General features: G+C 43.8%; 3 protein-coding genes across 4 annotated transcripts in view; all 3 read right to left on the minus strand.

Annotated features, from left to right (window-relative positions):
- Positions 1-13,363: 13,363 nt before the first annotated feature.
- On the minus strand, positions 13,364-53,434 carry LOC129826635 (cytoskeleton-associated protein 2-like). Its single transcript, XM_055887573.1, has 9 exons — positions 53,288-53,434; positions 52,775-52,841; positions 51,288-51,348; positions 49,167-50,929; positions 48,560-48,758; positions 44,545-44,700; positions 44,070-44,130; positions 39,151-39,319; positions 13,364-21,331 (listed from the first exon to the last, which is right to left on the minus strand). Exons 1-9 carry the CDS (start codon positions 53,355-53,357, stop codon positions 20,995-20,997), a joined length of 2,883 nt encoding a protein of 960 aa, XP_055743548.1. The 5' UTR covers positions 53,358-53,434; the 3' UTR covers positions 13,364-20,994.
- A 1,288-nt stretch (positions 53,435-54,722) lies between these two features.
- LOC129825841 (interleukin-1 beta-like) lies at positions 54,723-57,646 on the minus strand. Its single transcript, XM_055885975.1, has 6 exons — positions 57,563-57,646; positions 57,231-57,282; positions 56,860-57,061; positions 56,219-56,410; positions 55,755-55,891; positions 54,723-55,495 (listed from the first exon to the last, which is right to left on the minus strand). Exons 2-6 carry the CDS (start codon positions 57,261-57,263, stop codon positions 55,265-55,267), a joined length of 795 nt encoding a protein of 264 aa, XP_055741950.1. The 5' UTR covers positions 57,264-57,282; positions 57,563-57,646; the 3' UTR covers positions 54,723-55,264.
- A 5,600-nt stretch (positions 57,647-63,246) lies between these two features.
- Positions 63,247-72,089, minus strand: part of LOC129826636 (metal transporter CNNM4-like) — a 68,347-nt gene continuing 59,504 nt past the window's right edge. For both annotated transcript variants that reach the window (XM_055887575.1, XM_055887574.1), the window contains 2 exons: positions 68,026-68,204; positions 63,247-66,812 (listed from right to left, as the gene is read on the minus strand). In XM_055887575.1, the coding sequence (XP_055743550.1) occupies positions 66,510-66,812; positions 68,026-68,204 (482 nt within the window). In that variant the 3' untranslated portion in view covers positions 63,247-66,509. The remainder of the gene's footprint in view (positions 66,813-68,025; positions 68,205-72,089) is intronic.

Consider the following 72,089-nt stretch of genomic DNA (forward strand, 5'->3'; position numbering starts at 1 on the left):
CAGAGGGGTGCTGGTCTACAGAGACAGAGGGGTGCTGGTCTACAGAGACAGAGGGGTTCTGGTCTACAGAGACAGAGGGGTGCTGGTCTACAGAAACAGAGGGGTGCTGGTCTACGGAAACAGAGGGGTGCTGGTCTACAGAAACAGAGGGGTGCTGGTCTACAGAAACAGAGGGGTGCTGGTCTACAGAAACAGAGGGGTGCTGGTCTACGGAAACAGAGGGGTGCTGGTCTACGGAAACAGAGGGGTGCTGGTCTACAGAAACAGAGGGGTGCTGGTCTACAGAGACAGAGGGGTGCTGGTCTACGGAGACAGAGGGGTGCTGGTCTACAGAGACAGAGGGGTGCTGGTCTACAGAGACAGAGGGGTGCTGGTCTACAGAAACAGAGGGGTGCTGGTCTACAGAAACAGAGGGGTGCTGGTCTACAGAAACAGAGGGGTGCTGGTCTACAGAGACAGAGGGGTGCTGGTCTACAGACACAGAGGGGTGCTGGTCTACAGAGACAGAGGGGTGCTGGTCTACAGAGACAGAGGGGTGCTGGTCTACAGAAACAGAGGGGTGCTGGTCTACAGAAACAGAGGGGTGCTGGTCTACAGAAACAGAGGGGTGCTGGTCTACAGAGACAGAGGGGTGCTGGTCTACAGAGACAGAGGGGTGCTGGTCTACAGAGACAGAGGGGTGCTGGTCTACAGAGACAGAGGGGTGCTGGTCTACAGAGACAGAGGGGTGCTGGTCTACAGAGACAGAGGGGTGCTGGTCTACAGAGACAGAGGGGTGCTGGTCTACAGAGACAGAGGGGTGCTGTTCTACAGAAACAGAGGGGTGCTGGTCTACGGAGACAGAGGGGTGCTGGTCTACGGAAACAGAGGGGTGCTGGTCTACGGAGACAGAGGGGTGCTGGTCTACAGAGACAGAGGGGTGCTGGTCTACAGAGACAGAGGGGTGCTGGTCTACAGAGACAGAGGGGTGCTGGTCTACAGAGACAGAGGGGTGCTGTTCTGCTCAATCAGTTGCTTTATCTGATAAGTCTTTATGTCAGCGTGCGTCTCGGTCAAATAAATGATCAATATTTTATTTGGACGGGCAAGGAGTTAGGGCAGGCCAGGCCCCATAGGTCCCGCCCATAACACTGTCTGACTTCTATGGAGTTGGTAAATTCTTGTAGTACAAAAGAGACGGCAACAAACTTATTTTCAAATGCATAGCTTCTGAAATGTATTTATTACCTTCACTTCGTCCCCGTCGACAACAGAGAAAACTCGCTGATTATTATGCATGAAACTGAACGCCAATTCAACAGATTTCGAATCCCTTCTCAAGTGGTAGACGGTCACTGAAAAGCGAAATAAGCAATCTTTACTTCCTAGGGTGTGATAAAGAGCTGCACATTTTTCTACCAATAGTTATATTTTTTCTTGTTGCCACAAAAAACAATCAACTAAGTAATGAATTCACTTAGAATGTGCCTTTAAAGCAAGTGTGTCAACTCAATTCCTGGAGGGCCATGTGTCTGCTGTTTTTTCTCATTTTGATGTGTGTTCAATTAAGACCTAAAGAAAACATGTAAGGGGAGTTCCTAACTAGTCAATGATAAATTACAAGGGGAGGAGCAAAAATCGGCCTACACTCCAGGAATTAAATTTAACACCCCTGCTTTAAAGAGACGAGATAGTGTTCTTTATGGGTCTTCTGCAGAAATCACAAATATTACACAATGCAGCAAACAGCACCACTTTAATTCAGCCTCCTACCTTCATGATTGATTTTCTCATTCTTTTGCATGTCCTTGACAATGATGACTAGTTGGTTTGGAGATAAGGAATTTTTGACTGCTGCTATCTTCCCGGATACTTCCATGTGCTTGTAGGTGGTGTGGATTATTTCTTCTGACATGGTAGATCTGTAGAACAACAAACAATCAATTAACAAGTTCTCTCACGTCACCCCGCTCCTCCGCTCTCTCCACTGGCTTCCAGTTGAAGCTTGCATCCGCTACAAGACCATGGTGCTTGCCTACGGAGCTGTGAGGGGAACGGCACCTCCGTACCTTCAGGCTCTGATCAGGCCCTACACCCAAACAAGGGCACTGCGTTCATCCACCTCTGGCCTGCTCGCCTCCCTACCTCTGAGGAAGTACAGTTCCCGCTCAGCCCAGTCAAAACTGTTCGCTGCTCTGGCACCCAATGGTGGAACAAACTCCCTCACGACGTCAGGTCAGCGGAGTCAATCGCCACCTTCCAGAGACACCTGAAACCCCACCTCTTTAAGGAATACCTAGGATAGGATAAAGTAATCCTTCTAACCCACCCCCCCCCCCTTAAAAGAGTTAGATGCACTATTGTAAAGTGGTTGTTCCACTGGATATCATAAGGTGAATGCACCAACTTGTAAGTCGCTCTGGATAAGAGCGTCTGCTAAATGACTTAAATGTAAATGTAAACAAGATACAGGATAGAGAAAGTTTTGTTGATGCTGAGGAATGCATATGTTTTTAAATTACATTCTTAGTAAAGTTCAGAGAACATTCGAAAGATTTTTATAGAAAGTTTTCTTAACATTCTTGGACAAATTTGAGAACATGTCTTCAAATAGAACCATGAGGAAACGTAGGAATGTCATGCTGAAGTCACAGGAGGTTGTTGGCACCTAAATTTGGGAGGACAAGCTTGTGATAACGGCTGGGGCGAAATGGTATCAAACATATGGTGTGTTTGATGCCATTCCATTTGTTCAGTTCCAGCCATTACTATGAGCCGTCCTCCCGTCAGCAGCCTCCACTGGCTGAAGTACTGAAATTCCCACAGAAGAATGTTCCCACTTAATCAGTCCAATCAAAGCTACAGTAGATATAACGTGATTTGACGTCATTTTATCTGTGGCCAATGACCTTGAGATTTCTTGGATGGGCACTTCTAATGTAACTCTATGGCAGCACCCAAGGGACTTGAATTTTCGAGCTCTACCCGTAGATTTTACGGTGAAGTAGTGTCCCCATGAGTGACAGAACACTGAGCCAATCGCGGCGCAACTAGAGAACGTTACTAACCACAGAAAGCACTGAGCTAGGCTGAAACACCTGCATTTTGGAGCTGCCTTGCTCAAGAAAGAAAAAAAATAGACAATGTTTGGCTTTATTAACTCAGTGATTTTTTAAAAGTTTTTATATTGTTTGCAAACTGGTACATGACACATATTAATGCCAAAATAACATGAAAAACAGGCAACAAAAAAAATAAAATAATAACACACACACACACACACACATATATTTTAGCTAAACAGGTGGGGCTCAAAACAGGCGCCGCCCCTGAAAGACGGGTCCCCACTGACCGTGCGTAAACTAAAACAGAGGCATTATGGCAGTACTCCTGAGACACTGTGGATCCAAAGGGGATAAATTATGATTTTTCACTGTTCTTGTTTCTATAAAGTTGTTGCTTTGTTTTTTGGGGTCCCCGTCTCTCCGGATTCACAGACACCCAAATATCAGCTATGTATAATTTGACCTGTTGATTAACGAGACACACTATTTATTTTATTAAGTTGTGCTATAATTTACCTGAACGTATTATAATGATGTATTTATTTACATGGTTGTGTCTCAATGAGCCACTAGGCTATAAATAAATAGGAGCTATGTGCAATGGTCAGGTCGCTCTGAGGAAGACGTCAGCTTGACGTGGAAACGTCAGTCACTGTTCGCATCCTGTACAATGAATTAACGTGAGCAAAAAAACATGAATCTCTTCCTGTGCTCCAACTCCGTTTTAACTCGGATGAGTCCTTTGTTTGTTTTTTTGAATTTTTTTTATTTAGAATTTTTTTTTTATCCCATTTTCCCCCCAATTTTCGTGGTAGCCAATCGCTAGTAATTACTACCTTGTCTCTTCGCTACAACTCCCGTACGGGCTCGGGAGAGACGAAGGTCGAAAGCCATGCGTCCTCCGAAGCACGACCCAACCAGCCGTACTGCTTCTTAACACAGCGCGCCTCCAACCCGGAAGCCAGCCGCACCAATGTGTCGGAGGAAACACCGTGTACCTGGCCCCCTTGGCTGGCACGCACTGCGCCCGGCCCGCCACAGGAGTCGCTGGAGCGCGATGAGACAAGGAAATCCCTACCGGCCAAACCCTCCCTACCCCGGATGACGCTATGCCAATTGTGCGTCGCCCCACGGACCTCCCGGTCGCGGCCGGCTGCGACAGAGCCTGGGCGCGAACCCAGAGACTCTGGTGGCGCAGTTAGCACTGCGATGCAGTGCCCTAGACCACTGCGCCACCCGGGAGGCCAGTCCTTTGTTTGTTGAGCACCCCTCCTTCCCTTTGTTTGTCGAGCACCCCTCTTTCCCTTTGTTTGTTGACCACCCCTCCTTCCCTTTGTTTGTTGAGCACCCCTCCTTCCTTTTGTTTGTTGAGCACCCCTCCTTCCCATTGTTTGTTGAGCACCCCTCCTTCCTTTTGTTTGTTGAGCACCCCTCCTTCCCTTTGTTTGTCGAGCACCCCTCTTTCCCTTTGTTTGTTGAGCACCCCTCCTTCCCTTTGTTTGTTGAGCACCCCTCCTTCCCTTTGTTTGTTGAGCACCCCTCCTTCCTTTTGTTTGTTGAGCACCCCTCCTTCCCATTGTTTGTTGAGCACCCCTCCTTCCTTTTGTTTGTTGAGCACCCCTCCTTCCCTTTGTTTGTTGAGCACCCCTCCTTCCCTTTGTTTGTTGAGCACCCCTCCTTCCTTTTGTTTGTTGAGCACCCCTCCTTCCCTTTGTTTGTTGAGCACCCCTCCTTCCCATTGTTTGTTGAGCACCCCTCCTTCCTTTTGTTTGTTGAGCACCCCTCCTTCCCTTTGTTTGTTGAGCACCCCTCCTTCCTTTTGTTTGTTGAGCACCCCTCCTTCCCTTTGTTTGTTGAGCACCCCTCCTTCCCATTGTTTGTTGAGCACCCCTCCTTCCTTTTGTTTGTTGAGCACCCCTCCTTCCCTTTGTTTGTTGAGCACCCCTCCTTCCTTTTGTTTGTTGAGCACCCCTCCTTCCCTTTGTTTGTTGAGCACCCCTCCTTCCTTTTGTTTGTTGAGCACCCCTCCTTCCTTTTGTTTGTTGAGCACCCCTCCTTCCCTTTGTTTGTTGAGCACCCCTCCTTCCTTTTGTTTGTTGAGCACCCCTCCTTCCTTTGTTGTTGAGCACTCCTCCTTCCTTTGTTTGTTGACGCAGGAAAGCCCACCTGATTCTACTTCAATCCCACTTTGTAACGCAACAAAATGGGTGAAAAAAAATGATTGTGGGTGTAGACTTTCTACAGGCACTGTAAATGTAACCATGTTTAAACTGTTAAGAAATGTTCTGTTAAAGTATTGAAATACCAAGAAAACAACGTTTTTTTTTTGTCAAGTTCCTTAAATGCGGCAACGTTGGGCCAGTAACCGAAAGGTTGCAGGATCGAATCCCCGAGCTGACAAGGTAAAAGAAAACCTCTGTTGTTCTGTCCCTGAACAAGGCAGTTAACCCGCTGTTCCCCGGTAGACCGTCATTGTAAATAAGAATTTGTTTTAACTGACTTGTCCTTAGTTAACTTAAAGGTAAAAAATAATAATGTGCTGAGAATGTTCCAAAGCCAAGCAACTATCCTGCACCATTCCCAGAACGTTGTGGGAAGGTTGTATGCAAAATAACCTCAGGAGAACCACACTCTCAGTAGGTTGTCGAAACGTTGGATATAACATTTTTGCATCTGAGCTCCTAGAGTGTGCGGCTCTCCTTTATTTTCAAGTTTTCTACTCCGCTAGCCAGCACCTCACCTTAATAGGTGTGCGTTTCTTTTTCTTCTTGACTGATGCATTACCCATACCACAATTACTGATGCATTACCCATACCACAATTACCGATGCATTACCCATACCACAATTACTGATGCATTACCCATACCACAATTACTGATGCATTACCCATACCACAATTACTGATGCATTACCCATACCACAATTACTGATGCATTACCCATACCACAATTACTGATGCATTACCCATACCACAATTACTGATGCATTACCCATACCACAATTACTGATGCATTACCCATACCACAATTACTGATGCATTACCCATACCACAATTACTGATGCATTCATTACCCATACCACAATTACTGATGCATTACCCATACCACAATTACTGATGCATTACCCATACCACAATTACTGATGCATTACCCATACCACAATTACTGATGCATTACCCATACCACAATTACTGATGCATTACCCATACCACAATTACTGATGCATTACCCATACCACAATTACTGATGCATTACCCATACCACAATTACTGATGCATTACCCATACCACAATTACTGATGCATTACCCATACCACAATTACAAACCACTATCTCAACACTTTAATGTTTATGAACTCAGCAGTGCATACATACTCTCCACATTCTCTTCATTTTAAGGAATCAGCAGTAGTGGGAAACAGCGCCACTGTCACTGTCTGTCACTGTTTTGTTTACACGGTAGTGAGCGCTGGGGGAGTGTCGCGCAACGAAAATAACTGCAGTACAAACACTGCTGTTTTATTGTGCGAGCAATGATGTCTGAGGGAGAAAAAACAGTGTTTGCTGTAACTTTGTTGTTGTAACATCGCAAAAGGATGTGGCAGTTTCACCATTAAGGATTCCAGCTTTATAAAACCAGGCATTTTTGCAAGAAACTGACTGACAAAGAAACACCCCAACCTCTCCAGATGTTACTGGTCACAACATTCACGGCTCTCACTGCCGCCGCCAGATTGACCCGCCCCACCTACTTCAGGATTTTGGCAATGAGACCATGCATCTACTTCCCCAGAGTCAGATGAACTTGAGGATACCATTTTTATATCTCTGTATCCAGTATGAAGGAAGTTAGAGGTAGTTTGTACTGAAGTTATTGCTATCTAATTACCTCAGTACACCCAGCTCACAGCCAGACTTTCTAACTCTCTCCTACACACACCACAGCCATCTATTGGCCCATTAGGTTACACTCTCCCTACCATGACTCGCCTCTGCAAACCTGATATGTTTAAAGCAAATTTATCCTTGATCTGAAAATGTGGTCGGAGGCGTATGGAGGGTGTGATTCAATTGCGGAGCCTCCGGAGGCCAAGACCAAATTGAGCTCCGTACCATATTGCTTGCACCTCCCAAATGTTGTAACAATGTGGAGGACTCTCGTATAGCTCTGCATTGACATGACTCATTGACGGTAGGTGAGGATGGGAGGTCCTGCATAAACACAAACTCACATCCTTGACAACTTCCTCCCCACAGCTCTGCGCTTCTCCGTGAAGCGCAAGCAGTATGAATGACCTGACTTCTGCAAAGGCCGTATCACCGTAAATACTGCACGGCCAATGCAGAGGTCGGATTGACAATGCAGCGCCTTTCACTGTCACAAAGTAGGGTGTTAGCCATGTAATGAGCTAAATTTTCAACCTGTCCCTGACTGAGTCAGTAATACCAACATGTTTAAAGCAGACCACTGAGTCCCTGTGCCTAAGAACACTAAGGTAACAGGCATAAATGACTACCGACCCGTAGCACTCACGTCTGTAGCCATGAAGTGCTTTGAAAGGCTGGTCATGGCTCACATCAACCCCATTATCCCAGAAACCCTAGACCCACTCCAACTTGCATACCGCCCCAACAGATCCACAGATGACGCAATCTCCACTCCACAATGCCCTTTCCCACCTGGACCAAAGGAACACCTATGTGAGAATGCTATTCATTGACTAAAGCTCAGCGTTCAACACCATAGTGGCCTCAAAGCTCATCACTAAGCTAAGGACTAAACACATCCCTCTGCAACTGGATCCTGGACTTCCTGCCGGGCCGACCCCAGGTGTTAAGGGTAGGTAACCACACATCTGCCACGCTGATCCTCAACACTGGGGGCCCCTCAGGGGTGTGTGCTCAGTCCCCTCCTGTACTCCCTGTACACTCATGACTGCATGGCCAGGTACGACTCCAACACCATCACGAAGTTTGCAGATGACACAACAGTGGTATGCCTGATCACCGACCACGATGAGACAGCCTATAGGGAGGAGGTCAGAGACATGGCTATGTGATGCCTGGACACCAACCTCTCCCTCAACATGATCAAGACTAAGGAGATGATTGTGGACTACAGGAAAAGGAGGACCGAGCACACCCCTATTCTCATCGACGGGGCTGTAGTGGATCAGGTTGAGAGCTTCAAGTTCCTTGGTGTCCACATCACCAACAAACTATCATGGTCCAAACAGACCAAGACAGTCGTGAAGAAGGCACGACAAAGCCTATTCCCCCTCAGGAATCTGAAAAGATTTGGCATGGGTCCTCAGATCCTCAAGAAGTTCTACAGTTGCACCATCGAGAGCATCCTGACTGGTTGCATCACTGCCTGGTATGGCAACTGCTTGGCCTCCGACCGCAAGGCACTAGAGCAGGGGTGTCAAAGTCAAATGGACGGAGGGCCAAATAAAAAATTTAGCTACAAGCCGAGGGCCGGACTGTTCGAATGTTCATTGAAAAATTTTTAAATGACGCATATAGTCTAGTGAACCTAATTGAACCTACTGAAAACCTAACAAATATATTCCAATATGATCAGATAAATAAAGCAATATTTTCTTATGGCTCTGTCAGTAATCTTTAATTTTCAACAGACACAAAAGACAAATTTCCTTTATATAAAAATCCCCATAACATGAACATTAAATGAAAGAAACCGGTATTCAAGGCACCATCAGTAGCCTATATTTTCTATTTTAGCAAAAGTGGGCTAAATTTACTTCAAAGAAAAAAACAATAATAGCAATTTTCTATCATCCACTCAACTGAAATATTTTTAAAATATAATTGGATTGAAATACAATAAAATAAAGTGCAAAAATCTATTAATCAAAAACAACACTTTGTTTAAGGAGAAGTAACATGCAGTGAAAACAAATATTAAACTTTAACTTTTAAACTTGAACTGAGTAAAAACTCTAAATATGTGATTGCACAGTAATGTTCACTTGTTTGAGGTTGAGGGTGATACTTGGTGGTGTCCCATCTTTTCCACAAGTTCATCAATGTTCGGGGTAAGGCTCTGAGCTGAGGAAATCCTCAGAATTGAGTGGAGGTGTTCAGCAGTAAGTCGACTTCTGTGTGATGTTTTGTTCAGGTTCATCAAAGAAAACAGTTGTTCACACAGGTATGTGCTGCCAAACATAGACAACGTTTGAGCAGCCTGGATGCGCAGCTGGGGCATTGTGTCGGGGAGGAAACGGGCGAACTCCGCAGCACCCACTGCCGCATATTTTGCCCTCAGTGCATCATTGCATTGGAGGTCAATCAACTCCATTTGGAGGTTTGGTGGTGAGCTTTCCACGTCAACAGCAAATGGGTTACCGAGCAGTTCCAACCTGCTTTTTTGTGCTTCAAAGTCAGCAAATCGGCGTCGAAAGTCAGCGGCAAGCATACCTATTTTATCAGCCAACTGTGCGCTCGGGAACGCACTGGTAGAGAGCTTCTCTTTCATGGTCTGGCAGCTGGGAAAGTGGCTCAAATTTTCTTTCCGCATCTGCGTCTCCCACAGAGTCAGTTTGGTTTTAAATGCCTTCACTGTACTGTACATATCAGAGATGACATGATCCCGACCCTGCAGCTGCAAGTTCATTGCATTCAGATGACTCGTAATGTCACACAGAAAAGCCATTTCACACAGAAACATTTCGTCTCGGAGTTGTGTTGTGTCTTTCCCTTTGCTGTCCAAGAACAGACAAATCTCCTCACGAAGCTCGAAACATCTTTGAAGCACCTTTCCCTGGCTTAGCCATCGCACCTCTGTGTGATAAGGCAAATCACCATGCTCCGTTTCTAACTCCGTCAGAAATGCCTTGAACTGGCGGTGATTCAAACCTTTGGCTCTGATAAAGTTAACTGTGCGCGTGATGATGCTCATTACATGCTCCATTTTCAAGGCTTTACCGCACAACGCTTCCTGGTGTATGATACAATGATAAGCTGTCAGCTCACCTGTCGCGTTTTCCTCTTGCATCTTTTCCCGTATCTTCGCCACCAGTCCGCTCCTGTGTCCACACATCGCAGGTGCTCCGTCGGTTGTCAAACCCACGAGTTTTTCCCAAGGCAGCTCCATCTCATTTACACATCTTGACACCTCTTCATACAAATCATGCCCCGTAGTTGTGCCATGCATAGGACGTAAAGCCAAAAACTCCTCTGTCACGCTTAGGCTGGAGTCCACTCCGCGGATGAAAATTGACAACTGGGCAATGTCAGAAATGTCGGTGCTCTCATCCACAGCCAAGGAATATGCAATGAAATCTTTTCCCTTTTTCACAAGCTGCTCTTTTAGATTGATGGACAACTGGTCTACTCTCTCGGCAATGGTGTTTCTGCTCAGACTCACATTTAAAAAGAGTTGCCTTTTTTCTGGGCAAACTTCGTCACAAACTTTAATCATGCAGTTTTTGATGAAATCCCCCTCCGTAAATGGCCGGGCTGATTTAGCGATCTCTTCTGCCAAAATAAAACTGGCCTTGACAGCAGCCTGGCCTTGTGATTTGGCTTTTTTGAACAGAGCCTGTCGAGATTTGAGGCCTCGTTTTAATTCCTCTGCCTTTTGTAGCCTTTGTTCCATGTCCATATTCTTGTTTTTGTCCGCGTGTTTCGTTTCATAATGTCGTCTCAGATTATACTCTTTCAGTACCGCCACACTTTCTCCACACAGAAGACACACAGGTTTTCCAGCTACCTCCGTGAACATATACTCCGACTCCCACCTTGTTTGAAACCCCCGGTTCTCAGTGTCCACCTTCCGTTTTGCCATTTTTGATGGGTATCTGAAAGTTAATTTTACTGTGATGCTGACGACTGCTGTGCCAATAAATATTGAAATGAAGCAGCCTACTGCTCGGTGCGTCACCGTTGCATTGTGGGAAATGTAGTATTGGTGCGTGTAAAAGATCTGCGGGCTGCCGGCTTGCTGCGGTCTGCGGGCCGGTTCTAATAATAAATCAAGATCATCCCAGGGGCCGTAAAAAACCTTCTCGCGGGCCGGATGTGGCCCGCGGGCCTTGACTCTGACATATGTGCACTAGAGGGTAGTGCGTACAGCCCAGTACATCACTGGTGCCAAGCTTCCTGCAATCGAGGACCTCTATAAAAGGCAGTGTCAGATGAAGGCCCTAAAAATGGTCAAAGACACCAGCCACCCTAGTCATAGACTGTTCTCTGTGCTACCGCACGGCAAGCGGTACCGGAGCACCAAGTCTAGGTCCAAAGACCTCTTAACAGCTTCTACCCCCAAGCCATAAGACTACTGATCAGCTAATCAAATGGCTACCCAGACTATTTGCATTTCCCCCCCTCTTTTATGCTGCTGCTACTCTCTTATTATCTACGTAGTCACTTGAATAACTCTACCTACTTATTACCTCAAAACCTTGACAAACCGGTGCCTCCGCACATTGACTCTATACCGGTAGCCCTTGTATATAGCCTCACCTTTGTTATTTCATTGCTGCTCTTTAATTATTTGTTACTTAATTATTATTATTTATTTTTTTAAATGTACTTGTCTATTTTTGACTTAACACATATTTCTTCTTACAACTGCATTGTTGGTTAAGGGCTTGTAAGTAAGCATTTCACTGTAAGGTCTACAGCTGTCATTCCTGTCATTCCTGCTGAAACGTAAGCCTAGTGTAGCAATCTGCCAACCTCCTTAAAGGCAGGCAGGCATAAATACTCTTTATCTGAAGAAAAAAAAGTATTTGCAAACACGCTTCAGCCCAGCTTAAAAACATGATGAAGTTGGAAGTCCCACCCTGTTGCCAAAATGAAATAAAAAAATGTTGGACGCCCTTAATGGCACTGCCCGTGCTAATGAGTCATTTTGGCCACTATAGCTCTCTATCATTCTCTATGGTCTATTGTTTGTCTATTAAACTATCAAAAGTCAATTTCCTCTCTTTGGTTTCAGCATTTTAAACACCTTGAGCAAATAATGTACTCACAGCATTCTATATTTTTGCGAAGCTTGCATTCAATGGCCCCTCCCTGTTGCACACGTCAACCTTCCATTCCCCCTGTCCCAAGGGGATTTATGCCTGATTTAAGATGAAATCAACAACCCTGCTACTTTATTTGCCACTTAATAGGCATTTACTACAGTATTTTTATTTATTTAACCTCTTGAAAATGGGAAAACGTGTTTTATATTAAGTTCAACATGAGCCTCTTTATGACAGAATGTTATACTTCTCAAAAGGCAGAGGTGGAACAACCCAACCAAATTGTATTCTCCAGCAATCAATGTGTAAACTATATCATTAATAAAAATAACTCCGAACAGCAGGAAATGTTGCAGATTGCACCTTTACATTTCATAATCTTTATAAACGTATATGATTAAATAACACATTTCTTCATTTACACAAATGGCAATGAATCCAATCCATTGAATAAAATAATTGATTAAAAAAAACAAGTCTAGAAATTGTTAATATATCATTGGGATTCCTGGGGTCCAAAACAGGACAATGCTATGCTGCAAATATCACATTCTGTAGAATGAAAACAAAAAATTCTAAACAAATAAAATACACGTGTTAAAAAATAAGTTAGAGAAAGAGGAATTGACATACTTTCTCCGTTGCCTCGTCTTGTGGATGCTGACTTGTAAACGTCTGGTGCAGCAATGCTGGTGTGCTTTCTTGGTTGTCGGATCTGCAATGTCTGCACGCTCACCCCGACAATTTTATAGAGCGCACACCGGAATGCGAAAGCATTCGCGCGCAAATGGCATCCAGATTGGTGAGTATCAACGGTAACAAGTAAAACCAGAATCATCATTTATGGAAACTATATTGAGCTTTCCAATTAGATTTGATATGGAAGGGTGGGACGGTGACCTGATACTGAAGGTAGTTTGGCATGTAAATTCCAGTATGTAGATGTCTTGTTTTTCCCCGTCTTGGGTTAGAGTCAAACAGTTGCAACACACACACACACACACATATATGATTGTCTTCTGGAATGACATTCATGGCTAAAACAGAATCTGGAATATGATGTATTTAGTGTGTCCTAAATGTATCAGCTCTGTAATTAAACTTGGAATGTAAAATGTGTATGTTAGTTTGTGAGAACTCACTAATTCCCCATCATTCATTCTGTTTGCATCGGCACATCTAATTCAATTGATTTCCATATTTTGACAATTAGTCTGGTTAGGACAAGCCTCCTTCCCAGGCTTCGTTCATGGTGAGGTGAAAACACAAGTCTGGTTAGGACTAACCAAATGCTTTCACTTATAAAATTGACGGACACTGAAATTACCAAAGTTAATTATTTATTATACATAAATACAGACATCATTCATGCCTCAAATACAAAACAGGTACAGTTGATTTCAGAAGTTTACATACCAAATATATTTAAACACAGTTTTTCACAATTCCTGACATTTAATCCTTGTAAAAAATCTGTTTTAGGTCAGTTAGGATCATCACTTTATTTTAAGAATGTGAAATGTCTGAATAATAGTAGAAGGAATTATATATTTCAGCTTTTATTTCTTTCATCCCAATTCAGGTGGGTCAGAAGTTTACATGCACTCAATTAGTATTTGGTAGCATTGCCTTTAAATTGTTTAACGTGGGTCAAATGTTTCTGGTAGTCTTCCACAAGCTTTCCACAATAAGTTGGGTGAATTTTGTCCCATTCCTCCCGACAGAGCTGGTGTAACTGAGTCAGGTTTGTAGGCCTCCTTGCACGCACACGCTTTTTCAGTTCTGCCCACACATTTTCTATAGGATTTAAGGTCAGGGCTTTGTGATGGCTACTCCAATACCTTGACTTTGTTGTCCTTAAGCCATTTTGCCACAACTTTGGAAGTATGCTTGGGGTCATTGTCCATTTGGAAGACCCATTTGCGAGCAAGCTTTAACTTCCTGACTGATGTCTTGAGATATTGCTTTTGATTTCTGGTCACAACTTGCAGACTTGTTTACGTGCTGCTGTGCGTTTTGTTGCCAACCTTACTTTGCTACCTGACAACTTTACGGTTTTTACTTTTTAATTACCGTTTATATTTTTAGTTTTCCCTCACTCAACTTTTTTTCATTTAACTTTTTCACTCCGGACGTTTTATCCGGACATGGTTCGTCAGGACCTCCTACAGCCGAAGCTAAGCAGTAACATTAACACGATGCCTTCTAATTGCAGTCGCTGTACTCAAAATATACAGGAGAGCGATCGCCTTACGGCGAGGATAGCTGTGCTGCAAGCCCAGCTTCAGACGCAATCGTTAGTCAAGGGCAACAGCGTCTGTGCCACCAGTAAGTACAGATAGTAACGTTAGTATAAATCCCCCCGCACAGTCCCCGCAGCCGGACAACTTTCTCATGGCTTCTGTAGGGAAATTCTGTAGGAATGCTCAACCGGTGTCGCTCATTCAGCCGACAATAACTTTCAACCGGTTCTCCCCGTTAAGCAGCGAGTCAGAGGCCGAGCCTTCTCTGGTCTCTACTCCTCCCGTTATGGGGTCTGAGACACCGAAGGCTCCCACCATTAGCTCTGACAAATTGAAAACCCTAGTCAGCGGCGAATCCATTACGCGCAGTATTAGACTTAAAACGAATCATCCAGCGATCATACATTGTTTACAAGGGAGCAGGGCTACCGACGTTAAGGCTAATCTGAAGATGGTGCTGGCAAAAGATAAAGCTGGCGAGGATATAGAGATTTTGTTATCCAAGTTGCCACTGTGGAAGTGAATGGATACAGGCTGGTAAAAACAGGAAACTAAGACATAATGGCCAAAGCCATTATAAAGGCTTAGGTAAGCTTAAAGTACATGGTCTACTGTCTAGGAAAATAAAGCAAGGCCATAAATGCATAGAAAAGCTGGAGATTCCAAGGTCAGAGGGACATACAAAAGAGGGGGCCAGCCAAATGACCAACATATGGACTATAGGCATAATACATATTTATATTAGGACACTGAGAAGGTCCTGGCACCATTGTAATCTAATCAAGAGCGGATACAGGCATTATTGGGCATGAACAAGCAGGAAGCCTGAAAGTGAAAGACAATGGTAACATATGACTTATGAGTAGTGACTTAATGTGCGTCTGTAATGGACTGATATACTGTTTGTGTATAAAAACAGAGCCAGGGCTTAGGAAAGGTGGTCTTTCCGCGGACTGACACGGCTTGTGATACATTGTATTAAAAAGCCTATGTTGAACTCACAAGTTCTTATAAGAGTGTTATATTTCTGAGACGATTATCCACGTCGGCACCAACGATGTTAGGATGAAACAGTCAGAGGTCACCAAGCGCAACATAGCTTCAACGTGTAAATCAGCTAGAAAGATGTGTCGGCATCGAGTAATTGTCTCTGGCCCCCTCCAAGTTAGGGGGAGTGATGAGCTCTACAGCAGAGTCTCACAACTCAATCGCTGGTTGAAAACTGTTTTCGGCCCCTCCCAAAAGATAGAATTTGTAGATAATTGGCCCTCTTCCTGGGACTCACCCACAAACAGGACCAAGCCTGGCCTGTTGAGGAGTGACGGACTCCATCCTAGCTGGAGGGGTGCTCTCATCTTATCTACCAACATAGACAGGGCTCTAACTCCTCTAACTCCACAATGAAATAGGGTGCAGGCCAGGCAGCAGGCTGTTAGCCACCCTGCCAACTTAGTGGAGTCTGTCACTAGCACAGTCAGTGTAGTCAGCTCAGCTATCCCCATTAAGACCGTGTCTGTGCCTCGACCTGGGTTGGGCAAAACTAAACATGGCGGTGTTCGCCTTAGCAATCTCACTGGAATAAAGACCTCCTCCATTCCTGTCATTATTGAAAGAGATTGTGATACCTCACCTCCTGAGGCCTCACCTCCTGGTTACACTAGTGACCATATTCCCCGTGAATCCCGCAAAGGCGGAGGTGTTGCTAACATTAACGATAACAAATTTAAATGTTTTTTTTTAACGTTTTCGTCTTTTGAGCTTCTAGTCATGAAATCTATGCAGCATACCCAATCACATTTTATAGCTACTGTTTACAGGCCTCCTGGGCCATATACAGCATTCCTCACTGAGTTCCCTGAATTCCTATCGGACCTTGTAGTCATAAGCAGATAATACTCCAATATTTGGTGACTTTAAAATTCACATGGAAAAGTCCACAGACCCACTCCAAAAGGCTTTTGGAGCCATCATCGACTCAGTGGGTTTTGTTCAACATGTCTCTGGACCTACTCACTGCCACAGTCATACTCTGGACCTAGTTTTGTCCCATGGAATAAATGTTGTAGATCTTAATGTTTTTCCTCATAACCCTGGACTATCGGACCACCATTTTATTACGTTTGCAATCGCAACAAGTAATCTGCTCAGACCCCAACCAAGGAGCATTAGAAGTCGTGCTATAAATTCTCAGACAACCCAAAGATTCCTTGATGCCCTTCCAGACTCCCTCTGCCTACCCAAGGACGTCAGAGGACAAAAATCAGTTAACGACCTAACTGAGGAACTCAATTCAACCTTGCGCAATACCCTAGATGCAGTTGCACCCCTAAAAACTAAAAACATTTGTCATAAGAAACTAGCTCCCTGGTATACAGAAAATACCCGAGCTCTGAAGCAAGCTTCCAGAAAATTGGAACGGAAATGGTGCCACACACAACTGGAAGTCTTCCGACTAGCTTGGAAAGACAGTACTGTGCAGTATCGACGAGCCCTCACTGCTGCTCGATCATCCTATTTTTCCAACTTCATTGAGGAAAATAAGAACAATCCAAAATGTATTTTTGATACTGTTGCAAAGCTAACTAAAAAGCAGCATTCCCCAAGAGAGGATGGCTTTCACTTCAGCAGTAATAAATTCATGAACTTCTTTGAGGAATCGAACATGATCATTAGAAAGCAAATTACGGACTCCTCTTTAAATCTGCGTATTCCTACAGAGCTCAGTTGTCCTGAGTCCGCACAACTCTGCCAGGACCTAGGATCAAGGGAGACACTCAAGTGTTTTAGTACTATGTCTCTTGACACAATGATGAAAATAATCAAATGTGTACCAAACTCACTAAAAGTTGCAGTAATAAAGCCTCTCTTGAAAAAGCCAAACCTTGTCCCAGAAAATATAAAAAAAACTATCGGCCTATATCGAATCTTCCATTCCTCTCTAAAATTTTACAAAAAGCTGTTGCCTTCCTGAAGTCAAACAATGTATACAAAATGCTTCAGTTTGGTTTTAGACACCATCATAGCACTGAGACTGCACTTGTGAAGGTGGTAAATTACCTTTTAATGGCGTCAGACCGAGGCTCTGCATCTGTCCTCGTGCTCCTAGACCTTAGTGCTGCTTTTGATACCATCGATCACCACATTCTTTTGGAGAGATTGGAAACCCAAATTGGTCTACATGGACAGGTTCTGGCCTGGTTTAGATATTATCTGTCGGAAAGATATCAGTTTGTCTCTGTGAATGGTTTGTTTGACAAATCAACTGTAAATTTCGGTGTTCCTCAAGGTTCCGTTTTAGGACAACTATTGTTTTCACTATATATTTTACCTCTTGGGGATGTCATTCGAAAAGATAATGTTAACTTTCATTGCTATGCGGATGACACACAGCTGTACATTTCAATGAAACATGGTGAAGCCCCAAAATTTCCCTCGTTGGAAGCCTGTGTTTCAGACATAAGGAAGTGGATGGCTGCAAACTTTCTACTTTTAAACTCAGACAACAGAGATGCTTGTTTTAGGTCCCAAGAAACAAAGAGATCTTCTGTTGAATCTGACAATTAATCTTGATGGTTGTACAGTCATCTCAAATAAAACTGTGAAGGACCTCGGCGTTACTCTGGACCCTGATCTCTCTTTTGACGAACATATCAAGACTGTTTCAAGGACAGCTTTTTCCCATCTACGTAACATTGCAAAAATCTAAAACTTTGTCCAAAAATGATGCAGAAAAATTAATCCATGCGTTTGTTACTTCTAGGTTAGACTACTGCAATGCTCTACTTTCCGGCTACCCGGATAAAGCAATAAATAAACTTCAGTTAGTGCTAAATACGGCTGCTAGAATCCTGACTAGAACCCAAAAATTTGATCATATTACCCCAGTGCTAGCCTCCCTACACTGGCTTCCTGTTAAGGCAAGGGGTGATTTCAAGGTTTTACTGCTAACCTACAAAGCTTTACATGGGCTTGCTCCTACCTATCTTTCCGATTTGGTCCTGCCGTAGATACCTACACGTACGCTACGGTCACAAGACGCAGGCCTCCTAATTGTCCCTCAAATTTCTAAGCAAACAGCTGGAGGCAGGGCTTACTCCTATAGAGCTCAATTTTTATGGAATGGTCTGCCTACCCATGTGAGAGACGCAGACTCGGTCTCAACTTTTAAGTCTTTACTGAAGACTCATCTCTTCAGTGGGTCATATGATTGAGTGTAGTCTGGCCCAGGAGTGTGAAGGTGAACGGAAAGGCTCTGGTGCAACGAACCGCCCTTGCTGTCTCTGCCTGGCCGGTTCCCCTCTCCCCACAGGGATTCTCCCCCTCTAACCCTATTACAGGGGCGGAGTCACTGGCTTACTAGTGCTCTTCCATGCCGTCCATAGGAGGGGTGCATCACTTGAGTGGGTTGAGTCACTGACGTGATCTTCCTGTCTGGGTTGGCGCCCCCCCTTGGGTTGTGCCGTGGCAGAGATCTTTGTGGGCTATACTCGGCCTTGTCTCAGGATGGTAAGTTGGTGGTTGAAGAAATCCCTCTAGTGGTATGGGGGCTGTGATTTGGCAAAGTGGGTGAGGTGATATCCTGCCTGTTTGGCCCTGTCTGGGGGTATCATCGGATGGGGCCACAGTGTCTCCTGACCCCTCCTGTCTCAGCCTCCAGTATTTATGCTGCAGTAGTTTGTGTCGGGGGGCTAGGGTCAGTCTGTTATATCTGGAGTATTTCTCCTGTCTTATCCGGTGTCTTGTGTGAACTTAAGTATGCTCTCTCTAATTCTCTCTTTCTCTCTCGGAGGACCTGAGCCCTAGGACCATGCCTCAGGACTACCTGGCATGATGACACCTTGCTGTCCCCAGTCCACCTGGCCGTGCTGCTGCTCCAGTTTCAACTGTTCTGCCTGCAGCTATGGAACACTGACCTGTTCACCGGACGTGCTACCTGTCCCAGTCCTGCTGTTTTCAACTCTCTAGAGACAGCAGGAGCGGTAGAGATACTCTTAATGATCGGCTATGAAAAGCCAACTGACATTTACTCCTGAGGTGCTAACTTGTTGCACCCTCGACAACTACTGTGATTATTATTATTTGACCATGCTGGTCATTTGTGAACATTTGAACATCTTGGCCATGTTCTGTTATAATCTCCACCCGGCATTGCCAGAAGAGGACTGGCCACCCCTCATAGCCTGGTTCCTCTCTAGGTTTCTTCCTAGGTTTTGGCCTTTCTAGGGAGTTTTTCCTAGCCACTGTGCTTCTACACCTGCTTGCTGTTTGGGGTTTTAGGCTGGGTTTCTGTACAGCACTTTGAGATATCAGCTGATGTAAGAAGGGCTATATAATTCCCCCCCCCATATATCCACATACTTTTCCTACCTCATGATGCCATCTTTTTTTTGTGAAGTGCACCAATCCCTCCAGCAGCAACGCACCCCCACAAGATGATGTTACCACCTCCGTGCTTCACAGTTGGGATGGTGTTCTTCAGCTTTTGTTGCAAACCGTAGTCTGGCTTTTTTATGGTGGTTTTGGAGCAGTGGCTTCTTCCTTGCTGAGCGGCCTTTCAGGTTATGTCGATAAGGACTCGTTTTTACTGTGGATATAGATACTTTGTACCTGTTTCCTCCAGCATCTTCACAAGGTCCTTTGCTGTTGTTCTGGGATTGATTACACGTTTCGCACCTAAGTACGTTCATATCTAGGAGACAGAACGCGTCTCCTTCCTGAGCGGTATGACAGCTGCGTGGTCCCATGGTGTTTATACATGCGTACTATTGTTTGTACAGATGAACGTGGTACCTTCAGGCATTTGAAAATTGCTCCCAAGGATGAACCAGACTTAGGGTCTACAAAAATTGGGGGTCTTGGCTGATTTCTTTGGATTTTCCCATGATGTCAAGCAAAGAGGCGCTGAGTTTGAAGGTAGGCCTTGAAATACATCCACAGGTGCACCTCCAATTGACTCAAATTATGTCAATTAGCCTAACAGAAGTTCCTAAAGCCATCACGTCATTTTCTGGAATTTTCCAAGCTGTTTGAAGGCACAGTCAACGTAGTGTATGTAAACTTCTGACCCACTGGATTTGTGATACAGTGAATTATAAGTGAAATAATCTGTCTGTAAACAATTGTTGGAAAATTACTTGTCATGCACAAATTAGATGTCCTAACAGACTTGCCAAAACTATAGTTTGTTAACAAGAAATTTGCGGAGTGGTTGAAAAACTAGTTAATGACTCCAACCTAAGTGTATGTAAACTTCTGACTTCAACTGTATGTACAATCTTAAAAAAATAATAAAAAAAAACCTTACTACAGTTTGCATTAAAAAACAAAAGTCCATCTAAAAAGTCAATGGATGCTTTTGGTTTGACATACAAATGAGTAACTGTCAAGTTGGAAACCCATCTGTGCATGTCCTCCAGACAGACATTGTCCCCTGTTAACACAGACAGATGGATAGACAGGCTCTTCCTGCAGGATTCTGTACAGAAAAGTTTAGATTGACAAACTCATCCCCCAGGTGTCTTTCAGAACGGTTTGTTTTACTACAGCTCGCCACTAAGGAACGTGACCATGCACTGAAGGACATACAACTGGACAGGTGTAAGCTACATTCCCAGATGGTGAGCACCATATCCAGGACCTCCCTATTCCTGTACTAGTAGATCAGGGTAAAGCAGGAGAGGAAGCCATTTTACACTACTAGGACACAGCCCGTTAGTCTTCTTCCTCAGCGTAGACCAGCTGGATGTTGACCTTGTCTCTCAGCGCACCGTTCTCTCTGTACACGTACAGATGACCGTTTGGGACGGGCCCGGCGCTGCCTCCCCCCTCTTCGTCTCCCTCCCTCTCTCCTTCCCCCTCTCTCTCATCCTGCTGGGCCATCAGGTCATTGAAGGAGGCCACACATAGGTCGTGCTCCTGCAGGGAGGCGGGGTAGCAGAGCGCGGACTTCTCGATCCTCACTGAGCGCCTGACGGGGGTGAAGAATCTCAGCTCCTGTCCGTCCAACACGCGGGCCACCGCCGCCTCCCTCTTCTGGCTCCTGAAACCACTGTGGGTGGGAGAGATCAGAGAGAACAGGTTACAGTATGAACAGTACATACACATGGTGATGGGTTACAAGCCCAGAGCACACGCTAAATACAGTACACACTGTGATGGGTTTGAATCCCAGAACACACGTTAAATACAGTACACACGGTGATGGGTTTGAATCCCAGAACACACGTTAAATACAGTACACACGGTGATGGGTTTGAATCCCAGAACACACGTTAAATACAGCACACACGGTGATGGGTTTGAATCCCAGAACACACGTTAAATACAGTACACATGTTGATGGGTTTGAATCCCAGAACACACGTTAAATACAGTACACACGGCGATGGGTTTGAATCCCAGAACACACGTTAAATACAGTACACATGTTGATGGGTTTGAATCCCAGAACACACGTTAAATACAGTACACACAGTGATGGGTTTGAATCCCAGAACACACGTTAAATACAGTACACATGTTGATGGGTTTGAATCCCAGAACACACGTTAAATACAGTACACATGTTGATGGGTTTGAATCCCAGAACACACGTTAAATACAGTACACATGTTGATGGGTTTGAATCCCAGAACACACGTTAAATACAGTACACATGTTGATGGGTTTGAATCCCAGAACACACGTTAAATACAGTACACACGGTGATGGGTTTGAATCCCAGAACACACGTTAAATACAGTACACACGGTGATGGGTTTGAATCCCAGAACACACGTTAAATACAGTACACACGGTGATGGGTTTGAATCCCAGAACACACGTTAAATACAGCACACACGGTGATGGGTTTGAATCCCAGAACACACGTTAAATACAGTACACATGTTGATGGGTTTGAATCCCAGAACACACGTTAAATACAGTACACATGTTGATGGGTTTGAATCCCAGAACACACGTTAAATACAGTACACACGGCGATGGGTTTGAATCCCAGAACACACGTTAAATACAGTACACATGTTGATGGGTTTGAATCCCAGAACACACGTTAAATACAGTACACACGGTGATGGGTTTGAATCCCAGAACACACGTTAAATACAGTACACACGGCGATGGGTTTGAATCCCAGAACACACGTTAAATACAGTACACATGTTGATGGGTTTGAATCCCAGAACACACGTTAAATACAGTACACACGGTGATGGGTTTGAATCCCAGAACACACGTTAAATACAGTACACACGGTGATGGGTTTGAATCCCAGAACACACGTTAAATACAGCACACCCGGTGATGGGACTGAAATGGCAGCTCTTGTCAATAGTTGTGCACTATATAGGGTAGGACTGACTCCAATTAGTTGACAGGTCAATTGTTTGGTCGTTACGCTGTTGGTCGAACAAGATTGTTTTAGTCCAGCAGTAACAAATATCTCTATACATGTTGTAACTTTAATGTGTTACAGAGTTAATGTTTAAGTTAATTCATTGAGCTGTATCTAAAGATATTTCTTTACAGTTATTTACGTATGTAATTGTATTGGTTAGTATTGAATTACGCTTTTGACTGCAAGTTCCAGGATGCCTTGCGACAGGAAGTAGAGAGTGAACGCGCTAGTTAAGTGTAATTAACAGGTGATTGTTGATGGCTCCTTTGCGCTAGCAGTTTACTAGCATTGCTCTGTAGAATCTAAAGTTGTTAAATGTAACGTGATCAAGAATTATTACTAAAAGAAGCTTTCATATCAAACCCGACGTCCCGAGTCATTACTTTGAAGATAGTTATTCTATATTTTGGTGCCGAAACCCGGGATATGAGCTGCGACGAAGAAGCGGCTGAAATGGCTGCAGAGGAACGTCGGCATGAAACTGAAAGAATGAGACGAAAGCGGGGTACCATTCGAGGTGCCACAACAAGGATTTTGAATCAGATTGACGTGGAAATAACCTAGTCAAATCCGGATACCGATCACTTGAGTACATTGTTGGAATTGCTGTCAGCTAAGGAGGACAGTTTGTTTGAACTTGATCGTGGAATTGAACAGTTAACCCCATTGGACGGATTGGAGGCAGAGATTGCATGCACGGAGGATTACAAAGAGCGAGTGATCATGCTGAAGAGCCGTGCACAACGAGTGATAAAGAAAAACCAGGATCTCAATCCACTACCATCACGGGTGAGTGACGCTAACTCCAACAGATCACAGAGACAATCAGTAAGGCTACCAAAGTTGATTATTGAGAAATTCTATGGAGATGTCAGTATGTGGCAGGAGTTTTGGAGCCAGTATGAGACTGCTATTCACAACAATGATTCACTGTGTAATAAAGAGAAGTTTACCTATCTGAAAACATATCTCACTGGACCAGCTGCAAAGGCAGTAGCAGGACTGATGTTAACAGACAGTAACTATGATGATGCAATCGCTCTACTCAAGAGCAGATTTGGAAGGAAAGATCTTGTGATTAGTGCTCATATGTCAAAGCTGCTGAATCTCACCCCTGTGAAGAAATCCTCTGATCTAAATGCATTGAGGCAGCTATATGATGAATGTGAAATTCAGATTAGGAGCCTGGAATCACTGGGTGTAATGTCAGAAACCTATGGAAGCCTACTATGCCCAATCTTACTGCAGATGATTCCAGAGGGCATAGCTCTTGACTATAGTCGTCAGAGGGGAGTAGATGATGAATGGAAAGTGTCTGAGATTGTCAGTTTCCTACAGAAGGAGGTTCAGAGCAGGGAGAGAGCGCTACAAATGACAAGATCATGCAACCAACAGAAAGAGAGCAAACCATGGAACAAGTCATGTTTCTCCAATGAAATGAAAACAAAAAGACCCAACATGCCCCCTGCTGCAGCACTGCATACAGCCAGCCAGAAGGAACAAAACTGTCTATTCTGTGACAGTGCAGACCACAAATCAGAAAACTGCCCTGACCACAATATTGCTGCACGCAAAGAGAAACTAAAGAAAATGGGAAGATGCTTTGTATGTTTAGGACAGAGACACATAGCAAAATTCTGTAAAGTCAAAGATGTGTCATGTGCAACATGTGGAAGCAGACATCACATTGCTGTGTGTACCGGTAAGAGGAGTGAGGTGCAACCCCCTACTGTTTCTGCAGATGCTGTTGTTTCCTCAGTTATTCCCCATTCAGTGAAGATGAAACCAGATGGACAGAACACTGTTGCTACAAACGGCAAAGGCATGGGTAGAAGGCCCATCAGGCAGGAAGATAGCTCGTTGCTTACTAGATGGAGGCAGTCAGAGAAGCTTCATACATGAAAACCTTGTGAAGGGCTTGAAGCTACCAGTAATCAGACAAGAGGCACTCACTCTTCACACGTTTGGCTCCTCTGCCCCAGCAACGTCCCAACGCAACACAGTGAAAGTCATCTTGGAGAATGTCTGGGACAAACAGCAGAGAATGGAGATAGAGGCAATTGAAACCCCAGAAGTGTGCACAGCTGTGATGAAGGTTCCTGGTGAACAGATTCGACATGAGCTCAATAGAAAAGGGACTGCAGCTCGCAGACTTTCCAGGAGATGACAATGATCCTGAACTCTCTGTCCTGATAGGAGCAGACTACTACTGGCAGATAGTATCAGGCAGAGTGGAGCGACTGACGGAGACGCTGGTTGCTTTAGAGAGCACCTTTGGATGGTCGGTGCAGGGACCCGTGTCCATGTCAAGTGTCGCCGAGGCAACTTGCATGTTCATCCCACTTGATGAAGACACACTAGTCTCCAAACAACTGCATGCATTCTGGGAGCTTGAGTCTCTGGGTATTATAAGTGAGAAAACACAGAACCCAGAGGAAAACGAGGCTCTACAGAGGTTCGAGGAAACAACCACCTTCAAAGATGCCACGTGGAGTTGCCATGGAAACGAGAAATGCCAGAACTCAAAGACAACTATAGAATCGCCAAGAAACGGTTTGAAGGTCTGAAGACAAGACTGAAGAAGGATGTGACGTTGTACAGCAGATACAATGAAGTGGTAGAGGACTACTTACAACAGGATATGGCAGAGGACGTGCCCAAGGACAACGCATCAAGTGCAGACAATGTAAAATACTACTTACCTCACCATGCAGTACTCCGAGAAGATAAGGTGACAACAAAACTGAGAGTGGTGTTTGATGCCTCGTCCCATGAAGATGGCTGTCCATCCCTCAATGACTGTCTACTCACAGGACCGAACCTGAATCCGGATCTGCTCAGCGTTCTGATAAAGTTCAGACTACATGAGATCGGATTCATGGCAGACATCAAGAAAGCTTTCCTGCAGATATCCCTAGCAGAGAGAGACAGAGACGCCGTGAGATTTCTATGGCTCACAGGCCCACCAAGGGGAGAAAATGAAGAGGAGCTGCGTGTGCTGAGGATGAAAAGAGTGGTATTTGGAGCTTCCCCAAGTCCATTTTTGCTGGCAGCTACAATCAGGAAGCACCTGAAACAATATGAAACAGAACAACCAGAAGTTGTAGAGATACTGAGAGAGTCACTCTATGTAGATTATTGCAAGTTCGCGCAATGTTGAAGAGGCTTACCTTGTGACAACAACTGCAAAGCGAATGCTGTCGATTGCAGGCATGGACCTCTGCAAGTGGATGACCAACTCTCCTGAATTAAAAACAAAACGGGAGGAGAGTACGACAACTGACCACCCGTTGACGCTAGAAACACAAGGATTAGTGCTGAAGGTTTTAGGTTTAGTATGGAGACCGGAAACGGATGACTTTGTGTTTGATCTCAGGCCGCTACTGAGCATTCTAAAGCAAAAGGAAAACACAAAGAGAAGTGTTCTACAGTCGTCTGCACGTATCTTCGACCCTCTTGGTTTCTTAACTCCCTTCACCATCAGGATCAAGTGCATGTTCCAGGAAATGTGGGAGAGGGGACTCAGCTGGGACGAAGAATTACCACCTGATCTGACACGAGAATGGCAACAGTGGTGTTCAGAACTACCCCAGTTACACCAGCTCACCATACCAAGGTGGTACAGAACAGACATGCGGCCACAGAATAGCCACACTCAAACTACACGTGTTCTGTGATGCAAGTGAAAGGGCTTACAGTGCAGTAGCTTACTTGCAAGGTGAGTCACAAGGTAGGGAAATACCAAGTCTAGTCGCATCCAAGTCCAGGGTAGCCCCACTCAAGAAAATGACGCTGCCACGCCTGGAGCTCATGGGAGCTGTGATTGGAGCGAGACTCGCAAACAACTTGATGACCACACTGAAATTGGAAGAAAAACAGATCCAAATGTGGACAGACTCGATGATCGTGCTGCATTGGATTTGCAGCTCAGCTCAGAAATGGAAACAGTTTGTTGCGAACAGAGTGACGGAGATTCAGTCCTTGGCCAATCCAGAGTCATGGTCACATATTGAAGGGAAAACTAATCCAGCTGACCTCCCTACAAGAGGACAAACTGTTCGAAACTTGACACAGAGCGAGCTATGGTGGAATGGACCCAGAATTCTGATATCACCCAATCAGTCCGAAGAGACTGATGATAACAAGGTTCCGGAAGAGGTGAATATAGAACTCAAGTCCAGCTGCCAGGTTACTGTACAACTCGCAGCAAACAGCACAGCAATCACTGAACCTGTGTTGGAGCTTGAAAGGTACAGCAAACTGAAAAGAGTGTTCAGAGTCACCGCCTGGATAAAGAGATTCATAGCCAATGCTCGTACAACCATAAAGATACAAGGTGAACTGACTGCTGACGAACTGTTCGATGCAGAAAAGTACTGGATTAAGGAAACACAACAACAGAGTTTTGGACAGGAGATCAAACTACTGAAGGCAGGAAAAAGCCTAAACAATGACTGTAAAATCAGAGAACTGAAACCGTTCCTGGACGAACACGAACTACTCAGTGTAGGAGGAAGACTGCAACAGTCCAGCTTCACATTCAGAGAGCAGCACCCATGGGTTCTGCCCAACAAGTACAGATACTCAGAAATGCTGATACAGGACTACCATGAGAAGGTGATGCATTCTGGAGCAAGAGACACTCTTGTACAAATCAGAGAGCGATACTGGATCTTGCGTGCTAGGCAGCTAGTCAAGAACACAGTGGCAAGATGTATAGTGTGCAAAAGATTCAAGGCAAGGGCCGGACAGCAGGTCACTGCGCCTTTACCAAAAGACAGAATAACTGAATCGCCACCATTTTAAGTCACAGGTGTGGATTTTGCAGGACCGCTCTATGTGAAAGAAAATGGGTCTGTGAAGAAGTCATACATTGCACTGTTCACTTGTGCTGTAACCAGAGCAGTGCATTTGGAACTGGTCTCAGATCAGTCAACAGAGAAATTCCTGTTAGCTCTAAAAAGATTCATCTCAAGGAGAGGATTATGCAAGGTGATCTACTCAGACAATGCAAAAACTTTCAAGAGAGCTGATCAGGACTTGAAAGAGCTGTGGATTGCAATCGAAGAGCCCCAACTTTTGGCTTTCTTCTCAGAAAGGGGCATCACCTGGAGGTTCATCGCCGAGCGATTCTGGGAAAGACTTGTCAGGTCAGTGAAAACATGCCTGCGAAAGGTTCTTGGGAGAGCTTCACTCAACTTTGAAGAGATGTGCACAGTCCTGACAGAGGTTGAAGCAATTCTAAATTCTAGGCCTCTGACCTTCGTGCACAATGAAGTGGATGAACCACAACCCCTGACCCTAGCACACTTCCTGGTGGGTAAACGATTAACCTCTTTGCCTCCAAAGCCATTTCCAGCTGACACAGCACCCAACGCTAAACAAGGAGGACATGACACACAGATGGAAGTACAGGCAGAGACTTGTGACCAGCTTCTGGAACAGTTGGCGAAGAGACTACTTGCTGGATCTAAAGTCAGCACACCGCTGTGATACACCACAGCCCACCCCACTGAAAGCGGGTGACGTTGTACTCATTGGAGAAGATAACACACCCAGACAAACCTGGAAACTAGGAAAGATTGAGGAACTGTTTCCAGGCCGAGATGGCCTAATTAGGTCATGTTCAGTTCGTACTGTTTCAGGGACTTTGTTGAGGAGACCTATTCAGTTGATATACTGCCTAGAGATCTAGATGAACACAGTTGTTCATCGGGGGGGGAGGATGTTGTAACTTTAATGTGTTACAGAGTTAATGTTTAAGTTAATTCATTGAGCTGTATCTAAAGATATTTCTTTACAGTTATTTACGTATGTAATTGTATTGGTTAGTATTGAATTACGCTTTTGACTGCAAGTTCCAGGATGCCCTGCGACAGGAAGTAGAGAGTGAACGCGCTAGTTAAGTGTAATTAACAGGTAATTGTTTTTGGCTCCTTTGCGCTAGCAGTTTACTAGCATTGCTCTGTAGAATCTAAAGTTGTTAAATGTAACGTGATCAAGAATTATTACTAAAAGAAGCTTTCATATCAAACCCGACGTCCCGAGTCATTACTTTGAAGATAGTTATTCTATAATACATTTGCACCCATCTCAGTGAACTAATCCATTGTGGAGGCCTAGACTAAAATGTGGTCGGAGGCTCCATATGGGAGGGTGGGACAATTCCCGAGGGCTCTGTATATCTCCGCATTGACATGATTGGTTGACGGTAGGTGGGGGGGTGGTACATCCTGTAGAAAACACACTCACTTCCTTGAAGACAGCTCTGCACTGCTCAGCGAGTATGATAGCCCTAACTTCTGCTGAGGCCGTATTACTGTAAAAGCTGCATGGCCAAAGCAGATGTCAGACTGACCATGCACCCAGATGCACAATGCACTTGCCTCGCCAGCCAATATGTGCACATTCATTGTTTTTACATCCATTAAGAATTACAATGGTTCCTCAATGTATTTAAAATATTTCAAGCTCTCTCCCTTTTCAATAACCCCTCAGCTTGAAAAAGGGAAAATGTAATGCTCTGATCCAGTGGAAACGGCATAAAATAGGCCGACTTAACAAGTAATTATCAGTGCTGGACTTGAACAGAAATAGGTTCCGGTATGGATTTTCAGTGCTGGTACTGTTTATATTTAGGTGCAGGAACTCCACAATACTTTTCATGTTATATTTTATAAAGAGGAACAGGAGGTCAAGCAGTAGAACATTTGAGGTACCTGTTCTCAGCTCTGGTGAGCTCCTGCCGAAGTCGAGCTGTCACGACTTCCACCGAAGTCAGTCCCTCTCCTTGTTCGGGCGGCGTTTGACTTCACCGGCTTTCTAGCCACCACCCATCCACTTTTCATTTGTTATGTCTGTGCCTATTCACACCTGGCTTCACTCACCAATTACTTATTTAACCCTCTGTTCCCCATGTTGTGTTCGTGAGTGATTGTGTATTTGTAATTCGGGGCTATCATGTTTGCCTTGAATATTTGTATTTTATGAGTAAAATACTTTGATTAGTCATATCTGCTGTCCTGAGCTTGACTCCTACACCTAGGACCGCTTACACGAGCACTGCTTCTTATCCTTGCACATATAGCCAACAGCTGTGTCTGTCCCGAGGTCACTGGCGCAGGAAACTGAGGGTCCAGAAAATGTTATACAATGTTGCATGTTCACTAGCCAAGCTTCAGGCCAGACCCTATATCGACATAACCTGAAAGGCCGCTCAGCAACAAAAAAGCCACTGCTCCAAAACCGACATAAAAATGCCAGATTACGGATTGCAACTGCACATGGGGACAAAGACCGTACTTTTTGGAGAAATATCCTATGGTCTGATGAAACAAAAATAGAACTGTTTGGCCATAATCTGCAATAAAATGCAGATAAAATAAAATGCAATAAAATGCTAATTATTTACTTAAAAATCATACAATGTGATTTTCTGGATTTTTGTTTTAGATTCCGTCTCTCACAGTTGAAGTGTACCTATGATAAAAATTACAGACCTCTACATGCTTTGTAAGTAGGAAAACCTGCAAAATCAGCAGTGTATCAAATACTTGTTCTCCCCACTGTATGTATGCATGCATACACACACACATACATATATATATATAAACTCAGTAAAAAAAGAAATATCATTTTTCAGGACCCTGTCTTTCCAAGATAATTTGTAAAAATCCAAATAGCTTCCCAGATCTTCATTGTCTGTAATTTTTATCATAGGTACACTTCAACTGTGAGAGACGGAATCTAAAACAAAAATCCAGAAAATCACTTTTTCAAGCAGAAATTTGCATCCTGTAGTTCTAACTCCAAAAAGTTCTGGGACACTGTAAAGTCCATGGAGAACAAGAGCACCTCCTCCCAGCTGCCCACTGCACTGAGGCTAGGTAACACGGTCACCACCGATAAATCCGTGATAATCGAAGACTTCAACAAGCATTTCTCAACGGCTGGCCATGCCTTCCTCCTGGCTACTCCAACCTTGGCCAACAGCTCCACCCCCCCTGCTGCTACTCGCCCAAGCCTCCCCAGCTTCTCCTTTACCCAAATCCAGATAGCAGATGTTCTGAAAGAGCTGCAAAATCTGGACCCATACAAATCAGCTGGGCTTGACAATCTGGACCCTCTATTTCTGAAACTGTCCGCCGCCATTGTCGCACCCCCTATTACCAGCCTGTTCAACCTCTCCTTCGTATCATCTGAGATCCCCAAGGATTGGAAAGCTGCTGCGGTCATCCCCCTCTTCAAACGGGGAGACACCCTGGACCCAAACTGTTACAGACCTATATCCATCCTGCCCTGCCTATCTAAGGTCTTCGAAAGCCAAGTCAACAAACAGATCACTGACCATCTCGAATCCCACCGTACCTTCTCCGCTGTGCAACCTGGTTTCCGAGCCGGTCACAGGTGCACCTCAGCCACGCTCAAGGTACTAAACGATATCATAACCGCCATCGATAAAAGACAGTACTGTGCAGCCGTCTTCATCGACCTGGCCAAGGCTTTCGACTCTGTCAATCACCATATTCTTATCGGCAGACTCAGTAGACTCGGTTTTTCTAATGACTGCCTTGCCTGGTTCACTAACTACTTAGTGAGAGTTCAGTGTGTCAAATCGGAGGGTATGTTGTCCGGTCCTCTGGCAGTCTCTATGGGGGTACCACAGGGTTCAATTCTCGGGCCGACTCTTTTCTCTGTATATATCAATAATGTTGCTCTTGCTGCGGGCGATTCCCTGATCCACCTCTACGCAGACGACACCATTCTGTATACTTCTGGCCCTTCCTTGGACACTGTGCTATCTAACCTCCAAACGAGCTTCAATGCCATACAACACTCCTTCCGTGGCCTCCAACTGCTCTTAAACGCTAGTAAAACCAAATGCATGCTTTTCAACCGCTCGCTGCCTGCACCCGCACCCCCGACTAGCATCACCACCCTGGATGGTTCCGACCTAGAATATGTGGACATCTATAAGTACCTAGGTGTCTGGCTAGACTGCAAACTCTCCTTCCAGACTCATATCAAACATCTCCAATCCAAAATCAAATCTAGAGTCGGCTTTCTATTTCGCAACAAAGCCTTCTTCACTCACGCCGCCAAACTTACCCTAGTAAAACGGACCATCCTACCGATCCTCGACTTCGGCGATGTCATCTACAAAATAGCTTCCAATACTCTACTCAGCAAACTGGATGCAGTTTATCACAGTGCCATCCGTTTTGTCACTAAAGCACCTTATACCACCCACCACTGCCACCTGTATGCTCTAGGTGGCTGGCCCTCGCTACATGTTCGTCGTCAGACCCACTGGCTCCAGGTCATCTACAAGGCTATGCTAGGTAAAGCGCCGCCTTATCTCAGTTCACTGGTCACGATGGCAACACCCACCCGTAGCACGCGCTCCAGCAGGTGTATCTCACTGATCATCCCTAAATCACCCCAAAACCTAATTTGGCCACCTTTCCTTCCAGTTCTCTGCTGCCTGCGACTGGAACGAATTGCAAAAATCTCTGAAGTTGGAGACTTATCTCCCTCAACAACTTTAAAACATCTGCTATCTGAGCAGCTAACCGATCGCTGCAGCTGTACATAGTCTATCGGTATATAGCCCACCCAATTTACCTACCTCATTCCCATACTGTTTTTATTTATTTACTTTTCTGCTCTTTTGCACACCAGTATCTCTACTTGCACATGATCATCTGATGATTTATCACCCCAGTGTTAATCTGCTAAATTGTAATTATTCGCTCCTATGGCCTATTTATTGCCTACCTCCTCATGCCTTTTGCACACATTGTACACTGCTCAAAAAAATAAAGGGAACACTTAAACAACACAATGTAACTCCAAGTCAATCACACTTCTGTGAAATCAAACTGTCCACTTAGGAAGCAACACTGATTGACAATAAATTTCACATGCTGTTGTGCAAATGGAATAGACAAAAGGTGGAAATTATAGGCAAGTAGCAAGACACCCCCAATAAAGGAGTGATTCTGCAGGTGGTGACCACAGACCACTTCTCAGTTCCTATGCTTCCTGGGTGATGTTTTGGTCACTTTGAATGCTGGCGGTGCTCTCACTCTAGTGGTAGCATGAGACGGAGTCTACAACCCACACAAGTGGCTCAGGTAGTGCAGCTCATCCAGGATGGCACATCAATGCGAGCTGTGGCAAGAAGGGTTGCTGTGTCTGTCAGCGTAGTGTTCAGAGCATGGAGGCGCTACCAGGAGACAGGCCAGTACATCAGGAGACGTGGATGAGGTCGTAGGAGGGCAACAACCCAGCAGCAGGACCACTATCTCCGCCTTTGTGCAAGGAGGAGCACTACCAGAGCCCTGCAAAATGACCTCCAGCAGGCCACAAATGTGCATTTGTGTGACAAACAGGTGCGGATAGATTACAACCTTATTTTTCTGCCTGTTTGGAACAGTGTAAACATGAAATAAATTATAACTAATACCAGGCTGTTCTAGTGGGGGGAAAAATGGTAAAGCTAAAGCTCAACAGCCAAATTTGTGAACATTTCTTTATCCAACATTTTGCCGTTGCAAAACACTCAAACAGGCAACAGAAGCAAGATTGTCTTATTTCTGTAGATATACAGTACCAGTCAAAAATTGGGACACAATCCTACTCATTCAAGGGTTTTTCTTTATTTTGACTATTTTCTACATTGTAGAATAATAGTGACGACATCAAAACTATGTTATAACATATGGAATCATGTAATAACCAAAAACGTGTTAGATCAAAATATATTTTATATTTGAGATTCTTCAAAGTAGCCACCCTTTGCAATGACAGCTTTGCACACTCTTGGTATTCCCTCAACCAGCTTCACCTGGAATGCTTTTCCAACAGTCTTGAAGGAGTTCCCACATATGCTGAACATTTGTTGGCTGCTTTTCCTTCCATCTGTGGTCCAACTCATCCCAAACCATTTCAATTGGGTAGAGGTTGGGTAATTGTGGAAGCCAGGCCATCTGATGCAGCACTCCATCACTCTCCTTCTTGGCCAAATAGCCATTACACAGCCTGGAGGTGTGTTGGGTCATTGTCCTGCTGAAAAACAGATGATAGTCCCACTAAGTGCAAACCAGATGGGATGGCGTATCGCTGCAGAATGCTGTGGTAGCCATGGTGGTTAAGTGTGCCTTGAATTTTAAATAAATCCCTGACAGTGTCACCAGCAAAGCACCCCCCACACCTCCTCCTTCATGCTTAACGGTGGGAACCACACATGCGGAGAGATCATCCGTTCACCTACTCTACGTCTCACAAAGACATGGCAGATGGAACCAACAACCTCAAATTTGCACTCATCAGACCAAAGGACAGATTTCCACCGGTCTAATGTCTGTCCATTGCTCGTGTTTCTTGGCCTATGCAAGTCTTTTCTTATTGCTGTCCTTTAGTAGTGGTTTCTTTGCAGCAATTCAACCATGAAGGCCTGATTCACGCAGTCTCCTCTGAACAGTTGATGTGTCTGTTACTTGAACTCTGAAGCATTTACTTGGGCTGCAATTTCTTCAGGCTGTTAACTCTAATGAACTTATCCTCTACAGCAGAGGTAACTCTGGGTCTTCCTTTCCTGTGGCGGTCCTCATGAGAACCAGTTTCATCATAGTGCTTGATGGTTTTTGCAACAGCACTTGAAATTTTCCAGATTGACTGACCTCCATGTCTTAAAGTAATGATTGACTGTTGTTTCTCTTTGCCTATTTGAGCTGTTCTTGCCATAATTTGGACTTTGTCTTTTACCAAATAGGGCTATCTTCTGTCTACCACCCCTACCTTGTCACAACACAACTGATTGGCTTGAACGCGTTAAGAAGGAAAGAAATTACACAAATTGACAAGGTACACCTGTTAATGTGCAAATCTGTCAAAGGCAAAGTGTGGCTACTTTGAAGAACCTCAAACATATTTTGATTTGTTTAACACTTTTTTTGTTACTACATGATTCCATATGTGTTATTTCATGGTTTTGATGTCTTATTATTCTACAATGTAAAAAAAATAGTAAAACATTACGAAAACCCCTGGAATGAGTAGATGTGTCCTAACTTTTGACTGGTACTGTATACGGCTTATTTGTAAAAGCCAGGAACATTTAACAGTTAGGTTATTTATTATAGACCTAATTAAGTTGGGGTTTGCCCACTCCACAATTTTCTTAGACATTAAGGCTAAGCCAGATTCGCACGGGACTAGTATTACTGGAGAACGTTGGTTATGTAATTATTACCCCAGAATGTCTGTTATTCCAGAGGACGATACGGACGGGATTATTGTTTCCGAAACCGCACCCTGTATTTGTAATTTTTTTCTCCAAGACAATTGACAGTTATGACAGAAGCCTGGATGTTTTCGTTCTAGGCATGAAGAAATTTCAACAAGTCCAGACAATAACAGGGCTACACATAACTATGGATGAGAAAGTGAATTCATCATTTCCAAATGTTTAGGTCAGTTGTATGCTGCTTTGCGATCTATTAACAGCAAGGGTTACAGGCTATGGGTAACACTTCGTTCAATTTATCAAATCAGTTATAGTTCTCTTGCTCAGTGAGCAACACCTGTCAAACTCAGACATTTCTCTCAAAACACAAGGATGTCAAGAGGACCTTTAAAAGTACAAATTACTGACATGGCAGATTCGGACGGGACTAATATTACAGATGTGGTGTTTGTGCACATAATTAAAATCCCCAGACCACCTCCAGAAAAACGAATCCAGTCCGAATAGGTATTTTAAAGCAAAGGCTGTTTTCTCCGCCACGTTCTCAATCCCAATATGCTGGTTAATTCTGCTATTATGCACATAGAAACGGCACACTGAAGAGTATGTTTCTGAACCGTGGACAGCAACCAATACAAAGTGTGAGAACGCGTATTTATTATGAAATAATATTAGATTTTAGTGTTGCATCATTATTTTTACAGAACCAAACACAATTTCAGTATCACGTCTTAAGAGTGATGACTGTGCCATCCCCGTGGCATCCAATGGATTAGTCCAGAGACAGGCGCGACTCAGACAGGTGTCTTGTGCACAATGGGGGGGGAATAAAAAAATAAAATAGCGACTGCTCGACTAAAGAAATCTTGGTCGACCAAGAGCCCATCGACCAAACAATCAAACCAGTTGACTAAATGGGGTCAGCCCACTTGGAGAAACCAGTTAGACCTATCACTCACATTGGTAATCATGAAGTGCTTCGAGAGGCTGGTTATGGCAAACAACTCCATCATGCCTTACCCACTCCGATATGCTTACATACCCCAACAGAACCATTGATGGCATAATCTGAATTCCACTCCACACAACTAGATAAGAGGAATACCTACGGTGCATTTGGAAAGTATTCAGACCCCTTCCTTTTTCCACATTTTGTTACTTTACAGCCTTATTCTAAAATGGATTAAATATACATTCCTCAATCTACACACAATACTCCACAATGACAAAGCAAAAACAGGTTATAATTTTTTCATAATTTACTAAATAAAAAACCTTATAAAATACCTTATAAAACACCTTATTTACATAAGTATTCAGAACCTTTGCTATGAAACTCAAAACTGAGCTCAGGTGCATCCTGTTTCTATTGATCACCCTTGAGATGTTTCTACAACTTGATTGGAGTCCACCTGTTGTAAATTCAATTGATTGGACATGATTTGGAAACGCACACAGCTGTCTATATAAGGTCCCACAGTCGACAGTGCATGTCAGAGCAAAAACCAAGCCATGAGGTTGAAGGAATTGTCCGTAGAGCTCCGAGACAGGATTGTGTCGAGGCACAGGTCTGGGGATGGGTACGAAAAAAATGATGTTCTGCAGCATTGAAGGTCCCCAAGACACAGTGGCCTTGATCATTCTTAAATGGAAGAAGTTTGGAACCATTAAGACTAGAGCTGGCCTTCCGGCCGAACTGAGCAATTGGGGAAGAAGGGCCTTGGTCAGTGAGGTGACCAAGAACCCGATGGTCACTGACAGAGCTCCAGAGTTCCTCTGTGGAGATGGGAGAACCTTCCAGAAGGACAACCATCTCTTCAGCAATCCACCAATCAGGCCTTTATGGTAGAGTGACTAGACGGAAGCCACTCCTCAGTAAAAGGCACGACAGCCCGCTTGGAGTTTGCCAAAAGGCAGCTAAAGGACTCTCCGACCATGATGAAACCAAGATTGAACTCTTTGGCCGGAATGCCAAGCGTCATGTCTGGAGGAAACCTGGCACATCCCTACGATGAAGCATGGTGGCAGCATCATGCTGTGGGGATGTTTTCAGCAGTAAGGACTTGGAGACTATTCAGACTTGAGGGAAAGATGAACAGAGGAAAGTACAGAGAGATCCTTGATGAAATGATCCTGCCCTGCCTAGCTAAGGTCTTCGAAAGCCAAGTCAACAAACAGATCACTGACCATCTCGAATCCCACCGTACCTTCTCCGCTGTGCAATCCGGTTTCCGAGCCGGTCACGGGTGCACCTCAGCCACGCTCAAGGTACTAAACGATATCATAACCGCCATCGATAAAAGACATTACTGTGCAGCCGTCTTCATCGACCTGGCCAAGGCTTTCGACTCTGTCAATCACCATATTCTTATCGGCAGACTCAATAGCCTCGGTTTTTCTAATGACTGCCTTGCCTGGTTCACCAACTACTTTGCAGACAGAGTTCAGTGTGTCAAATCGGAGGGCATGTTGTCCGGTCCTCTGGCAGTCTCTGGGGGTACCACAGGGTTCAATTCTCGGGCCGACTCTTTTCTCTGTATACATCAATGATGTTGCTCTTGCTGCGGGCGATTCCCTGATCCACCTCTACGCAGACGACACCATTCTGTATACTTCCGGCCCTTCCCTGGACACTGTGCTATCTAACCTCCAAACGAGCTTCAATGCCATACAACACTCCTTCCGTGGCCTCCAACTGCTCTTAAACGCTAGTAAAACCAAATGCATGCTTTTCAACCGTTCGCTGCCTGCACCCGCACGCCCGACTAGTATCACCACCCTGGACGGTTCCGACCTAGAATATGTGGACATCTATAAGTACCTAGGTGTCTGGCTAGACTGCAAACTCTCCTTCCAGACTCATATCAAACATCTCCAATCCAAAATCAAATCTAGAGTTGGCTTTCTATTCCGGAACAAAGCCTCCTTTACTCACGCCGCCAAACTTACCCTAGTAAAACTGACTATCCTACCGATCCTCGACTTCGGCGATGTCATCTACAAAATAGCTTCCAATACTCTTCTCAGCAAACTGGATGCAGTTTATCACAGTGCCATCCGTTTTGTTACTAAAGCACCTTATACGACCCACCACTGCGACCTGTATGCCCTAGTCGGCTGGCCCTCGCTACATGTTCGTCGTCAGACCCACTGGCTCCAGGTCATCTACAAGGCTATGCTAGGTAAAGTGCCGCCTTATCTCAGTTCACTGGTCACGATGGCTACACCCACCCGTAGCACGCGCTCCAGCAGGTGTATCTCACTGATCATCCCTAAAGCCAAAACCTCATTTGGACGCCTTTCCTTCCAGTTCTCTGCTGCCTGCGACTGGAACGAATTGCAAAAATCTCTGAAGTTGGAGACTTTTATCTCCCTCAACAACTTTAAAAATCTGCTATCCGAGCAGCTAACCGATCGCTGCAGCTGTACATAGTCCATCTGTAAACTACCCACCCAATTTACCTACCTCACCCCCATACTGCTTTTATTTATTTACTTTTCTGCTCTTTTGCACACCAGTATCTCTTCTTGCACATGATCATCTGATGATTTATCACTCCAGTGTTAATCTGCTAAATTGTAATTATTCGATTTATTGCCTACCTCATGCCTTTTGCACACATTGTATATAGATTCTCTTTTTTTCTACCATGTTATTGACTTGTTTATTGTTTACTCCATGTGTAACTCTGTGTTGTTGTCTGTTCACACTGCTATGCTTTATCTTGGCCAGGTCGCAGTTGCAAATGAGAACTTGTTCTCAACTAGCCTACCTGGTTAAATAAAGGTGAAAAAAAATAATAATAATAAAAAAAAAACCTGCTTCAGGACAAGTCTTTGAATGTCCTTGAGTGGCCCAGCCAGAGCCCGGACTTGAACCTTGAACCTCAAACATCTCTGGAGAAACCTGAAAATAGCTGTGCAGTGATGCTCCCCATCCAACCTGACAGAGCTTGAGAGGACCTGCAGAGAAGAAGGGGTCTGAATACCTTCTGAATGCACTGTAGGTCAATTTCTACTTTGTGTAAGGGTTTAACGCAGGCAAGGGCCTGCCAGACTAGAGATACAAGTCTCTGCTTAAGGTAAAATGACTGTATATCTAAACAAGTAACGGGGCTGCCTTTTTGTTTTTCAAATATCAGGTTGTAGCTTTAAAATGGCTGACGGTAACCGGATCAGAGAAAGATCAAAGGCAGTCAGGTCAGAGGTCATAGAGTACCCTGGAGTGGCGGTGATCTTGTACTTGACCACAGACGAGCCTCCTCGGTCACCACGGATCAGTGCTTTGACGGCTGTGGGTGTGGCCATGGGGTCTGGTGTAGAGTGAAGCTCCATAACGTCATCCTGCTCTCTTACAGGCTCCTGCTCCGATGCTACGGTAGACTGACCTGGAAGTAGTAGCAATAAGAAGAATGTTAGTCAACTACTGAGACGTGTGCACACACACTGCTAAATGGCATTTTTTTTTTTTTTAAAGGTGTAAACTCTCCATTCAAGTGCATCGCCGTTTACTGGTCCCACCTCTTCAGGATATCAGTGTTCTGGTGTCGTAAACTCATTCATGACACCACCACCGAAACTATATTCTATTTGATGGATTCTGACTTCTTAACTGGAAATATGAAATATACTATGGAGAGGAGAAAGACCAGTCTGGTTTCAGTTTTATTACATTTTTTATTTAACTAGGCAAGTCAGTTAAGAACAAATTCTTATTTTCAATGACAACCTAGGAACGGTGGGCCTTGTTCAGGGACAGAACGACAGATTTTTACCTTGTCAGCTTGGGGATTCGATCTAGCAACCTTTCGGTTACTGGCCCAACGCTCTAAACCACTAGGCTACCTGCCACCCCAATCAGTACTCCAATCAGTTGTTGGGTTGTAATTTGAAATACTTGCTACACCAGAAGTGAATGGTTATCTGTAGGAGGAATGTATAAGGTGGAGTCAATTCAGGTTGGATATGAGCCAGGGGCTTGGGATGTTACGTAAGGGAACAGGAAATCACATGGTTGCGGTCACCGATAAGGGTGGAGAGCTGTAGATTAGTGATGAATGTGGGCCGAGGTCAGGTCACAGTAAGAGAAGGAACAGTTTATTACCCACATCACTTTACAGCTTTATTTCTAGACAGGAAGTTGTTTAGAGGGAAGGAGACTTCATCTAAATTAGGGTATATATACACACACACTTGTGCTGGTGGGAACATGTCTTTGTCTGTTCAGCTGTCTAACTCTTTGGGTGAATAAACTTGGTTTGAGCTTTAATAATCATCTGTGAGTTTTTACACAGTTCATTTAGAACCTAACATATTATATGCTTGGAAAGTGGAGATATCATAGAACGTCAAAATGTAAAAATTCCTGGACACACTTTGCAGTTTGGCAGACACTGTCGCGCTTGCTAGCAAAGACATTTGTGGTGGCTAAGTCACAGGAAATTGCGAAAATTGCTTTGTTTCAACTTTCACCTGCGTTCTGGTGGAATGCATTCAGTTGTGCAACTGACTACTGTATGTAACCCCTTTCCCTTTCTAGTCAGAACCTGTCCCAACTGACTCAGGTAAAGACAACATTGAAGCTGGAACATTGGTATAGTGTGGGGGGTATGAAGGGCTGCTGTTTTTATGCTCCAAATTCACTGCTTTACTGACAACGGTTAGATTCTAAACAGATATAATTCTTTATGACCATATGTACCTCTAATTATCATTGACTATTTAAAAAAATATATATATATTTCACCTTTATTTAACTACGCAAGTCAGTTAAGAACAAAATCTTATTTACAATGACGGCCTACACCGGCCAAAACCCTAACGACCCTGGGCCAATTGTGCGCCGCCCTATGGGACTCCTAATCAGGGCTGGTTGTGAAACAGCCTGGAATCGATTCAGGGTCTGTAGTTCTTACACTGAGATGCAGTGCCTTAGACTGCTGCACCACTCGGGAGCACAAAACTGTGAATTGGTTTCCACACCCACCAACGGTTGTGACAAGAGGGAACACAGCTACAACTGGAAGTGACTTTTTCATAGCAGGTTAGGAAACTAAGGTTAATATTAGGAAAAGGATTAGCTAAAACATTCTCCTAACCTGCTACGAAATGTCACTTCTGGTCGTAGCTGTACTCCCTCTAGGTCACAACCATTGGTTGGGGCAGGTACCCTAGCGGATAGGAACGTTGGGCCACTAATTGGGACAGAGAGGAGTCTTCAGAACAGGGAAGCTGTCACTGCCTTATCCGGTGACATCACCACCTTATCCGGTTGTTGCCCTAGTGCAAACATCCCAGACGGATAGGTTTCCACTAGTTACAACAGCCATAAAATTGTAAATTGGTTATATCGAGAGAAAAAAAATCTGGAAAACAAAAATGTGCTTTTTGGTCATCATTTAAGGTTAGGCATAAGGTTAGCAGTGTGGTTAAGGTTAGGTTTAACACCAGATTTTAAGAAGATACATTTGAGAAATAGGCAGAGTTAATGACTTTGTGGCTGTGGTAACTAGTGATGCCCAGACAACGTAGTAGCTAGCTAGCGAGATGGAGATTGTGTTTTTATTATTTTTTGAGTGCATTTCACACGTGGCTAGTTTGCGTCATCTACTTTCACTAAAACCACTGCAAAAGGTTTTGCCTTCAAACTTTGGTTTCGAATCGCGACAATTTCAAGTTCTCATAACAATCGGTAATCTGCCTTTTTGAACGCCGATTATATTGCAATCCACGAGGAAACTGCGTGGCAGGCTGACCACCTGTTACGTGAGTGCAGCGTCAAAAGGACCCTGTGGCTGCAAGGAGCCAAGGTAAGTTGCTACCTAGCATTACACTTCTCTTATAAAAAACAATCAATCTTCACATAATCACTAGTTAGCTACACATGGTTAATGATATTACTAGGTTAACTAGCTAGTCCTGCATTGCATATAATCAATGCGGTGCCTGTTAATTTATCATCAATCACAGCCTATTTCAACTTCGCCAAAGGGGGGAAAAATTTACCTAACCATAAACATCAATGCCTTTCATAAAATCAATACACAGAAGTATATATTTTTTTTAAACCTGCATATTTAGTTAAAAGAAATTCATGTTAGCAGGCAATATTAACTATGGAAATTGGAAATTCTCTTGCGTTCAGTGCAAGCAGAGTCAGGGTATATGCAACAGTTTGGGTCGCCTGGCTCGTTGCGAACTATGTGACACTAATTAATTTGCCAGAATTTCACATTAATATGACATAACATTGAAGGTTGTGCAATGTAACAGCAATATTTAGACTTAAGGTTGCCACCCGTTCGATAAAATATGGAAAAGTTCCGTATTTCGCTGAAAGAATAAACGTTTTGTTTTCGAAATGATAGTTGACGGATTTTACCATATTAATGAACAAAGGCTCGTATTTCTGTGTTTATTATATTATAATTAAGTCTACGATTTGATATTTGATAGAGCAGTCTGACTGAGCGGTGGTAGGCACCAGCGGGTTCGTAAGCATTCATTCAAACAGCACTTTCGTGCATTTTGCCAACAGCTCGTCGCTGTGCTTCAAGCATTGAGCTGTTTATGACTTCAAGCCTATCAACTCCCGAGATTAGGATAGCAATACTATAGTGCCTATAAGAACATCCAGTAATCAAAGATATATGAAATACAAATTGTATAGAGAGAAATAGTCGACGCGTCATAATTCCTATAATAACTACAACCTAAAATTTCTTAACTGGGAATATTGAACCACCAGCTTTCATGTTCTGAGAAAATCACTTAACGTTAGCTTTTTTACATGGCACATATTGCACTTTTACTTTCTTCTCCAACTGTTTTTCCATTATTTAAAACCAGATTGAGCATGTTTCATTATTTATTTGAGACTAAATAGATTTTATTTATGTATTATATTAGGTTAAAATAATTGTTCATTGTTCATTCAGTATTGTTGTAATTGTCCACCCTGCATACCACTACTGGCTTGCTTCTGAAGCTAAGCAGGGTTGGTCCTGGTCAGGCCCTGGATGGGAGACCAGATGCTGCTGGAAGTGGTGTTGGAGGGCCAGTAGGAGGCACTCTTTCCTCTGGTCAAAAAAAAATATCCCAATGCCCCAGGGCAGTGATTGGGGACACTGCCCTGTGTAGGGTGCCGTCTTTCGGATGGGACGTTAAACGGGTGTCCTGACTCTCTGAGGTCATTAAAGATCCCATGGCACTTATCGTAAGAGTAGGGGTGTTAACCCCGGTGTCCTGGCTAAATTCCCAATCTGGCCCTCAAACCATCATGGTCACCTAATAATCCCCACTTTACAATTGGCTCATTCATCCCCCTCCTCTCCCCTGTAACTATTCCCCAGGTCGTTGCTGCAAATGAGAACGTGTTCTCAGTCAACTTACCTGGTAAAATAACGGTAAAATAAAAAAATAACAAATATATATTTGAAAAAATATACCAATTAATCAGCCGATTTGTATCTGCTTTTTTGGTCCTCCAATAATCGGTATCGGCGTTGAAAAATCATAAATCGTCCGACCTCTACTTCAGAGACTAATAATAACAACAACATCCATACTTATCCCCTCTCCATACGTATTAAATTATATGATTCACTAGTAACTGGTAACATGAGTCAAAAACCTGCTCTCTTGTGAAATCAAACGTCTCGGGACTTTCAGCAGATGTTCAGTAATATGAACCACAACTATTCACTGCACGTCTGGACACTTTTCCCCCATTATTACTTAGCAGTCAAAATCCATGATGACAAAATGATTAACATACGATAAGAATACTGGAACTGACTCAAAGCATGGCAATAGCCATAATACATTATTTTAGGATTGGAGCCTCGGTTGGATTCCTTCCAAAATCTTGACAGTGGAAAGAATCTTTACTTAATATTTTCTATAACAGCAAATACAGCAGCAAACTGATTTGAACATTTTCAAGATGCGTGACCCTGGTACGGCAAACAGAAAGAGAAAGCCATGGACATAGCAGTGTGTCTTCCTAGATCTACGTGCTGGTTTTGGCAGGAACAAAGTATCCTAAAAGAGGCAAGGAGATAGGATGTGAGGAATCGAGATGAATCGAGACAGAGCCACTTATTAGGGATGTTGCTGCCTTTCTAGTTTCCTCATTACCTTGTGTGTCTTCCTTCTTTTTCAGCATCTCAAACACAACAGTCCGCAGCTCATCCACTGGCTGAAGGAGAGGAAATAGATACCAAACCATCATATTACTAGTTTAAATGAAATAGATACCAAACCATCATATTACTAGTTTAAATGAAATAGATACCAAAGTAAGCAGCTCTAAATTTAGTTTAGAGAATTCTTCAGAGAAGGTCTAATCACACACACACACACACACACACACACACACACACAGAGAGAGAGTTAGAGAGAGAGAGAGGATTGATGTTGCTAGACTAAGATTCCCCCTGGTAGGGAAGGAGAGAGAAATATAAAAGAAGAAAATCAGAGCAGATAGACGGATGAGAGAGTAGCTTTGACCTGTAAACTAGTCCTAACAGGGCCAGCAGATAGAGAGGCATGGGGTATAGAGATGGAGAGGTATAGAGAGAGCGAGGGGTGAGGTAAAGGGAGTATGCTGTACCTCTAACACCACTCGTACAGCCTCTTCAAACAGCGGCAGAACCTCCAGGTTGCCCTGGCGCTCCATCAGACGGGCCTGGCAGATCCAGTACTTGGAGAACTTCTCAGCCATGGGCACAGTGGACAGCATCTCCTGCACCTGGGAGGACAGGCAGCCCTGTAGGGGGTGGGGGAAACACACAGAAACACAGTCAGAAACACAGTAAGTCTGCCACAGGAACAGTCCGTCAGACATAGAAGCACAGGCAGAGACACAGAAACAGACACACAGAAACAAAGGTGGCGTCGATAGAGAGGGCAGCCGTGCTTCTAGCCCCTTGGCCACTTTGCTTGCCTAATAATGTAGGAAATAATACAAAAACGAAATACTGCAACTGTTGTGTTATTATGTAGCCGGGAAGAACTTTTGGATTTCAGAGTGGCGGTAACTCACCAGGAATACAACTTTCCCAAATCTTATCCTTTGTTCGTAACCCCCCCCCCCCCAGGCAATTTAACTGATTCCAGAGGCTGATCCAAAACATCACCAGTGGAGAAGACGTACTCGAAGTGGACTTCTAGTCCCACTCAGGAGGCGCCCATACCACCCACAGCTTCAGAGTATATTACCCGCTAATGTTTAGTGTCTGGATAATAAAGTTGACGAGCTCAGGATGAGTATCTCCTTCCAGAGAGACATCAGGGATTGTAACATACTCTGTTTCATGGAAATATGTCTCTCTGGATATACTGTCTGAGTCAGTACATCCAGTTGGGTTCTCAGTTCATCGTGCAGACAGGAATACAAATCTCTCCAGGAAGAAGGGCGGGGGTGTATGTTTCATGATTAACTACTCATGGTGTGACTGTGATAACATACAGGAACTCAAGTCCTTTTGTTCACCTATTCACTAGAATACCTCAATCAAATGTTGACGGTATTACCTCCCAAGAGAATTATCTTTGGTTATACTCACAGCTGTGTATATTCCTCCTCAAACAAATACTACAACGGCCCTAAAAAGAGCTTCACTGGACTTTATACAAACTGGAAACCACATATCCTGAGTAAAGGTCGACCGATTAATCTGAATGGCCGATTTCAAGTTTTCTTCCTAACAAATACAGCCAACTTCACCAAACGGGGGATGATTTAACAAAAGCGCTTTTGCGAAAAAAAGCACAATCGTTGCACGACTGTACCTAACCATAAACATCAATGCCTTTCTTAAAATCAATACACAGAAGTATATATTTTTAAACCTGCATATTTAGCTAAAAGAAATACAGGTTAGCAGGCAATATTAACAAGGTGAAATTGTGTCACTTCTCTTGCGTTCATTGCATGCAGAATCAGGGTATATGAAACAGTTTGGGCCGCCTAATTTGCCAGAATTTTACGTAATTATGACATAACATTGAAGGCTGTGCAAGGTAACAGGAATATTTAGACTTATGGATGCCACCCGTTAGATAAAATTCAAAACGGTTCCGTATTTCACTGAAAGAATAAACATCTTGTTTTCGAGATGATAGTTTATGGATTCGACCTTTTTAAATGACCTAAGGCTCGTATTTCTGTGTGTTATTATGTTATAATTAAGTCTATGATTTGATAGAGCAGTCTGACTGAGCGATGGTAGGCACCAGCAGGTTCGTAAGCATTCATTCAAACAGCACTTTCGTGCATTTTGCCAGCAGCTCGTCGCTGTGCTTCAAGCATTGAGCTGTTTATGACTTCAAGCCTATTAACTCCCGAGATTAGGCTGGTGTAACCGATGTGAAATGGCTAGCTAGTTAGCGGGGTGCGCGCTAATAGCGTTTCAAACGTCACTCCCTCTGAGACTTGGAGTGGTTGTTCCCCTTGCTCTGCAAGGGCCGCGGCTTTTGTGGAGCGATGGGTAACGCTGCTTCGAGGGTGGCTGTTGTCGATGTGTTCCTGGTTCGAGCCCAGGTAAGGGCGAGGAGAGGGACGGAAGCTATACTGTTACACTGGCAATACTAAAGTGCCTATAAAAACATCCAATAGTCCAAGGTATATGAAATACAAATCGTATTGAGAGAAATAGTCCTATAATTCCTATAATAACTACAACCTAAAACTTCTTACCTTGGAATATTGAAGACTCATGTTAAAAAGAACCACCAGCTTTCATATGTTCTCATGTTCTGAGCAAGGAACTTAAACGTTAGCTTTCTTACATGGTACATATTGCACTTTTACTTTCTTTCCAACACTTTGTTTTTGCATTATTTAAACCAAATTGAACATGTTTAATCATTTATTTGAGGCTAAATTGATTTTATTGATGTATTATATTAAGTTAAAATAAGTGTCCATTCAGTATTGTTGTAATTCTCATTATTACAAATAAATGTATAAAAAATCTAATAAAAAAAGAATTATGTTTTATTTTAAATCGGCCGATTAATCGGTATCGGCCTTTTTGGTCCTCCAATAATCGGTATCTGTGTTGAAAAATCATAATCGGTCGACCTCTAGTTCATACAAATATTTACACATGTTAAGTTTCCTGAAAAGAAGCGCAGTTGACAGTGAGAGGACGTTTCTTCTTTTGCTAAGTTTATATAGAAATATAGGCCTAAGTAAGTTACCGTATGAAGACTTAACAGGACGCGTTGTTAGGCCTACAGCTCAAAGGGTGGTTATAAAAGGCTGCTATACAAAGCCTACTAATGATAAAGACATTACTTATTAATATTTACACATGTTAAGTTTCCTGAAAATAAACGCAGTTGACAATGAAAGGACGTTTCTTTTTTGCTGAGTTTATGTACATGTCTTACACAACCTGGAAGAGTTGCACCACTAATGAATAGCACCTGCGGAACAATATACCTGTTCCTCCAAATGTCTTGCTCTCACAGTGAAGGCAGAGGCTGTGTTCCAAATGTCTTGCTCTCACAGTGAAGGCAGAGGTTGTGTTCCAAATGTCTTGCTCTCACAGTGAAGGCAGAGGCTGTGTTCCAAATGTCTTGCTCTCACAGTGAAGGCAGAGGCTGTGTTCCAAATGTCTTGCTCTCACAGTGAAGGCAGAGGCTGTGTTCCAAATGTCTTGCTCTCACAGTGAAGGCAGAGGCTGTGTTCCAAATGTCTTGCTCTCACAGTGAAGGCAGTGGCTGTGTTCCAAATGTCTTGCTCTCACAGTGAAGGCAGAGGCTATGTTCCAAATGTCACCCTACTCCCTACATCAGTGGTGCTCAGATGTCTACTAACCACACCCGACTCACTGAATCACCAAGGTGAGCCATTTGGCGACAGCAAAATTGCAAAACATCTGTGGGTCCCCAAGGAAAGGTTAGAGAACCACTGCCCTACGTAGTGCACTACTTTTGACCAAAGCCCTGTCTGTTTTATTAGGCCATTATTCCCTGAATAATAGAAACTAAATCACCTGACCATGTGTTGGATTAATATTTGTGTTGGATGGATTAATGGCAACACACAAAGCAAACCAAGCCGTTTTTTTCAAGCACTAAAATTAATTTTCAAGTACCATCAATTTGTAATAGTAAAAAGAAAAAATGCAATAGTTTCTAGTTGCCACCAGATGGCAATATATCACCATAACCTCACGAAGAAGAAAATGAACCTAGTATTCATCACTACCTTACAAGTTCTACTCAACAACACGTTGGTTCACTACTTATTTCCTACATGAGCGAGTCAGTACTGATGATTTTGTCATTTGAGTAGTGATGATGAGAGTTTAGGGACATACTTATTTTATATTCACATTACTACACAATTCCATCTTAATTCCTATTTGTTAATTGGGAATTTGGTAATCTACTACTTAATAGCTACGAAAAAGCGTCTTGCTGACGACTGGCAGCTTTAGTGTTGCCGGTCGGGAGAAGGGCGGGTGGGCTGAGTGAGGGAAAACGCCATGTGTACAGTCAGAAGACAGTAATCCGCCAACAGAGTACCAATCAACCCCCCTAGTTGATTTGTCATATATTTGAAATGTCTGTCACTTCATGTAATCTAACCCAACCCATTCCTCTGGCCACACCTCATTCAGCAACTTGATGCAGTCAGCCAGACACCGGTCCACAGCTTCAACCAGACACCTGGCCTCAACTTCCTCCTCCATACCGTCCCAATAAGCCTGAGGGAGGGCCAAGGTGCGCCGCACCCGAGGAGGCCTCACCGGCATGGGGGGACGCTTGTAGGAGATGCCCCTGTTCTCACGCCATTCCTGGAGCTTCTGCCTGAAGACACACAGAGTGGAATATAAGGTTGTTCAGTAAAATGTTGGGGTAAAGTCAGATGTTTGTAGTCCAACTCAACCACACTCTATTAAATGAGGTGCTGGGTGGAAAGAATATGGTGGTATAATGGAAAAGACCAAGCACATTCATATGCTACGATACCAACACACATACCTTTTACTGAAGTGAAATGACAATGTTATCTTGATGTTATTTCAACAAACAAAATCACAGTAGTTTTGTGCACTGTGTAACCCAAGGCCTTATTCAACCAGTCTAGAGTTTAATATTTTAAGACTTCAAGTCATTCTGTATAAGATTGTCTGTTAAAATCACAAAAATGTAAATGTACTGTATTCTACTTCCCAGTACTTATCTAATTTACAACAAAAAAAAACTAAAACTGACATTCTCTCTTCCTGGGCAACTGTCATCTTCCTGCGGCCCTCTGTCTTGGGCACGACCCTGGCCTGGTCTCTGGGTGTCTTAAGGCCAACACCAGCCTCCCACCCCACCTCCTCCTGGCCATGGCTGGACTTTTTGGCAGAGCGAGGCACCGTCTGGGGGAGCCACACACCATTTACTGTGCTGCTGTGAGGCCTAGGCCAACACGCCGGAGATGTTGATGAGGGCGATGGAGCATTGGGTTCATTCTTGGTGTCAGTGTCTGCCCACCCGCTCTCCACCATGCCTCGGTTTTCCTCGCTGCTGCTTTTCTGTCCCATCGCAGCCACAGCTGCATGCATGGCCCTACTCAGAGCCGTGTTCTGCCATTGGTTTCCTGTTATCCCGGTGGAAGCTCGAGAGGCAGCCTTCCATATCCGAGTGCTGGCTCCTGCTCCTCTAGCCTCAGCCCTGTGCTGTGATGCAGCCCTCTGAATACACTCAACTTCTTGAATGGAAACTCTGGGAGAGGTTTTGGTTGTCCTTTTATTACCTGGCTTCGTAGCTGCAGTCTTGTGCCCAGGACCAGTAGGGCCTTGGATGATGGGTTTAGGTCCAGTGACAGGTTGTCTCTGACCTGCTGGTTTACTGGATCTCTCTGGGAGTGGTGTGGAATCAGTCCTACTCACAGCTTGGCTTCTCCTTTGCCCATTGTCCACAGCCAAGGCAGTTGTCCTCTGGTTAGTCTCACTCACGCCAGTGAAGGGATTCCTTCTCCTCTGAGCAGTAACTGGTGGCTTTTGGGTCACAGCTGGGACTGGGCTGGTGCTTGGGCATGCTCTGTTCAAGGCCAAGGGGGTGAAGGAGGCTGATGCTGGAGCAGGGACGGTGGTGCTTCTAGGCTGCATCTGGACAGACACAAGGCCTGTCTTGGTTTTAACCATTGTGCTCGGACTCATTCTGGCACTGCTGGCTGTGTTGGGCCGCGTGCTGGCTGTGTTGGGCCGCGTGCTGGCTGTGTTGGGCCGCGTGCTGGCTGTGTTGGGCCGCGTGCTGGCTGTGTTGGGCCGCGTGCTGGCTGTGTTGGGCCGCGTGCTGGCTGTGTTGGGCCGCGTGCTGGCTGTGTTGGGCCGCGTGCTGGCTGTGTTGGGCCGCGTGCTGGCTGTGTTGGGCCGCGTGCTGGCTGTGTTGGGCCGCGTGCTGGCTGTGTTGGGCCGCGTGCTGGCTGTGTTGGGCCGCGTGCTGGCTGTGTTGGGCCGCGTGCTGGCTGTGTTGGGCCGCGTGCTGGCTGTGTTGGGCCGCGTGCTGGCTGTGTTGGGCCGCGTGCTGGCTGTGCGGAGTGTGTTAGCGGGTTTCCCAGTAATATTTGGCTTTGGTCTGGTTGTGTTGGCTGAATGTGTTCTACCAGCGTTTGCCAGGGGTTTGGCTGAGCTAGGGCGTGTGTTGCTGACTTTAACAGCTAGATTAGGCTGGGTTCTGGGTTGGTTGGTGGTGCCTGGGCATCTTTTGGTAGGGACAGTGGATTGTGATCTGTCTGGAGCCGTCTTCAGGCTGGTTGAGTGACTTGGGGCAACCGCAGAAGGCTTTGTCAAGCCTTTGAGCACGTTGAGACGTGCGGTACTCGATGCTGCAGAGAGGAGACCGTTGGCAGAGATCTGTTTGTTGGTGGTACTGCAGAAGGTGCCAGTGGTTTGGGAAACGGCGTTGGCCATCAGAGGTTGAACCTTCACCGTTCCCTTTTTCATCTTGAGGGGATTTGGACCCTGGTTCTCTTTTCCCGGGTCCAGCTGTAATTACAAAACAATATCAGTTGATATAGTTCGTAACTTAAAGACACCTCAACGGGTCAGTTAATTAGTATTTTAGATTGGTCACTTAGCAGATGCAGTAGTGAGTGCAAACATTTTTATATATATATATATATATATATATATATATATATATATATAAAAAAAAGAGAGTCCATACTGGTCCCTCGTAGGAATCAAAACCACAACTCTGACATTGCGTGCTCGACCAACTGAGCCACACGGTACACCTACTATAATTCAAGCCTCATTATATAATTAATAGTGAGCAAACTGCCAGGCTTGCTTTGAGAGAGATGGTGTCAAGGAGAGGAAAGTGATTGGCTACAGTACTTACATCATCCTTCACGGTAGACATGGTGATCTGCTTTGCTTTAACGGCATCTCGAAGATAAGGTCTGAAATCAGTCATGTGTGATAGGACATTATTTACAAAAGACTATGGATAAGACATGTCAAGCTGAAATATTGCCACTAGTTAATACTGTAGGGCTTTCACTCGCTGCCATACAATGTATAGAAAAACAGGGCAATTCAAGCGGGAGCACCAAAATGAATGGGAAAACGTCGTTCTCGTTGCCCGATGTCATTAGAAATGACATATAATTAATCACATTTATTTATCAAGCCCTTTAAAAAAAATGTTTTTACATCAGCCGATGTCACAAAGTGCTAATAATCATTCGATTATAACATTGTAGAGAACAACGTTAACATACTTTTACTTGACAGTGTTGATGAAATAAGAACGTTCATTTGCTGTGACCTTTACTAGTTTAAACTGCGCCTCTCTTGGTTGTATCCCTTTCATATAAGGTGTTGTGAGATGGTATCACTTGGAGGTGGTTCACCTCCAGATCCTTGGCTTTCATCATTTCAGTAAAGCAGACGCCAAGGGATTAGTAAGAACAGTGGTTACAAATAAGTGGCAAGAGTTGTGGAACAGGAAAGTAAGGGAAGACACCTGTATAAGATCCAGGAAAAGGTGGGGGCAGGGGGAGTCCTCAGGCCAAGAGAGAAGGGAGGAAAGTGTAGTCACAAGGCTGAGACTGATCCTCGTCACACCTCTCAGATGGAGACAGTGGAACATGTTCTATTTCAGTGCCAGAAATACGTGAGACAAAGGGAGCAGTTATTAGATTTGAGGAGTAGTGGGGTTGAATAGCCAGGATTAAGTGAACTGCTGGGGAAATCTTCAGGGGATGTAGTATTTAATTATGTATTTTATTTCCTTAAAGGGACGAGATTATTGTGTTGGATTTAGACCTTCGCTGTCTCTGGTCCACACTCCAGTCCAGTTGGTGGCAGTAATGCAGCTTAAAGTTGGTTGCCAACCGCCATATAAAATCTTCAGAATAATAATAATAATATACAATGCAAACAAGAACTGATTGTCCTCGCCGAGGGTGGATATTGCAATTCAGTCTGTTAGCTTTGTAAATAAATAATGAGCCCTATTTAGTTTTCTACTCAGCCGAATTAATTTTGAAAAATGCCATGTTTTCACTCACGAACCTGCAGCCACTAGATAGTTTGTCAGTTTGACGTTCATAGTTAGCGGCTGCCGCGGAGCAGCGCCTCAGTTCTATATTGAGCAGTGACCAGTTTAAGATCATAACAATTTCATTAAGGCGAAATTCTCAGAGTAAATCGTCGGTAACTTTTTAACCATATATGGTAGAGACATGGGGTATGGACTATTGTTTGTTTGACTGAATTTGTATAAACATGTAGACATTTGTATAAACCTTAAATGAATTAATCATCGTATATGGGCTATATAATGGCCAAGAAGATAGCCGTCAAGCCATGATGATTTCTTACTTTGGGTTTGGTGGCTTCAGTCTTCCTTTTGCTGCTAAGTACTCTATCAACTGCTGCTTGCGCAATTCTGTGAAAGACAAGAAGCAAGTTTAAAACAAATCCTTAATTTACTCCACTATTTGGTCAATAGTTGTAAAGATAACTAGCTATCTAACGTTAACTGGCTAACGTCAGACAGCTAGCCCTCACTGCAACATTGTTGTTCTAACAGGACGATGGTTCTAGCTAGTTACGTTACTAGTTTAGGGAGTCAATAAAACAGCCCAATGTCCCAAAAGACTCCATAAGTTTCCTCTGAACTAAGCTAACGTTAGTGTGTACCCTAGCCTATATCTAGTGTTTCCACTGTAGCTTGACCGAACGATAAACATAATATTGTTGACATTGTATTATGACTAACGTCAACTATAGTTAGTAAGCTAAAGAGGCCTGCTATCAAGCTAGCATGCATTGTTAGCAAGCAAATAATAGAGCTAGCTAGCGGAATATTAGTTAACGTTAGCTACACCATACCTTTTCTGTTAAGTTGGGCAACCATTTCTTCCGCGTCCATTTCTATTTGTAATCTAGTCACTTGAGACATGCTATTTTAGTGGAATAGAAGTTATGGTTTGCTAACATAAACAAACCGACTTCATCAAGTTCGTGGTCTAGTTTGAAATTGCCGGGGTAACGCCACTCTTCTCCCATTGGCTCGTTCAAATATTTGAAAAAAAAACACGCCCAGTCAGACAGCCACTCCAATGCTTCTTTTAATTCTGTAGGTTTTATATGGATAGTAACATTGAAAGTGGTGGGGAAACATCCGACTGGGAGGTGTGATCATTGTCAGGAGGAGATGGAGACAGTGGAACATGTTCTATTTCAGTGCCAGAAATATGTGAGACAAAGGGAGCGATTGTTGTCAGATTTGTGGAGTAATGGGGTTGAAGAGCCAGGATTAAGTGCATTTTGGGGGAAATCTTTAGGTGATGTAGTTTTTAATTATGTATTTAGTTTCGTTAGGGAGACGAGATTATTGGGTAGGATTTAAAATCAAAATCCTACAGAATAATGTCATCTCTCTAAGGAAACAAAATACATAATTAAATACTACATCCCCTGAAGATTTCCCCAGCAGTTCACTTAATCCTGGCTCTTCAACTCCACTACTCCTCAAATCTAATAACAACTGCTCCCTTTGTCTCACGTATTTCTGGCACTGAAATAGAACATGTACCACTGTCTCCATCTATGGAGAGGTGTGATGATGATCATGTTTCCCCACCACTTTCAACTTACTATTGAGCTGTGTGTGTCAGTCTCAGCCTTGTGACTACACTTTCCTCCCTTCTCTCTTGGCCCGAGGACTCCCCCTGCCCCCACCTTTTCCTGGATCTTATACAGGTGTCTTCCCTTACTTTCCTGTTCCACAACTCTTGCCACTTATTTGTAACCACTGTTCTTACTAATCCCTTGGCTTCTGCTTTACTGATGAACAATTCCATCTCAACATTAGGATGTTTATAAGAGCCTGGATGTTCTCTTGATAAGTGAGTGAATTGGACCATTTTCCAGTCCTGCTAAGTTTTCAAAATGTAACAAGTACCTTTGGGTGTCAGGGAAAATGTATGGAGTAAAAAGTACAGTATTTTCGTTAGGAATGTATTGAAGTAAAAAGAAAAGTTGTCAAAAATATAAATAGTAAAGTACAGATACCCCAGAAAACTACTTAAGTAGTACTTTAAAGTAGTTTAACTTTACACCACTGATATTATTACTGGTATAATGTAGGTATACCTCTCATATTTGTTCTTGTTGTGGTTCTGGTATTTGATGCATGTTGTCTGATTCTTAACATTGTTCTTCCAATAACCATGTTATTACAGTAGCCAACCATAATAATCGATGACAGAGAATATCAATTTCCATTTGAATATTTATTCAAAAGAGCACATATGTAGGACAATTCAAATGTTTGCATGTATCAATGAATAAGTGCAACATCAACAGATTGACAAATAAATACAATGATAAATAAGTATAATCACGGAAATATAAATACATGAATAAATAGTAGAACAATATTATGATTAGTAGAAATGTAATTACAGTAAGCAATACGTTCATTTTGGATTTCAGCAATAAATAATGTACAATAAATATCATGGGCGCTTGCCACAATCTGACTCAACGGCGCCATCTTGTGGTAAACTTTGACCAAGTCAATACACCCCAATGGTGAATTGCTCTAGTAGTACATACATACATGCATACAGTACATACATACATACATACATACAACCTGAAGAATTTATTGTGTCTTACAAACATACACCTAATCTTTAGACGTACAGACAGTGGCAATCCAGCACTGACCACAAAAGCCCTATAGAATCACATATAGAATCTCTATTGCCGAGTTAAATAAAGGTTCAACAAAAATATAAATAACATTGAATTATATAGGATCTCTATGAGAGATCTGTGGTGTCAGTTTCGGCACCCACCTCAGTTGTGGCGCTGGATAGTGAATGTGGTGAAGCGGTTGTGGTTTTCCCTCTGGCACATGTTCACCATTTTGGTCTTGTCCTGCTGTAGGGCCGTGCTGATGAACCAGTTCCTGGAATGGGCAGACTCCAGGGTACTGACGTCAACTCCGGTGTCCCGTTTGTAGAAGAGGAAGCGCACCATGTCGCTTTCATGGTTGATGGACTTCAGCTGTTCCTTGTCTGCCACCTCCTGGAGAGAGAGAGAGAGAGATGGTCAGGGGGATAAACTCAATGGTCTGACTCAAAACTGACTTAAAGGTCAAATGTCATACACCAGGAGTGGATAGAAATGTTACTCTGGCTATTGGTTTGAGTTTGTGGCTGTTGGAACCAATGACTTATATAATCAACACATCATTGGTTGGAACAAGCCGACACACTCTCACTCTCCAGGACTAATAGTATCAATACTGAATCACAAAATATTCAGCAGTAGTAGTGCTATTTACCTCTAGGTGCAGGGTGGGCGTGCCTCCTGATGTTATGCAGGATAGGTAGAGGTTGGATCCCTTGATGCCCAGGGCTACAGGCCTTGCTTCAGTCTCACTGGGGACAGGCGTTACGTACGTAGACAGGTTCAAATGCACTGAGGCCAGAGGAAAGGAGGAGAGAGTCAGTCAGCATCAATCATCAGAACTCAACTGTGAACTAAGTATGCCACCTATCTGTCAGTCTCAGAGTGGGGTTGGTTTTAACCCCTCCACTGAATCTCATATTGGTCATATGTACCTAACCTTTCCAATTATTTCAGATTCATAGGAAGTGCCACTGCTTAGTGCCCCAAGGCAAATTGTAATTTAATTAATTTAATGATCTATGGTCGCCAAAGAACACACTCAAAGTCTTTGGCAAAATGTAACTCACTATGTAAGGACAAATGCAAATTGGGACTGAGCCTTGGTTGTTAACATACCTTTATGGTAGCTGCTGCCTCCCTGCAGCATCATAGCATGTAGCTCCATAGACCCTTCGTTCAGCACCCAGCACTTATTCTCAGAGTCAGTGACACTACACTCGTACTCTCCTTTACTGCTAAACCCTGGAGCTCTGCTTCTGGCTTCAATGTGCTCTGTGTGCGTCGAGCCCAACTCCAACACTATATGTTCTGATGAGGAGAGAGAGAGAGAGAGAGAGAGGAGAAAGCATGTAGGAGATGAGTGAATGGTTGAATGAATACACTTGATTGAATTCCAGAACTATTAGTCAATGAGTTGTGCCAAGATGTCCACTCTAGCAGTATGCCAGTTAGAATTAAGCCATGTGTTGGGCATGCATTCTACGTGGTAAAATTTGTAAGTCGCTCTGGATAAGAGCGTCTGCTAAATGACTTAAATGTAATGTAAATGTATTCTAGAGTGTGAACATTGGAACATAGCGCAGTGGGGATAGCTAATGGTATTATAGTGGTACACTTTGAAAATACCCCGTTCTGTTTGTGCTGTCTTGTCAACTCCTATGGTCATTGTCATCAGAAGCAAGACAGTACAATCAGATATGGGGCCAGGCTAGCCCCAAAGGGGTTCCTTCAATCCAGTCCAGTGATCTTTGACCTACCGTCCACTGCGCTCTCTAGCAAGAAATTGAGCAGGTCCTCATCCCTGAACTCGGTTCCCAGGGTAAACCCCTTGCCACCATTTAGTCTCTCCATGGCGATGAGGAGGTTGGCCACACAGTGCAGGGTGATGGGGTGATGGGATATTTCCACATCCAGACCCTGGGGAAGCTTGGAGCTCCATGCTACACTGGCAGAGGTGTTCTGACCAGGACAGAGAAAGTCGAGTTAACATTCATCTAACATTATTGTATCAGTGTATGGAGAATTGTGGTTGGTCTGTTTTAACATTTACTGTATAATAACATTTGAATGTCTGTCATGCCTGAATATTGTAGGTCTGTCTTATCCTCATGTCTAAGTTGGGACTCACCTTCATTAGACTGCAGTTTGACTCAAATTCCATATTGTCTTTGTAGTTAGATCTGGAAAATAAAAACATCTTTTAAAACGCCTGTCCATCATAGATTGTATCATGCTTAGTCAGTTGCTTAAAGATGGCCAAGATCTGAAAACACATTCAGAGATCTGGTGTAAACGAGCAATCAATATACAGTTAGTCCTAAATAAAAGTTTTTATTAAACACTATATAAAAAATAAAGACTGCCACAACAGATCAACAACATAATATATGGTCAGCCATACAGTAAGAGTAAGTTTATGGTTGCCAATGTGAATAAAAACAGCCTCTACATTTAATTTACCTGGATGAATAGGTTTGTCGTCGGCTGTTTTGTAGTTTGTAGATAGTAGGTACTAACGTCTTGTTTTTAGTCCTTGATCCTTGTTGTAAGTCCCAACTTGTTCTCTGAACCAATGTTTTCTGACTACATGTGGTAACCTGTACGTCTTATATACATCCTGGGCACACTCTCCAGAAATTCCCCTCTACGCACACGGGAGGAAGGACGATGGTTTAGTCTTACCAGACCAATGAGTGAGAAGGTATTTTTTAATGACTTTGGTGATGAAATACTGGACTCGCACCCAACAGGATGGGGGGAGGGGTGTAATTGTTTTGTAATATTTCCAATATACTTTATTCAAAGAATTTTTGTTGTGTTTTCATGGTGTTCTTGGCCAGGATTCCCTTAGAAATTGTATTTCAGATCTCAATATTACTGGATGAACAAAATATTAAATATTGTTCATGTCAACACTACGTAATATTAGTTACGATTAGACAAATGTACATGTCTGTATTATAATATACCTTGTATGACTTCCTTTTCTAAAGGACTTGTCATACATTATGCTACACTTTAATGTTTAAAGTGTTGATAACGGCTATTTTCTAAGGGCTATTTTCTAAGATTGGTCTAGCGGCAGTTCTAGCTTGTATGGCTCCCTGGACGAACCCCCCCCCCCACCTACCAAAATAGAAAAGCACCGTTCTGCACTAACCTTCATTTTATTCAGACATTTGGAACAACACAAATAAATAAATCATAACATTTAATAGAAACAAATTTGTGTTGATTTGGTACTCGAGCATCAATATGTGCAAACATCCCCCAACACTGTCAACCAAGAGTCAAGACTAAACCAATACACCTTGGTGGTGTGCAGACTGGTTTTATATTATTCTCAACCATTTCACACAAACCAGAAAAACATGCAACAATATGTCTGTGAAACTATATATTCACAGTGTTATGAATGATTTGTGGTTTATTTGGTAGAATTTCATAGTGTGACTGATTTTACTAATTCCATTAGTACTGTACAAAGTTAGAGGTGCGCTATTTGATAGATTACCCCGCTCCCCCTACGTCGGACTTCCAGTGGGGAGACCTGAGGTCAACCTACCCCCGCATCCCCTATCTCATACTTCTGAGTGGGAGACCTTCCCAGGCAATAGCCTGCCTAGCTCACAAACTAGAATCAGTGAACCCACTTCGACAAGGTTAATTGACCCCCAGTCCCACACGGTGACATGATATCATTGACGCGACGTGCAAATGAGCGATAGAAACCCGATCGTGCGAATGTCACTGTTACAAATGTTTTTGTGCGGGCGCCACGTGCCGCCCCCGGCAAGATGCCGACCTGGGTGGCTGCCCATGTCACCTATACCTAAATCCGCTACTGGACGGATCTAAACTTGAAATGACTGTGATATCATATGTGGTTGTTTTTTCCTACTAAACTTAGATGAATGCACTGACTGTCAGTCGCTCTGGATAAGAGCCTCTGCTAAATTACTAAAATATAATATAATGCAAATGTAAGTGCTAATAAAATATACTGTGTTTTAATCATGACCTTTTTTCCTAAAGTCCTAGGAAACTAAACTTCAACCATTTCTAAAGATGTCTTGAGTTTCTATGTTTCCCTTTGACATCAAAGTTTTGGTTCTATTCTTTAATTTCCTAATATCGTCAATCAAATATTCTGCGATGTCCAGCCTGCTTACATTTCATGGACTTTCAGATGTGAGAAAATTCCTCATCGTTTTGTGAAATAACAAGGAACTTACTACATTATTTCCTCACTTCCTGTGTGATGTCACGAGAGTCTAGAATCTGCCAGCTGGATAGATTTCCAGTACAGACTGGCAGACTCTTGGACCGTGTCCAACTCCCTACTACTTTATTAGCCTTTACCCTTGCCAAAAAGGTGTTAGACATTGTTAAGACCCGTTCAGGGGAATCTCCCCAATTCACTAAAATATCAGGACTATGTCTATAATATGTAGGCTCCCTATGGAGCTATGCTTAATATCCGGTCAGTATGTTCAATAATATACCACAAAACTAGTATTATTCTAGTATGTTGTGTTCGGCTCAATAAAGTTTCACCTGGAAAGAATAAATACTGTACTCTCAATAAAAAAAGTGGTGTAACAGTAAATCAATCCTAATCAGCCCTGTAAACTGAGTGAAACATATGGGATTAGAATGTTGACTACATCTCAGAACCATCCCAATGTATAACTATCTGGGGTGTGTCTGAAATGCCAATCCGATTCCCTGTATAACACACTACTTTTGACCTGGGCCTATAGGGGAATATCAAATAAAACATTTGTGCACTATATAGGGAATAGGGTGCCATTTTGAACGCACCCTGTGTCTTCGCTGTTATGGATCTTACAGAACCGGATCAGCAACGGAATTCCCAGTGGTGCAACGTGTGGGAACACGTCAAGGATTTCTCAAGATGATACTTGCCTTCGCTCTTAACATCTGAATTTCACTTTTTGATATTATCATTCATGATCGACAGTGATGGCCTGTTTTGAAATTAGGTATGCCTATTTTGGTGTTTGAGGGTATTAAAAAATATAAAATGTCCTTCAGACAATATATGTGGGCATAGGAAGACACTGCAATTGGAGGATGTATTTTATGCATCGGCCTATTCTACAATATTCAATAGGCTACATCTGTCTGTATAAACTTTGAGAAATTGACATCATAAAAAAAAATAGAAATTGCACTACACCACTGCATGTACTGAATGTTTAAATCATGACCTTTCTTCCTAAAGGCCTCGGAAATTAAATTTCAACCATTTCTGAAGACGTCCGAGGTCATAGAGCTAAATGGAGAGTGAGCATGTTGTTTCCTCAGGTGAAATTATAGAAGTTTTGGTTCTATTCTATAATTTCTTAATATCGTCAATCAAAATAGCCTGTGATGTCCAGCCTGCTTACATTTCATGGACTTTCAGATGTGAGATAGTTCCTTTATCTTGGCTCGTCATATTGTGAAGTCACAATGAACTTAATCTATTATTTTCCCCATCTCCTTTAAAAGAAGAACACTTTATAGGGAATAGGGTTCCATTTTGGATTCAGCCTGGGTCTTTGTTGTCATGGATATCCCAGAACCGAACCAGCAACAGAATTCCCAGTGATGCAACATCTTTGGAAAGATGTCAAGTATTTCCCAAGATGATATTTGACAGGCACTATCGCCCTTCCGCTCTTAATCTTTGAATTTCACTTCCTGATTTACACACATGGTATTGGTTTACAGGCCATGCCATTTCTGACCACAGAAAAAATAATAACACAAAAAAAAGAGACCATTGATTGTCAGACAATGACACCTCATTCATGCTTGAAGTTGTGGCAGCCAGTCATCGATGTGTCTGCATAGTGTGTTCTTAAGTATAAAAAAGAGCATTTTTAAAATCTGAATGGCTTTAGTCCATGTCACATACTATGTATGATACAACTCATGACATCATTCCTCATCAATTGGTCAAGCAGGTTGATATTCATAGTGTAAAACTCAAACAGTGGGTTCGTATTGATAGTGTATAATTCAAAGATTAGGGGGTTGATATTCAGTGTATAATTCAAACATGCTAAAATGTGAAGTAAAGGCTTTTGTTGAGACAACTGAACCGAAAAAGCAAATGTTACAAGTAAATTAAATGTCAACCAGAAATTGACGTTGATTTTACGCTACGTAACTTTAAAAGTAAAGAATACACACTTTCAATCGTAGTCATCTGAGAAGAAATCAGGACCAAAGAAAAAGTAAAAACAGAAAAATCTCAGGTTTATTAAGAACATTCTTCATCTTCAAAACACGTTAAGACAGTAATTATAAAACAGTATGTACATATTATTATTTACATTAAAGCATACCAGAGAAAACAGAGGACTTATGCATGTTTTATAGCCTGGCCCCAGATTTATTTGTGCTAACAGGTCAATTCCTTGTCATATCAAACATTAGCAGGACAAGGAGTTGACATGAAAGCACAAACAGATCGGGGACCAGACTACATGTTTCAGCCAATTCATAAACAAGTCACGCCATCGGCTCTCTGCTCCCAAAAATAAAGACAATAATGATAACGATTGCTTTACCGCGATTAATGACATAGTGTTCTGAGGTACAAAAATAAGTGACCAGAGACTCAATGAGCATACTGAACCCAAACCATGTACACTTTGGGGTGGGGTCAGGTTGGGGGTGGACTAGACACCAAGTCAACAGGGACATTAACAAGAGTCTTGAGGACACATGTGTCTGTGTCCCCAATGGCACCCCATTCCCATAGCGCACTAGTCAAAAGTAGCACACTATATAGGGAACAGGGTACCATTTAGGACACACCCCATAGCAATCTCTACAGACCCAGATAGACAGAAAACTAAAACAATCCACGGTTGACCTGCTTTCTGAAGGGAGATGGGAGGATCTGTAAAGACCTGTAATGAAAAGAATACAGTATTTTCTGGTGGAGTGTGTGATGGTAAAAGTTTTCTTGATGGTAGCTACAGGAGGGTAGCTCTCCAGGAACAGGGTTGGAGTGGAAACCTACAGGAGGGTAGCTCTCCAGGAACAGGGTTGGAGTGGAAACCTACAGGAGGGTAGCTCTCCAGGAACAGGGTTGGAGTGGAAACCTACAGGAGGGTAGCTCTCCAGGAACAGGGTTGGAGTGGAAACCTACAGGAGGGTAGCTCTCCAGGAACAGGGTTGGAGTGGAAACCTACAGGAGGGTAGCTCTCCAGGAACAGGGTTGGAGTGGAAACCTACAGGAGGGTAGCTCTCCAGGAACAGGGTTGGAGAGCCCTGTTCTGGTTGGGGGGTGTTCACCTGGTCAGTGGTCACATTGCTACAGTAGACAGGTACTACCACTAAGTGTGAGACAGAAGGGATTCAGTCTCCCGGACACATATTACGCCCAGTCCTGGAATAAATATGCTCAGTGAAGATTATCCATTGAAATATGCTTTTTAATCGAGGACAAGGCTTAATCTGTGTCCAAGAAACAGACCCAAGATTAGCTAAATGTGTTGAAGGCAGTGTGAAGAACATCCACATTGGACTGCACCATGTGATGAATTTCATTACATCATACATTCTAGTCCATCATGCCTTCCTCACATTGTATTAGTTGAAGTGAATCGGTATAAAATGACTAAGCCATCTATTCTTAGGCGTTTCTTCAAGAACATTTCATCGGAAAGGCGACCACTCGTTGAGTAGAAGTTATTCCCCAGCGACCATTTTGGCTTTTCCAATCAATACACCATATACATTACAATGTAATCTGTAATCATGACTGACGAGCCCCATATTTAAACTCAGTTGATAACAGCAGTTTACAACGTCAGCTTTCAATGTCAATGTAATTTATTCAGCAGAAATATATAACTTTTGGAATATAATCAAAATGATCAAATGTATCAGAGGGGCTGCAGGTCACGTCAGACCAAATCCTATCTTACTTAATTATGTCCAATTGTCACGTAGGACATGTACCAATTCTCCACGAGTGTGCACTTGCGTACTCTCTTGCATGGATTTAGCAATGGTGGAAACTCCCTTTTGCCAATGTTTACATCAATCCTATGCTTTTACATCCATGACGAGTGTGCAAAAAAATCTTAAGTCATGCATTGATGTCACAGGGAAACATATATTTGAAGGTATTTTTAATATTCCCTGTGTCTGTCTAGACCACTCAGAGTCACATTGGCTCTGAACAAGGCGTACAGTTCAACATAACATACTAACCCTGAATCAATACAATTTTTATTTAATTTTTTTTTAAAGGGAGATTCTTATTTATTTTTCCTCCACAGAATTCTTCCCCATCCTTTGGATTCATAACTACACCACATCCCAACTATTAAAAATGAAAAATAAAGTTGTAGAAAAAAGTGCTTGACCATTCCCCTCCAGGAGAGTTACAGTCCAGTTCTGGTTCCATGATCAATGTGAACACTTGTTTTAAAGGAGGGGAGGGTCGGCCCATACCAGTCCAGCACAAAGATATTACTTTAGACAGAGAATATATCCCTTTGGTGACTGTGTCCTTTTTGTGGAATCTGCAGTGCTTTTTTTTTGTGTGTAAAACATTTAATATAAAAGATGAATTGGAAAGATGAATTAATTATTTGGTAAAACAATGCTGTTAATTTGGACAACTACTATAGACTTGGTAAAATGATAATGTCACAGTGTTATTCAATAGATCGATACATGGGCAAATGTGCAGGACAGGTCTGGGAAATATAATATACGATTTAGGACTGATGAGATGGGTCTAGAGACTAAAGCATAAAACGGATTCACTTTGCACTGGACTGGCTGTCAACCACCCCGTTCAACTGCTACATTTAAAAGGAATCTCATCGTGATAATGACAATATTCTCAATGAAAACGCTAGATTATAAAACACAGACAACAAAATTTACAACGGAAAAAAAAATCTCAAATATACAACTTGAATTTTATGCAAAATAAATAGTCAATTATATATATATGAAGGTATATTTTCTCAGGACAGGAGGCATTTTTCTAATTAGGTTACTGTTCCCGAATGTGATTGCCACTTGGTCACACAGACAGAAACAAACCTTTAAGTTTTTCCACCCCAAAATCTTCGACCAAGGGCCTCTCACCCCAGTCCCCAGTCCATCTGAAAGCAGGAAAGGGCTCTCAGTCCCCTTTATAGTAACGTACCCTACACATCTGCCACATTCATCATCATCATATTGATTGTCTTACAACACACACTGGTGGTCCATCCCTGATGAATCCATTGGCATCTTTGGGGAAAAGGAGAAGCCCCTAGCTAAAAGACTAGCTGTCTTTTATTTACGCCTTCCCCATAGAAGTCTGAGGAAACTCATAAAGACCACTAATCTACTATACACCTTGACATGAATATCCACAAATACAAACCAACAGACACGTTTTCCCCTCTCTCAGCATACATGGAATTAATAAATAGCATTTTCTTTTTCAATATAGTATTATTACATATTTATAACATATATTAGTTTCCTCTTTGACATGCTTTGTTCTGATTGGTCTTTGTCTTCAGCTGTATAGTTGGCGTTAATTAATGGTTGGGGGTTACTACACATGTTCTGATTGGTCTTTGTCTTCAGCTGTATAGTTGGCGTTAATTAATGGTTGGGGGTTACTACACATGTGGATGTTGTTGTGTTGCTGTTGATGGTGCTTCTATCTGTTTATTTGAGTCTCCCTGAGTGGTGTGGCTTTACAGTGGAGACAGAGCAGACCAGGAAACAGCAAGGGGGAGGACACACACACACACACACACACACACACACACACACACACACACACACACACACACACACACACACACACACACACACACACACACACACACACACACACACACACACACACATACACCTCTCCCTGTAGGCATCTGTAACTAGCTACGACCTGTCTATATCTGAAACACTGATGGACTTTTTATATAAAAGTGAGAAGAAAAACAACTGTTAATCCATATAAAAAAATCCCTTGTTTAGTCAGTGTAGAAAACGAATGGTCATAAGGGACCTCCCTCAGTCCAGTCCTATTGAGCCCAACACCACTACCATGTCACATTATCTCTATGCTCCATCTCGCTCTACTTTGCTCTCTCATACCCCTGCCCCTTCCTCCACATGGTCCTAGTCCTTCTCTCCAACAGCACAGCTTCTGACATCTCTGTCGTCTTCTTTGATCTCTGTCCCTAACTCTGTTACAGTACACACACACACACACACACACACACAGAACTCACTTTGCAGAAACACACAGACAATGCAGTCAGACAGACCAATAATGACATTGTGCCATGCTGAAAGAGGGGGTACAGAGGTGATAGCTGACCCTGCTGGAAGAAGATGGGGTATGGGGGGAAGGCTGACCATGCTGGAAGAAGAGGGGGTACGGGGGGAAGGCTGACCATGCTGGAAGAAGAGGGGGTACAGGGGGGATAGCTGACCCTGCTGGAAGAAGATGGGGTACAGGGGGGATAGCTGACCCTGCTGGAAGAAGAGGGGGTACAGGGGGGATAGCTGACCCTGCTGGAAGAAGAGGGGGTACAGGGGGGATAGCTGACCCTGCTGGAAGAAGAGGGGGTACAGGGGGGATAGCTGACCCTGCTGGAAGAAGATGGGGTACAGGGGGGATAGCTGACCCTGCTGGAAGAAGAGGGGGTACAGGGGGGATAGCTGACCCTGCTGGAAGAAGAGGGGGTACAGGGGGGATAGCTGACCCTGCTGGAAGAAGAGGGGGTACAGGGGGGATAGCTGACCCTGCTGGAAGAAGAGGGGGTACGGGGGGAAGGCTGACCATGCTGGAAGAAGAGGGGGTACGGGGGGAAGGCTGACCATGCTGGAAGAAGAGGGGGTACAGGGGGGATAGCTGACCATGTTGGAAGAAGAGGGGGTACGGGGGGAAGGCTGACCATGATGGAAGAAGAGGGGGTACAGGGGGGATAGCTGACCCTGCTGGAAGAAGAGGGGGTACAGGAGGGATAGCTGATCATGCTGAAAGAAGAGGGGGTACAGGGGGAAGGCTGACCATGCTGGAAGAAGAGGGGGTACGGGGGGAAGGCTGACCATGCTGGAAGAAGAGGGGGTACAGGGGGGAATAGCTGACACTGTACACACTACCAGCCTCAGGGTTGACTTTTAAAATGGGGGAAGAGAGTCGTTCCTCAAGACAGTTTGGCATAATGTCAGTGTGTGTGTGTGTGTGTGTGTGTGTGTGTGTGTGTGTGTGTGTGTGTGTGTGTGTGTGTGTGTGTGTGTGTGTGTGTGTGTGTGTGTGTGTGTGTGTGTGTGTGTGTGTGCTCACACACAGTCTCCTCAGTCCCTGGTAGTGTGTGTAAACACACATATATAAGTGTGTGTACTAGTGTGTGTGTCATATGCTGCTCTCTGATGGGTTGTGGTGGTGGTTGTGAGGCAGAGAGTTCTGCTCGTTGAGGAGAGAGGTGGTCTCATCAGCCAGGAGAGGGCCGTACTGCTCGTTGAGGAGAGAGGTGGTCTCATCAGCCAGGAGGGGGCTTTTCTCCGGAGTGGGGGTGTCGTCAGCTAGGAAGCTGAGGGTGGCGGTGCCCACGGGGGGCGGGGTACCCTCCAGACGGGGGTGGCCGCAATCAGGTGACTGGGGGGAGGAATCCAGACGAGACGCCATCAGACCGTTCTGGTATTGGGCACGTGTGATCTGAGAGAGAGGGAAGAGGCAGGATAAAGGGACACGGTGAGGGATAGAGAGAAATAGAGAGAGATTGAGATAAAAAGAGAGGAGAGCGAGAAAGAGGGAGAGAGCGAGAGAGAAAGGGGAGAGAGGGAGAGAAAGAGGGAGAGAGGGAGAGAGAGAGGGAGAGGGGAGAGAGGGAGAAGAGGGAGGGAGAGAGAAAGAAAGAGGGAGAGAGGGAAATAGAGAGAAAGATAGGCGAGAAAGATAGGAGAGAGAGAAAGAGAGGGAGGGGAGAGTGAGAAGAGAGAGGAGGGAGAGAAAGAAAGAGGGAGATAGAGAGGGAGAGAGAGAGAGGGGAGGGAGAGAGATAGAGAGGAGGGAGAGAGAGAGAGAGAAAGAAAGAAAGAGGGAGATAGAGAGGAGGGAGATAGAGAGAAAGAGAGGAGGGAGAGAGGAGGGAGAGAGAAAGAGAGGGAGAGAAAGAGAGAGAAAGAGGGAGAGAGAGGAGAGAGATAGAAAGATAGAAAGAAAGAGAGAAAGGAGAGAAAGGAGAGAGAGGAGAGAGGAGAGAGAGGGAGAGGGGAGAGAGAGGGAGAGGGGAGAGAGAGGGAGAAGAGGGAGGGAGAGAGAAAGAAAGAGGGAGAGAGAAATAGAGAGAAAGATAGGAGAGAAAGATAGGAGAGAGAGGAGGGAGGAGAGGGAGGAGAGGGAGTGGAGAGAGTGGAGAGAGTGGAGAGAGTGGAGAGAGAGGAGAGAGAGGAGAGGGGAGAGGGGAGAGGGGAGAGGGAGGAGAGGGGAGAGGGGAGAGAGGAGGGAGGAGAGGGAGGAGAGGGAGTGGAGAGAGTGGAGAGAGTGGAGAGAGAGGAGAGGGAGGAGAGGGGAGAGGGGAGAGGGGAGAGGGGAGAGGGGAGAGGGAGGAGAGGGGAGAGGGGAGAGGGGAGAGGGGAGAGGGGAGAGGGAGGAGAGGGGAGAGGGGAGAGGGGAGAGGGGAGAGGGAGGAGAGGGAGGAGAGGGGAGAGGGGAGAGGGGAGAGAGGAGAGAGAGGAGAGGGAGGAGAGGGAGGAGAGGGAGGAGAGGGAGGAGAGGGGAGAGGGGGGAGAGAGAGAGAGAGAGGAGGGAGAGAGTGTCAAGGTGGTGTAGTGTAGTGATAGGACAAAAGCCTACACACATGGTCTCTCCTCAACAAATCATTAAAGCTCAGTGCAGGAGGTATCAATGTATGGCCGGGTCTCCTCACCTTGACGAACTGCAGGTCTGAGAGAGCTCGTACGTAGAAGTCGGGTGTGTATGACGGTGAGGGGAACTGAGTGTTGAGCTGGCTGCTACTGCCGCTGACAGACACCGACTCTGTCCGATCTGCAGCGCTCAGAGACGCGGTCCTGTTCAAACCACTGATGTGTGACGGGGAGCGGAACTCTGAAACACACACAGGGCCGTAGCGTGAGTGAGCAACAAGGGGAAATAATCACACTCACACGTGCAGATGCACATAAACAAAAAGGTATGGCAATGGTACACAAAACATGTAAACACACTAACACAGGTAAAACTGTTAGGTGCATAGGTAACACAGGTAAAACTGTTAGGTACATAGGTAACACAGGTAAAACCGTTAGGTACATAGGTAACACAGGTAAAACTGTTAGGTGCATAGGTAACACAGGTAAAACTGTTAGGTGCATAGGTAACACAGGTAAAACTGTTAGGTACATAGGTAACACAGGTAAAACTGTTAGGTACATAGGTAACACAGGTAAAACTGTTAGGTACATAGGTAACACAGGTAAAACTGTTAGGTGCATAGGTAACACAGGTAAAACTGTTAGGTGCATAGGTAACACAGGTAAAACTGTTAGGTGCATAGGTAACACAGGTAAAACTGTTAGGTACATAGGTAACACAGGTAAAACTGTTAGGTACATAGGTAACACAGGTAAAACTGTTAGGTACATAGGTAACACAGGTAAAACTGTTAGGTACATAGGTAACACAGGTAAAACTGTTAGGTACATAGGTAACACAGGTAAAACTGTTAGGTACATAGGTAACACAGGTAAAACACAGGTAAAACCGTTAGGTACATAGGTAACACAGGTAAAACCGTTAGGTACATAGGTAACACAGGTAAAACCGTTAGGTACATAGGTAACACAGGTAAAACCGTTAGGTACATAGGTAACACAGGTAAAACTGTTAGGTACATAGGTAACACAGGTAAAACTGTTAGGTGCATAGGTAACAGGTAAAACACAGGTAAAACTGTTAGGTACATAGGTAACACAGGTAAAACTGTTAGGTACATAGGTAACACAGGTAAAACTGTTAGGTGCATAGGTAACACAGGTAAAACCGTTAGGTACATAGGTAACACAGGTAAAACCGTTAGGTACATAGGTAACACAGGTAAAACTGTTAGGTACATAGGTAACACAGGTAAAACTGTTAGGTACATAGGTAACACAGGTAAAACCGTTAGGTACATAGGTAACACAGGTAAAACCGTTAGGTACATAGGTAACACAGGTAAAACACAGGTAAAACCGTTAGGTACATAGGTAACACAGGTAAAACCGTTAGGTACATAGGTAACACGGGTAAAACTGTTAGGTGCATAGGTAACACAGGTAAAACATAGGTAAAACTGTTAGGTGCACAGGTAACACAGGTAAAACTGTTAGGTACATAGGTAACACAGGTAAAACACAGGTAAAACTGTTAGGTGCATAGGTAACACAGGTAAAACACAGGTAAAACTGTTAGGTGCATAGGTAACACAGGTAAAACTGTTAGGTACATAGGTAACACAGGTAAAACTGTTAGGTACATAGGTAACACAGGTAAAACTGTTAGGTACATAGGTAACACAGGTAAAACTGTTAGGTACATAGGTAACACAGGTAAAACTGTTAGGTACATAGGTAACACAGGTAAAACACAGGTAAAACTGTTAGGTACATAGGTAACACAGGTAAAATTGTTAATGAAATGGAAGGCTAACTGTGAATAATGGGCGAACCAGGCAAAGCTGCCTTCTAGAGGCCAATACACAGTTAATTCAGGACCGGACATGTCAACGGGACGGACAGAGAGAGACAAGAGACATAGTCTGGAGAAGGAACTAGTCAGAGCTAATACACAAACAAACTCACACATATCCATCCATGTTAGAGAGAGACAGACCTGTTAGAGAGAGACAGACCTGTTAGAGAGAGACAGACCTGTTAGAGAGAGACAGACCTGTTAGAGAGAGACAGACCTGTTAGAGAGAGAGAGACCTGTTAGAGAGAGACAGACCTGTTAGAGAGAGAGAGACCTGTTAGAGAGAGACAGACCTGTTAGAGAGACAGACCTGCTAGAGAGACAGACCTGCTAGAGAGAGACAGACCTGTTAGAGAGACAGACCTGTTAGACAGACAGACCTGTTAGACAGACAGACCTGTTAGAGAGAGAGACCTGTTAGAGAGAGAGACCTGTTAGAGAGAGAGACCTGTTAGAGAGAGAGACCTGTTAGAGAGAGACCTGTTAGAGAGAGACAGACCTGTTAGAGAGAGACAGACCTGTTAGAGAGAGACAGACCTGTTAGAGAGAGAGAGACCTGTTAGAGAGAGACCTGTTAGAGAGAGAGAGACCTGTTAGAGACCTGTTAGAGAGAGAGACCTGTTAGAGAGAGACCTGTTAGAGAGAGACAGACCTGTTAGAGAGAGACAGACCTGTTAGAGAGAGACAGACCTGTAAGAGAGAGACAGACCTGTAAGAGAGAGACAGACCTGTAAGAGAGAGACCTGTTAGAGACCTGTTAGAGACCTGTTAGAGACCTGTTAGAGAGAGACCTGTTAGAGAGAGAGAGAGACCTGTTAGAGAGAGACCTGTTAGAGAGAGACCTGTTAGAGAGAGACAGACCTGTTAGAGAGACAGACCTGTTAGAGAGACAGACCTGTTAGAGAGAGAGACCTGTTAGAGAGAGACAGACCTGTTAGAGAGAGAGAGACCTGTTAGAGAGAGACAGACCTGTTAGAGAGAGAGAGACCTGTTAGAGACAGACCTGTTAGATAGAGACAGACCTGTAAGAGAGAGACAGACCTGTAAGAGAGAGACAGACCTGTAAGAGAGAGTAAGACCTGTAAGAGAGAGACCTGTTAGAGACCTGTTAGAGAGAGACCTGTTAGAGAGAGAGACCTGTTAGAGAGAGAGACCTGTTAGAGAGAGACCTGTTAGAGAGAGACCTGTTAGAGAGAGACAGACCTGTTAGAGAGAGACAGACCTGTTAGAGAGAGACCTGTTAGAGAGAGACCTGTTAGAGAGAGAGAGACCTGTTAGAGAGAGACAGACCTGTAAGAGAGAGACAGACCTGTTAGAGAGAGACAGACCTGTTAGAGACAGACCTGTTAGAGAGAGACAGACCTGTTAGAGAGAGACAGACCTGTTAGAGAGAGACAGACCTGTTAGAGAGAGACAGACCTGTTAGAGAGAGACAGACCTGTTAGAGAGAGACCTGTTAGAGAGAGACCTGTTAGAGAGAGACCTGTTAGAGAGAGAGACCTGTTAGAGAGACGGACCTGTTAGAGAGACAGACCTGTTAGAGAGACAGACCTGTTAGAGAGACAGACCTGTTAGAGAGACAGACCTGTTAGAGAGACAGACCTGTTAGAGAGACAGACCTGTTTTAGAGACAGACCTGTTTTAGAGAGACAGACCTGTTAGAGAGAGAGACCTGTTAGAGAGAGACCTGTTAGAGAGAGACCTGTTAGAGAGAGACCTGTTAGAGAGAGACCTGTTAGAGAGAGAGAGACCTGTTAGAGGGAGACAGACCTGTAAGAGAGAGACAGACCTGTTAGAGAGAGACAGACCTGTAAGAGAGAGAGAGACCTGTAAGAGAGAGAGAGACCTGTTAGAGAGAGACAGACCTGTTAGAGAGAGACAGACCTGTTAGAGAGAGACAGACCTGTTAGAGAGAGACAGACCTGTTAGAGAGAGACAGACCTGTTAGAGAGAGACAGACCTGTTAGAGACAGACCTGTTAGAGAGAGACAGACCTGTTAGAGAGAGACAGACCTGTTAGAGAGAGACAGACCTGTTAGAGAGAGACAGACCTGTTAGAGACAGAATATTTAATACCAGTTTCTACACACCTCAAAAATATGAAATCTGTTAATTTCACACTGCTCGCAATATTTGGCACACATTGAATAACATGATGCCATGCCAGTGCCTCATTAAAATGTATCCACATGGATTTCTTAAAAACAGTAGAGAGAGACAGACGTCCTGCAGCTGGACCTAACCTTCAGAGCATATACAAAC

Source organism: Salvelinus fontinalis, chromosome 28 (genome assembly GCF_029448725.1).
Source record: "Salvelinus fontinalis isolate EN_2023a chromosome 28, ASM2944872v1, whole genome shotgun sequence".
Classification (NCBI taxonomy): Eukaryota; Metazoa; Chordata; class Actinopteri; order Salmoniformes; family Salmonidae; genus Salvelinus; species Salvelinus fontinalis.

Excerpts from the sequence above, each read along its gene's own strand:
- LOC129826635 (XM_055887573.1), bottom strand. The coding sequence starts at position 53,357 with ATGTCTCAAGTGACTAGATTACAAATAGAAATGGACGCGGAAGAAATG. Across the intron at positions 44,701-48,559 it reads GCATCAAGTTGCTGAATGAG|GGCTGCCTGTCCTCCCAGGT; the intron begins GTGTGGCCAGAG and ends CACCCCCTACAG. Across the intron at positions 21,332-39,150 it reads AAGATCACCGCCACTCCAGG|TGGTTTCAGGAGCCAGAAGA; the intron begins GTACTCTATGAC and ends TCCCACCCACAG.
- LOC129825841 (XM_055885975.1), bottom strand. The coding sequence starts at position 57,263 with ATGGAATTTGAGTCAAACTGCAGTCTAATGAAG. Across the intron at positions 56,411-56,859 it reads GCTAGAGAGCGCAGTGGACG|AACATATAGTGTTGGAGTTG; the intron begins GTAGGTCAAAGA and ends TCTCCTCATCAG. Across the intron at positions 55,496-55,754 it reads CGCCCACCCTGCACCTAGAG|GAGGTGGCAGACAAGGAACA; the intron begins GTAAATAGCACT and ends CTCTCTCTCCAG.